Source organism: Hyperolius riggenbachi, chromosome 3 (assembly GCF_040937935.1).
Source record: "Hyperolius riggenbachi isolate aHypRig1 chromosome 3, aHypRig1.pri, whole genome shotgun sequence".
In the NCBI taxonomy this organism is placed as follows: Eukaryota; Metazoa; Chordata; class Amphibia; order Anura; family Hyperoliidae; genus Hyperolius; species Hyperolius riggenbachi.
Window position 1 is genome coordinate 36,412,286 of NC_090648.1, and position 55,682 is coordinate 36,467,967.

At 45.7% G+C, this 55,682-nt stretch overlaps 1 protein-coding gene across 1 annotated transcript; it reads right to left on the reverse strand.

Annotated features, from left to right (window-relative positions):
• Positions 1-29,263: 29,263 nt before the first annotated feature.
• LOC137562026 (extracellular calcium-sensing receptor-like) lies at positions 29,264-53,464 on the reverse strand. Its single transcript, XM_068273369.1, has 7 exons — positions 53,244-53,464; positions 44,193-44,484; positions 37,293-38,114; positions 34,514-34,684; positions 30,941-30,984; positions 30,651-30,802; positions 29,264-30,168 (listed from the first exon to the last, which is right to left on the reverse strand). Exons 1-7 carry the CDS (start codon positions 53,462-53,464, stop codon positions 29,264-29,266), a joined length of 2,607 nt encoding a protein of 868 aa, XP_068129470.1.
• Between the last annotated feature and the right edge of the window lie 2,218 nt (positions 53,465-55,682).

Sequence of the window (55,682 nt, forward strand, 5' to 3'; positions counted from 1 at the left end):
GTCTATTACCAGGTACTTATTCCAAATCATCTATTACTGCTGGTAAATCAACATATTAACTATTTCTCCTTTCTTTTCAGGAACCCAGCTGGACGACTCTTCCCAAAGGTAAGTATTTCTCCAGTATCACTGCGCACTGTCTTGTGCACAACACAGAAAATAAGTTTGCATTTGCATGAAGACAGTGGCCTATAAGGGAATCTGACCGACCTAAACGGACAGGGCAATGGCTTATTTCATTAAACGGATATACTTTCTTCTCAAAATCACCATCTCATAGTCCCTTATATAGTACATAGGTGATAGGCAGTATTTGTTGGTGCTTTTAAGAAAAAAAAACTGTTTTCTCATTTCCTCAACTGTTCAGTAAAACTGATAAAAATTACAATACAGATGATAATCATAAAAATCGGGAAGGAGACAGGCGGCACCTTCATACTGTCCTTTACTGCTGACCCATACACGCGTGCAACTTTCTCGGGGTCCCCATTGCATGGGCCCCGTATGTAAGTTTTGTTTTTATGCTATTTTTAAGTTGTTTTTACTATGAAAACTCTATATTAAATGGTTTACACTTAGAGTTTCCGTTTGTTTGTTTTTTATGATGTTTACTGATATCCATTCGTGAGAGGAATCATTGCTGAATTGGTGGATCCTGGACAGACTGTTGCTTCCTGATGTCCTAGCAAAGCATTGATACAACCTTATAATGTGGGTTGTCACCAGCTGGTAAGCCTCTTTCCTTTTTTGGGTATCCATGATTGCAGAGCTGTGCCGTGAACCCAATATTTATTGTGGTGGAGATTTGCCTACTTTTATCCTTTGTTGAAGACTCGTCTTTTGTCTTTGGACTCTGCGCTGAGCATATATAATTTATCTGTTTGTGAACTCTGGACATCGTTCTTCTCTCAGCAGCGGCCACTTTGTTTCCTTGGCGCTGATACACATATGCAAATTTGCGAGACCAGTTGGTCCGTGCTGATATGAGTGGTCATGCCAAAGATGGTCAGTCAGGATCTAGTCGCAGAGGAACATTTCCATGTATGAATTTCATCCATTGCAGTTCTGCCATTAGGGGTGATCAGATTACACACCCCTACAAAGGTGCAATATTTAAGATAAAGGGCTGTTTCACGTGTGATGCATCCTATGTTGTCTATGCACTTAAGTGCCTGTGCGGTTTACTGTACGTCGGGCAGACTACTCAAAAAATGAAAAAAAGGTTATCGTCGCACAAACATGCGATTAGAGAATCGCTGACTGACCAGGCAGTGGCTTTCCACTTTAAACAAGCTAACCATCAGGTTAGCCAATTGAGATACTCAATTATAGAACAGGTAGGGCCCCTAAAAAGAGGGGGTGATAGAGTTAAAAAGCTGTTGCATAGGGAGGCCTTTTAGATCAAGAGATTAGATACGATGGAACCTCGGGGCTTAAACCGGGAGTTAGATTTAATACCATTTATTTAATTGTGTTACTTGTTTGTATAATTTTTATCTCTTGCTCCATTGGGCCTCTATGTACAACAACAAAGAGTTATTAGTGTGTCCCCGCAGTGCCCCCTCACCAAACTGTGGATTTAGTTATCTAATGTTTAAGATGCTACTGTCACTTTAAATGGCGCTTCACAAGGTTTCTTTATTTGATATTCTATCATTTATATATTCTATTTCATTTCGCCTCCTCCTAACCAATATGCCGGCTTACAGTATGTGTAGTGCATTAATAATAATATGTGCAGCGCAATGAGATATCATGTGATGCATACTAGGTCTCCCCCTATTGGCTAGCTCTCCCTCAGCTCTGTGTTTACATCTGCAAGTGTAGGGAGTCGGAGCGTCTCTCACGCTTGCTGTTGCCAGGGTGACAGGGAGGGGGCTTTGTCCCCGCCTCCCCACGTCATGCCGACTAGTTTCCCATCTGGTCCGCCGTTCCGGGGGCCTGTAGTGCGCAGCTGTCAGGGGCTCCTAGCCACGGAGCAAAGGTGAGTGTTTCAGCCAAAGGGGAGTGGGGGATGAGGTTAGGTCCATTTCAAATGGACCTATGGAGTGCAACCAGTGTAGTTCCCTATCAGGTCCGCATTGAGGATGGACCATATGATTGGAGTAGATGTATTCTCATGATGATTGGTCGCTGATCGTCCATACTGAGTATAAATACAGGCTGCAATTCAGTGCATACAGTATGTGCTCATAGACAGCTTAGCTTGACAAAGGGGCGGTTGCCCTGAAACATTGCTAATATGGCTGTTTATTGATTTCTGCTAAATAAAAGAGCTGATATATAACCTTGGATGGTGCCGGTCCTTACCTTTGCTACTGTTCATCATGTATTAGGCGCAAACTCTATACTTTACTCACTGTTGTCGTCTCCTGCAATGTTTATTTTACAAATGTTTACTTTATAGTTCCGTCTTTGAAGTCCCTGGAGGGAATTTAACTCTGTAGCCTTTTTATCAGCTCAGAGATGAGTAAACAGTGTTATTTAGTATTTTGAAAAGGGGAGAGTGCAGTGACTTATTTTCACACCCTCTCATAAGAAGTGACTCCCGTGGCATGCTTCTCAATATCTCTGTCATACATCCTTAGGTCAACAACAACAAACATTTTAAGGCCTCTTGCACACTGCAAGTGATTCCGATTCAGTTTCCGCTTTTTAATCAGTTTTTACATCAAATTCAGATTCAGATTTGCAGTTTGCTCCCTGCACACTGCAAATCGGAATCTGAATCGGATGTAAAAACTGATTAAAAAGCGGAATCTGAATCGGAATCACTTGCAGTGTGCAAGAGGCCTAAAACATGCTTTGCTCCCATAGGACCCAAAGCACATTGGTTTGTCTCAGATCAATACAAAGCTGCAGTTTATGGTGTTTTACAGGGGAAAACGTTATGTGATAATAAATGCCAAACTAAATAAGTGACATTTTAGTTTTAATTTAAATGCCTCCAGTGTTGGGTCAACAGTATCTTGAATGCTGTGGCAAGGTTTTCAAAGGGTAGGGGCATCATGACAGGTCATTATCTTCTCAACATCTTAAATTCTTAATAAAACTAGAGATGGCTCGAACCTCCGATTATAGGTCCGCGAACCTCAAACACAAACTTTTAAAAAAGTTTGGGTTTGCGCGAACTTCGCGAACCGCAATAGACTTCAATGGCCAGGTGAACTTTCAAAACTTCAGACATTAATTCTGGCCTGAAAAATGATGGAAAAGATGTTTCAGAGGTTCTAACACCTGAATGGGGGCATGGCAGAGTGGGATACATGCCAAAAGTCCCGGGGAAAAATCAGGATTTGACGCACAGCAGCGTTTTAAGGGCAGAAATCACATTGCATGCTAAACTGGAGGCATAAAGTGCTTTAAAACATCTTGCATGTGTATACATCAATCAGGAAGTGTAATTAGTGTTCTGCTTCACACTGACAGACCAAACTCACTGTGTAACGCACCGCAAACAGCTGTTTGTGTAGTGACGGCTGTGCTGGACTGGTGCGCACCATGGCGAGAGTGCAGGCGATAACGGTTTTCAAGCCCATATGGTTGCCGGGCTGATGTAGTTCATTGATAGAATAACAGTGACTGTCCAGCTGATCGAATTTGGTTTGTCCACAATGAAGCAACGACCCTATTATCTTGGGTGTGCCCCCCAACACTTTCATATAGCCGGCGGTCATTGCTTCATTGTGATACGCAAGCCCCTTCACCGTGGCAAGGTAACGATCACGAAGGGGAATTGACACGTTCATGCCTTTTGTGTTGTTGTTGCAGCCGCAGTGCAGCCAGAAAAATTAGGCAGGCATGTACATGCACCAGAAAAAAAATGTTATTGTTTTTGTTAGCGGTCACTGCTAGCAGCGGCCTTAAAAATTCAGGAATCCACCTGGAGTCCTGGTGGACCCTGTTGGTGGTGGCAGAGAAGGCAGTCAAGCAGCCTGTAGGCAGAGATGCTGTGTGGGGACTGGGGACCAACTTAGTCTTGGGGCAGGCAGTCACACCGCGTACAGGCAGAGATGCTGTGTGTGGGGACTGACTTAGTCTTCGGGTGGGCAGTAGCACTCCGGGATCCATGCATCATTCATTTTGATAAAGGCGAGGTACTGAACACTTTTTTGACCTAGGCGACTTCTCTTCTCAGTGACAATGCCTCCAGCTGCACTGAAGGTCCTTTCTGACAGGACGCTTGAGGCAGGGCAAGCCAGAAGTTGGATGGCCAATTGTGACAGCTCTGGCCACAGGTCAAGCCTGCGCACCCAGTAGTCCAGGGGTTCATCGCTGCTCAGAGTGTCTACATTCACAGTTAAGGCCAGGTAGTCGGCTACCTGCCGGTCGAGGCATTGGTGGAGGATGGATCCGGAAGGGATAAGGCAAGGCGTTGGACTAAAGAATGTCCGCATGTCCGACATCACCATGAGATCGCTAGAGTGTCCTGTCCTTGCCTGCATGGACATGGGAGAAGGATTACTGGCAGTGGCACCTTTATTCCGTTGTGCTGTGACATCACCCTTAAACGCACTGTAAAGCATACTTGCCAGCTTGTTCTACAAGTGCTGCATCCTTTCTGCCTTCTGGTGAGTTGGTAACTTGGTAACATCTCCGCCACTTTGTGCTTATACTGATGGTCTAGTAGTGTTGCCACCCAGTACAGGTTATTCCCCTTGAGTTCTTTTATACGTGGGTCCATCCCACGTGGGTCCATACAGGCTGTACAGCATGAAAGACGCCATCTGCACACATTTGGATGCAGACGTACTATCCATCTCCTCTTGCTCTTCCTCAGTGATGTCAGGTAAGCTCTCCTCCTCCTCCCAGCCATGAACAATACAGGAAAGTTGAGCAGCACAAGCCCCCTGCAACGCCTGCTGTGGTTGTTCTTCCGCCTCCTCCTCAAAAAAAAAAAACACCTTCCTCATCTGACTCCTCTTCCCCACATGACTCTTCCTCCTCCTCCTCCCCCCTCCTCTGTGCTGCCACAGGTGTTGAGGAAGCATCTGGCTATGCTGGTAATTGATCCCACAACTCTTCCTTCTGTTCCTGTTCCTGTTCATGCTCCTCCACAGCTTGATCCACCACTCTACACATAGCACGCTCCAGGAAGAAAGCATATGGGATCAAGTCACTGATGGCGCCTTCACTGTGACTCACCATGTTTGTCACCTCCTCAATTGGTCACATGAGCCTGCAGGCATTTAGCATGAGTGTCCAGTATTTCGGCCAGAACAACCCCATCTCACCAGAGCATGTCCTGCAGTTGTACAGATACTGGTTGATGACTTTCTCCTGTTGTAGCAGGCGGTTAAACATTCAGGAGCATTGAATTCCAGCGATCACAAATCAAGCACCTCACCGGCAAGTAGTTTCTCCACTGAATATCGGCCAAGTGTGCCATGGCCGGGTAGCACCGCCTGAAAGGCCCACACACCTTCCTGGACTGCTTCAGGACATCCTGTAAGCCTGGGTACTTACACACAAATCTCTGAATTATTAGATTCAGCACGTGTGCCATGCAGGATACATACAAAACCTTATTGAAAGCCTACTGACCGTAATACTTATCTTATCTTGCAGCAGATAGCCACCATCCCTACAGACTTCAAAAAGGCCTCCCCTATAGCCAGTTCGTACGCATACGATGCATTTCATCAGAACTTTCTACTCTGAAGCAGGGAAGATGCTGGATAATTTTAAGAGATGTGGCTATAGTGAGAACACACTTAATGAGGCCCTAGCAAGGGCTGCTGCCCTTGACAGGTCCTCTTTGCTGACATTTAAGGCTAGAGTTCCCTCTAATCGCATCCCTATGGTATTGACATTTTCATCATTATCCCAACAGGCTGTTCGGATTGTCCATGAGCATTGGCATATCCTGGGGTCGGATCCCAAACTTGGCAGGACCTTTGGTGAACCATCGATTGGCGCCTACTGCGGATCCAGGAGTATCCGAGATGCCATCGTGCATGGGCAAAGTTCCACACCTACATCCAATCCAGGTAACTGGTTATCTAACTTAAACAGACCACAGGGTATGTTCTCTGTGGGCATTGCAACCAATGCGGATATGTGGCTAGGGGCCCTTCTTTTGCGCATCCACGTAGTGGCATCCGGATTCCTCTAAAGAACTTTGCAAGTTGTTCTACCAAAGGCGTAGTATATCTAATAACCTGCCCATGCGGGCTTGTATATTTGTGTCAAACAACTAGAGAGATCCGCAGCAGAATTAGTGAGCACAGGAGCAATATTCGTTGTGTCGAATTAGCCTCACCCCTTGCCAGGCATTTATTACAAGCTGGGTATAATGTGTCACAGCTGAGATATCGGGTTATTGAAGTTGTGCATCCTGCCCATAGAGGAGGAGATTTTGAGAAAAAATTGCTTCAACGTGAGATCTATTGGATCTATAAATTGCAAAGTCTGCACCCTCATGGTCTCAATAAGGAGGCTAACTTGAATTGTATGCTATGAGTTTGCTGCTTCTGAAGTGTCGTATGTGGAGAGGAGCTGATCCAACCTTGTATATAGGGATTTCAGCTCTCTTATGATGTATATATGTTTACTATGTGATAAACACTATGTATAGACCATGTATTTATGGCTGTCTATTTTTGTCTTCCTTTTAGAAACTCTCACACCGTTATGCTGTCACAAAAATTTGTATACAAATCTTCAAAGGATTGTTCTCTGCTTGCAGTGCCACCTATACTGCAATTACTCTGTGAGTGCCGTCCCTCCCATCCCCACAGCAATAGGAGTGGCGGCCATATTGGGATTGGAGCCCAGTCTGCTCCTCCAGTTTGCCAGCCAGCCCTGGTGGGAATGTCAGGTGTCTGCACGTAGTGATGATGACATGGATGACGCCCGTCGCGTGATGTCATCACAGTACAAGGGCCGGCCCAGATGTGACAGCTTCCTCCGCCTTCCTTGTACATTTAAAAATAAGTGCTTCTCTCTCTGCCGCCATCACTGCTTCAGTTTGCCGTATCTGCTTGCACCCATTGCGAAAGAACACTCTGTTGTTCGAAACAACGCCGTCTGTCTGGGTAATACTTGGCGGGGTTTGCCTCTTCACCACGCTGTGTTGAACTATCTGATATGCTGCATACCATTTGCATCTGATTATCTTAAGGACTTTTTACATGCAATGTGCCCACAAATGGATATTTGACTCAGATTGCCCATATACGCTGCATCTCGATAGGCACAGAGGTTCAGATTTTCTCCTGATCTTTGCATATGTTTGTATTTAAATGTGGACATTGCTGTATTTATGTACCCTATATTGTATTTTAGACACAATTTTGATTGTACAGTCCATCTGACTGATTGTGTAGTCCATGTTATATCTTTTGTACAATATACTCTCTTTTTGCAACCGAAATTGCATGGTGTGTGTATCTTATTGTATATATTATTTATGATGCAGCACCCAGTATCATTTTAATTGATTAATATTGAACTCATAAATTTGAGGTGTGCATCCTCGCTTGTCTTTTTTCCTGGTCCGCCTGTAATGCCCACACACCTTCCTGGACTGCTTCAGGACGTCATGTAAGCCTTGGTGCTTACACACAAATCTCTGAATTATTAGATTCAGCACATGTGCCATGCAGGGTGCATGTGTCAATTTTCCCAAATTCAAAGCCAAAATTAGTATGTCACACTCCACTTGGCCAATCTCCAGTTGGTGTGGGGTCAGCTACTGATCCATCTGTTCAGAGCAGCCAGGAGAGCTGCTCCAGTGTGACTCTCAGGTTTGAGGCAAAACATGTCCAAGATGGCGTGACACCGTCGTACCTGGCAAGCAGCATAGGTTCTGGGGAGCTGGGGCTGTGTAGCTGGAAAGGAGATTGCAGCACCAGTAGAGTAGCACTGCCACTCAGTCAAGGAGGAGGAGGAGGACAGTGAAAAAGATGTAGCAGAAGGAGTAGGAGGAGAAGGAGAGGAGGTGGCTGCAGGCCTGCCTGCAAGCCGTGGAGATGTCACAACTAGGTCCGCTGCACAGCCACGTACTCCCTGCTTACCAGCGGTTACCAGGTTGACCCAATGGGCTGTGTAAGTAATGTACCTGTCCTGACCGTGGCATCCGTGCTCAGATGGACCCTTGACCCAACGCTGTGTGCCAGAGATGACACACCTTGCCTCTCAACTTCGTGGTACAGTTTGGGTATCGCCTTGTTTGAGAAATAATTGCGGCCTGGTATCTTCCACTGCGGTGTCCCAATCGCCACAAATTTTTGTAAAGGCCTCAGGGTCCACCAACTGGTATGGTAACAGACAGCTGTCAGATGCTGGGCAAGGGGGTGACTGGCAGATATTGGCTTCTTCCGCTGAAAGATTTCCTTCACGGACACCTGGCTGCTGTGGACAGAGGAGCAGGAACCGCTCAAGGTCAGAGGTGGAGTGAAAGATGGTGGCTGTGAGGGTGCAAGGGAGAAATCAGCTGACAAAGATAATGCACCTGAAGGAGGAAGATGAGAAGGAGGGAGGCTTTGCTTTTGTGTGCTGCTTGTCCTCAGGTGGTCATCCCATTGCCATTTGTGCTTTCTCATCATGTGCCTTCGTAGGACAGTTGTCCCTACGCGGGTCTTGGCCTTTCCACAGCTCAATTTTTGGTGGCAGAGAGTACAGATGGCATTGCTCTCATCTGAGGCAGACACACAAAAAAATTTGCACACTGCTGAGACCTGGGGTGATGGCAATATGGTGGCATCAGCAGCTGACATTGAAGGGCATGTTGGCTGGCTGTCCATAGCTGGCGATACATGCCGCCGGACACGGCCATGAGCTGTTTCTGATGACGAGCTCCCCCTGCTTCTTTCAGCAACTTATCTCCTCCTACTCCTCTCTGACTCCCCCTCTGAACTGTCCCCCTGGTCATCTCCTCTATTGGGAACCCACGTGACATCCATATTAGTATCATCATCATCGTCATTATCATCATAATCATCCTCCACAGCTTTGCTTGTGTCAGACTCCTTATAAACTGCACCAACAGCAGGTACTTCATCATCCTCCTCCTCACACCTTACGTCCATAGTGCCGCCTAATTCAGACATATGAGGTGGTGTAACTTGCTTAGCGCTTTCTTCTTGTTGTAACAATAATGGCTGTTGAATCAGTTAATTTCTCACAAAATATCTCCTGTGAAGTGTCAAATGGAGCAGATGTGGTTCTTGTAGTAGCGCTGATGGCTGCGGAAGATGAGGTGTTCTGTGTTAAATAGTCAACTACTTCCTGACAATCTTGGAAGTTGATGGCATGTGCCTTCTTCTGAGCACTGTACTTTGGTCCAGGGCCACACGAAATCACATCAGCATGACCTCGAACAAACCTGCTGGGTGGCCTTCCTCTGGGTCTTCCTCTGCCTGTTGTTTTGTCCATATTGGGGGGATGAAGTGAAAGGTATGCACTGACTTGACTAATACAATGTGCAGTCACAAAGGTGCAGTTAACAGGTATGCATGGACTGGTATATAAAACAGCGTGCAGTCACACTGAATAGGTATGCAGTGACTGGTATCAATACAATGTGCAACTGTCACACACACAGGTACACTGAATAGGTATGCAGTGACTGGTATCAATACAATGTGCAGCTGTCACACACACAGGTACACTGAACAGGTATGCAGGGACAGGTATAAAACACTGCGTGCTGCTGTCACGCAGGTGCAGTGAACATGAACAGGTATGCACAGACTGGTGTTACAAATGTGCAGCTTTCACACACAGGTGCAGTGAAGGTAGGCACTGAATGTGCTGGACCTAGCACAGAATAGCAATTAGCAAGGGCCAGCTGCGATTGACAGGGCTGTATATGCAAGTGTCAGTGGGCCAGAAAAAAAAAAAAAAAACAACACAAGAACATTAGCTCTCAAAAGAGCTGTTTTGGGGTGCTTTTTAAGTATCAGCAAGGAGCAAGCTAACAAGCCTAACAACAGCTACAACTAACAACTAACAAGCCTAACAACTAAGATTTCCCTAATCTCTGCAGCAACTCTCTCCCTTCTCTCACTATTACTGCAGCACACAGAGCGAGATCATGGCTGACTCAGATGCCTTTTATAAAGGGGGGCAGGAGGGATGGTAACCTGATTGGCTACCATGTGTCTGCTGACTGTGTAGAGTCAGCTGACGCGCCTCCTCCCCGCATAAAGGTCCTGCCTGTAAGCGCGCGCACGCACTTATGCGACCCTATGTGCGGCAGAGAGATCCGTCCTCGGCGTGCTAGACGCCCGAGGTGCGGGGACATTGCTAGGCAAGGAGGCAGAGGTAGCTGCGGTGGTAGCGCTGTTCACCGCAGCTGCCTCATTATTGTTTATTACAGTACCCCCCCCCCCCTTGAGGCGTATACTCCGGACACGTCCTGCACGGCTTCTCAGGATGCAAATCATGAAATTTCCGTCTCAACTCCTCAGCATGCATGCGATGACCCGGCACCCAAGATCTCTCCTCAGGCCCATACCCCTTCCAGTGAACAAGGTACTGTACAGAGTTGCGCACCCAACAAGAATACAATATCTGCTCAATCTCATATTCAGGTTCTCCATCAATCACCACAGGGGGGAGGGGGGGGGGGGGAATCCACATGCACAGCCGGCTTCAACAAAGACACATGGAAAGACTTCACACCTCTCATAATAGATGGCAGCGCGATCACATAAGTCACATCATTAATCTTTTTGGATACAGGGTATGGGCCTATAAATCTGGGGCCTAACTTCGCTGAGGGTTGTTTCAGCACCAGATGCCGGGTAGAAACCCATACCATATCCCCTGGCACAAATTTCCATTCTACGGAATGCTTCCTATCCGCCTGCTTTTTCTGAGTCAGGAAAGCCTTCTCTAGATTACTTTTGACTATAGTCCAAATCTCCTTCAAAGATCCCTGCCAAACTTCCAGAGCAGGGAACGGAGAAGACACCACTGGCAATGGGGAAAATTTGGGAGATCTCCCCGAGACCACCTGGAAGGGAGAAAAGCCAGATGAGGTGCTTTTCAAATTGTTGTGCGCAAATTCTGCAAAAGGCAGAAACTTTGCCCATTTCAATTGAGCATCAGCCACATAGCACCCAATGAACTGTTCCAATGACTGATTAACCCTTTCTGTTTGACCATTGGTTTGTGGGTGGTAGCCAGATGAAAATGACAGATTCATTCCTAAGTGATGACAGAAGGCTCGCCAGAACTTAGACACGAACTGGACTCCCCTATCTGACACCACATTCTCCGGTATACCATGTAAACGGAAAATGTGCTGAATGAAGAGATCTGCCAGCTCTTGAGCAGAGGGTAATCCATCCAGAGGGATAAAATGAGCCATTTTGCTGAACCTGTCGACTACCACAGTTTTTCCCTCGGACCATGGATAAGTTGGCCCACGGTTCCTTAGGCACTGGAGTGTACCTGCAGGAGCCTGTCTAGAAGGTTTGTTTCTGGCACAGACTGAGCAATCTCTCACAAATTCCCTACAGTCTAGGGCCAGAGATGGCCACCACACACACCTAGAGAGCAAATCCTGTGTCCTCGCTAGTGTTGGGCGAACATCTAGATGTTCGGGTTCGGGCCGAACAGGCCGAACATGGCCGCGATGTTCGGGTGTTCGACCCGAACTCCGAACATAATGGAAGTCAATGGGGACCCGAACTTTTGTGGTTTGTAAAGCCTCCTTACATGCTACATACCCCAAATTTACAGGGTATGTGCACCTTGGGAGTGGGTACAAGAAAAAATTTAGCAAAAAGAGCTTATAGTTTTTGAGAAAATCGATTTTAAAGTTTCAAAGGGAAAACTGTCTTTTAAATGCGGGAAATGTCTGTTTTCTTTGCACAGGTAACATGCTTTTTGTCGGCATGCAGTCATAAATGTAATACATATAAGAGGTTCCAGGAAAAGGGACCGGTAATGCTAACCCAGCAGCAGCACACGTGATGGAACAGGAGGAGGGTGGCGCAGGAGGAGAAGGCCACGCTTTGAGACACAACAACCCAGGCCTTGCATGAGGACAAGAAGCGTGCGGATAGCATGCTTTGTACCACCATGCAGTCATAAATGTAATAAGATAAGTGGTTCAATAAACAGGGACCACGCGGCAACGCTAACCCAGCAGCAGCACACGTGATGGAACAGGAGGAGGCGCAGGAGGAGAAGGCCACGCTTTGTGAGACACAACAACCCAGGCCTTGCATGAGGACAAAAAGCGTGCGGATAGCATGCTTTGTACCGCCATGTAGTCATAAATGTAATAAAGATAAGAGGTTCCATAAACAGGGACCGGCAACGGTAACCCAGCAGCAGCAGCAGCAGCAGCAGCACACGTGATGGAACAGGAGGAGGCGCAGGAGGAGAAGGCCACGCTTTGTGAGACACAACAACCCAGGCCTTGCATGAGGACAAAAAGCGTGCGGATAGCATGCTTTGTACCGCCATGTAGTCATAAATGTAATAAAGATAAGAGGTTCCATAAACAGGGACCGGCAACGGTAACCCAGCAGCAGCAGCAGCAGCAGCAGCACACGTGATGGAACAGGAGGAGGCGCAGGAGGAGAAGGCCACGCTTTGTGAGACACAACAACCCAGGCCTTGCATGAGGACAAAAAGCGTGCGGATAGCATGCTTTGTACCGCCATGTAGTCATAAATGTAATAAAGATAAGAGGTTCCATAAACAGGGACCGGCAACGGTAACCCAGCAGCAGCAGCAGCAGCAGCAGCACACGTGATGGAACAGGAGGAGGCGCAGGAGGAGAAGGCCACGCTTTGTGAGACACAACAACCCAGGCCTTGCATGAGGACAAAAAGCGTGCGGATATAGCAGCAATGCTTTTTGCCGCCATGCAGTCATAAATGTAATACAGATGAGAGGTTCAATAAACAGGGACCGGAAACGCTAAACCATCCCAGATGTTCATCGGTCATGTTACTTGGTTGGGGTCCAGGAGTGTTGCGTAGTCGTTTCCAATCCAGGATTGATTCATTTTAATTTGAGTCAGACGGTCTGCATTTTCTGTGGAGAGGCGGATACGCCGATCTGTGATGATGCCTCCGGCAGCACTGAAACAGCGTTCCGACATAACGCTGGCTGCCGGGCAAGCCAGCACCTCTATTGCGTACATTGCCAGTTCGTGCCAGGTGTCTAGCTTCATGCCCGGTTTCAGGTCCAGCGGTGCCAGCCACAAATCCGTCTGTTCCTTTATTCCCCTCCAAATTTCCTCCCCTGTGTGCTGCTTATCCCCAAGGCAGATCAGCTTCAGCAACGCTTGCTGACGCATGCCAACAGCTGTGCTGCACTGCTTCCACGATCCTACTGCTGCTGGTGCTGGGTTAGCATTTCCGGATGAGGTACAGCTTTGAGATGCGTTGGAGGAGAAGGAGTCAGAGAGGTAGGTGCTGCTGTTGTTATCCAGCTGTTTGCGGCGTGGGCAACACCCGCGCCGTAGCAGGTGAGGAATCGCTGCCAGGCTCCACAAGGTTCACCCAGTGCGCGGTAAGGGAGATGTATCGACCCTGGCCGAACGCACTCGTCCAGGTGTCAGTGGTGAGGTGAACCTTGCAGGCAACGGCATTCTTCAAGCTTCGGGTTATTTAGCTGACCACGTGCTCATGCAACTCAGGCACTGCAGAGCGCGCAAAGTGGTAGCGGCTGGGAACCACGTAACGTGGGATGGCCACTGACATCATGCCCTTGAAGCTGTTTGTCTCCACCACTCGATATGGCAGCATTTCGCAGGCCAGAAGCTTGGCTATGCTGGCTGGCTGTTACTGCCACGGCCCGGGGGTCATTTGCTGGCAATTTCCTCTTGTGCTCAAACATCTCAGAGACAGACAACTCAACCGTAGCGCTGCACACCGAAGGGCTGTTGGTTGTTGTGTTTGATGAACACTGGGAGACCTCAAGAGCACTAGTCCGGAAAGTGACAGTGTCAGCATCGTCTGATGTTTGTGAATGTTGTGAACCACGCAATGGCTGGGCTACTGCTGCTGCTGAGGCGGGTCTGGTGGTGAGTCTGGTGAACCCAAGGGAGGCAGTGTTGCTGGTGGTACCCTGTCCTGCCGCGTTTGCCCACAGAGTGGGATGTTTGGATAGAATGTGGCGGCTCATGCTGGTGGTGGAGAGGTTGTTAATACTTTTCCCCCTGCTCAGGCGGGTCTTGCACACCTTGCAAATCGCCATGGTAACATCCTCAGTGCAGTCTTCAAAGAAAGCCCAGACTTTAACTGGCTGAGGACTCGGACCTCGTGCGTGATGTGCTGGTGCTGCTTAACCCACTGCTGGACGCTTGAGAGGTCATCCAAGTAATTATCTGGTCCTGTTCTTTTGGATCTGTGAGGGTTGTTGTCCTGGACAACATGGGCAGTATTGAGTGGGTTTTCTTGGGTGCTCCCCTGTGGCCTGTACGTGAACCGTCAGGGGAAACACCTCTTCCCTTGCCCCTCCCTCTTTCACCGGATTTCTTCCTCATTTCACTTATCCTTAAAGTACACGCTGACTGGCAGCAGTACAGTGGCAGTACAGAAATGCTATACAGTGGTGGGTGAGCGGTGTACCACTATTGTCAGCAGTGACACAGAGCACAATGCTATACAGTGGCGGGTGAGCGGTGTACTACTGTTCCCAGCAGACACAGAGTGGAAGTAAACACAATGCTATATAGTGTGGCTGAGCCGTGTACACAGAGTGGCATTAAACACAATGCTATATAGTCTGCTATATAGTCACCCCGAACAGGGTGATGTTCTGCAGAACCCGAACAGTGGCAAACACTGTTCGCCCAACACTACTGGGAGGGAACGCAGATTTTAGTACCTAAACACACGATACAACATGTTTTCCGGGGTCGGACTCTGAGGCACATACAGATGGTCCCGATCATCATCCTCATCATACAACTCTTCTCCTGAGTCTGACCCACCCACCACCTCTGCCACCCCAACATCCCCAGACACAGACCCCTCATCGTCCTCAACATTAACTTGGGATGCTGGCCTGAGCCAGACCTCCTCCTCCACATCAGGCCCCATCATCTCCTCAATGGCAGCCCTCATTAATCGCTCTGGCGACGGACTGATGGACACAACGTTCTCCTCCGGGGAGGGCTGCTGCTGACCACTGGCTGCTGGGGTGGATGTTATAGCTTGCGTGGGGCGTTGGCTGTTGCTGTTGTTGGGAGTGCTGCTCACAGCGGAGGTCTCTGGGGAACTCATGTTGAGCTCATAAAGTGGTTGACGGTGAGTGGAGTATTACTGATCCCAGCAATATACACACTGACTGGCAGAGTACGCAATGCTATATAGTGTGGCTGAGCGGTGTACACAGAGTGGCAGTAAACACAATGCTATATAGTCTGGCTGAGCGAGCGGTGTACTACTGTTCCCAGCAGAATCAGAGTGGCAGTAAACAATGGTATATAGTCTGGCTGAGCGGTGTACACAGAGTGTCAGTAAACAATGGTATATAGTCTGGCTGAGCGAGCGGTGTACTACTGTTCCCAGCAGAATCAGAGTGGCAGTAAACAATGGTATATAGTCTGGCTGAGCGGTGTACACAGAGTGTCAGTAAACAATGGTATATAGTCTGGCTGAGCGGTGTACACAGAGTGGCAGTAAACACAATGCTATATACTCTGGCTGAGCGAGCGGTGTACTACTGTTCCCAGCAGACACATAACAGTAAACAGAATGCTATATAGTGTGGCTGAGCGAGCGGTGTACCACTATTCCCAGCAGACACAGAACAGTAAACAGAATGCTATATAGTGTGGCTGAGCGAGCGGTGTACCACTATTCCCAGCAGACACAGAACAGTAAACAGAATGCTATATAGTGTGGCTGAGCGAGCGGTGTACCACTATTCCCAGCAGACACAGAACAGTGAACAGAATGCTATATAGTGTGGCTGAGCGAGCGGTGTACCACTATTCCCAGCAGACACAGAACAGTGAACAGAATGCTATATAGTGTGGCTGAGCGAGCGGTGTACCACTATTCCCAGCAGACACAGAACAGTGAACAGAATGCTATATAGTGTGGATGAGCGAGCGGTGTACCACTATTCCCAGCAGACACAGAACAGTAAACAGAATGCTATATAGTGTGGCTGAGCGAGCGGTGTACCACTATTCCCAGCAGACACAGAACAGTGAACAGAATGCTATATAGTGTGGCTGAGCGAGCGGTGTACCACTATTCCCAGCAGACACAGAACAGTGAACAGAATGCTATATAGTGTGGCTGAGCGAGCGGTGTACCACTATTCCCAGCAGACACAGAACAGTAAACAGAATGCTATATAGTGTGGCTGAGCGAGCGGTGTACCACTATTCCCAGCAGACACAGAACAGTAAACAGAATGCTATATAGTGTGGCTGAGCGAGCGGTGTACCACTATTCCAAGCAGACACAGAACAGTGAACAGAATGCTATATAGTGTGGCTGAGCGAGCGGTGTACCACTATTCCCAGCAGACACAGAGTGGCAGTAAACAGAATGCTATATAGTGTGGCTGAGCGAGGTACACAGAGTGGCAGTAAACAGAATGCTATATAGTGTGGCTGAGCAAGCGGTGTACTACTATTCCCAGCAGACACAGAGTGGCAGTAAACAGAATGCTATATAGTGTGGCTGAGCGAGGTACACAGAGTGGCAGTAAACAGAATGCTATATAGTGTGGCTGAGCAAGCGGTGTACTACTGTTCCCAGCAGTGACACAATGACAGGGGGGACCCTGGCTAGCGTGGCTGGAGCGCGAACTACCCTGCCTGCCTACCCAAAGCTAAACCCACAGACAAATGGCGGAGATATGACGTGGTTCGGGTATTTATTTACCCGAACCACGTGACAGTTCGGCCAATCAGAGCGCGTTCGGGTCCGAACCACGTGACCCGTTCGGCCAATCACAGCGCTAGCCGAACGTTCGGGGAACGTTCGGCCATGCGCTCTTAGTTCGGCCATATGGCCGAACGGCTTGGCCGAGCACCGTCAGGTGTTCGGCCGAACTCGAACATCACCCGAACAGGGTGATGTTCTGCAGAACCCGAACAGTGGCGAACACTGTTCGCCCAACACTAGTCCTCGCAACCCCGGGAAGCCCTGCATTTTTATGTGCATGAAATAACTGTAAAATCTGCAGGCAGAAGTGCAATGGTACAAATAAAACCCTATCAGGTTTCCCCTCGGGGACATCTTGTTGATAGGGTCTCAATAAGAGTGACCAATCTTCCCATGTTTTGGTGGCTGCTAAAACAACCTTCTCGGGCAGGATGTTCTCGGGGTTGGAGGCTGTACTGTCTCAGGCTCAAAACATCTAGACAGGGCATCTGCCTTGACGTTTTTGCTTCCTGGCTTGTATGTAATTATAAATCTGAATCTTGAAAAGAATAAAGACCAGCGAGCCTGTCGGGGACTGGGCCTCTTGGCCCCCTCAATATATTCCAAATTCTTATGGTCTGTATAGACCGTAATCGCATGCTCTGCTCCTTCGAGCCAATGACGCCATTCCTTGAATGCGAGTTTGATGGCCAGTAGTTCTCTGTTTCCAATATCGTAATTTCTCTCGGCAGGAGAGAATTTACACGAAAAAAAGGCACAAGGATGTAATCTGCCTTGGAAACCAGAGTGCTGAGAGAGCACAGCCCCAACCCCTATTTCAGATGCATCCACTTCCACTATAAAAGGGCAAGTGACATCCACATGCCGCAAAATAGGGGCGGAGCAGAATAAACTCTTTAATGATGAGAAGGCAGAATGTGCTTCTTCTGACCAGTTGTAAGTATCTGCCCCTTTTTTGGTGAGATCAGTGAGGGGTGACACCACAGAAGAGAATCCTTTAATAACTTTTCTATAATAGTTGGCAAAGCCCAGAAATCTCTGGAGTGCCTTCAGCCCTGTGGGCTGTGGCCACTCCAGAATGGCAGACACCTTTTTGGGGTCCACGGAGAGACCGGAAGTAGAGATAATATACGCCAAAAAGGGAACCTCAGACACCTCAAAAAGACATTTCTCGAGTTTCGCATACAAACAGTTCTGCCTGAGTTTCTCCAGGACAAACTTCACATGCTTTCTGTGTTCTGACAAATTCTGTGAGTAAATCAATATGTCATCTAGGTAAACTAGAACAAACCGTCCCAGGACCTCTCTGAAAACCTCATTGACAAGTTCCTGGAAGACGGCAGGAGCATTACACAGCCCGAAGGGCCAGACAAGGTACTCGTAGTGCCCATCGGCCGTGTTAAACGCCGTCTTCCATTCATCAGTGATCACCCTCTCTGATGCGTACCAGGTTGTATGCCCCTCTCAGATCCTGTTTAGAGAAGATACATGCATCAGTAATTTGTATTTCAAAGATTTTGTTGAAATTTTTTAAATAATTTTTGGGTGGAATACAGCACAACAGAAAAGGCTGAAAATCAATATCAATCAGCATAACATTCAAACAGGAAATGTACATCAAATCAAAATTAGTGATAAAAGTTATGTAGACAATTGTATACAATGAACACGGGAAAAGCTTATGAAAGTTGAGAGTGCACTCCAGAGGACTAAGCCCAACTATCTGGGGTGTGCTATGGATCAGTGGAGAGGGAGTCCTGGCCTAAAACCAGGAGAAACTGAGACCTCTGGTGCCCATCGTCTAGCGATAGATGAGGCACCGGGGGAAGAGGTCGTAAATGTTGGCTCTACAGGGGGAAGGAGAACCCAAGGGGGAAATAGAAAAAAAAGGGGGGGGGGGGGTGGGAGAAAAAAGAGAGGAAGTGAAGGAGAGTGGTCCCGGCTCACAATCTAGTTATCAAAGAACCTTCCATGTGTGGATGTTCGAGCTGAATCCAGGGATCCCAGATCTTTCGAAATTTTTTATGGGTATCCTTTAGTATACTAGATAGTTTTTCATTAGTCATAAAGGAATTAAGTCGAGATTTAACCTCGTTAATGTTAACAGAGGGTTTCTTCCAGTTGGCGGCCATGGTCATAGTGGCAGCTAAAAAAACAAAAGAGGATCATTTATTTTGGGATGAGGTCAATGACTCCACCTTTCCATGCAGAAGAGCCTGCCAGGGGTCTTTAGGAATGGAGGTATGGAAGAGAGCTGAGAGCAACCTATAAACTTGGCACCAAAATCTCATCAGGCGGGGGCAGGTCCACCATATGTGCATCATGTCACCTAGGGTCCTACAGCCTCGAAAGCAAAAGGGGCTGGCTGAGGGGAACACTTTGGTTATTCTTGCCGGAACCAAGTACCAGCGAGTCATGACTTTGTAAGGTGCCTCAACCGTATGTAGATTAGAGGAGCAACGAGGTATTGTACTCCAAATGCCCAGCCAATCTTCCCTGTCCCTTGTGCCTGGAAGGTCCGTGTCCCATTTAGTAAGGTAAGCATGAAGGTGGGGGCGGGCAGGACGGGTGAGAAAAGCATAGATAGTGGAAATTAGCCCTTTTGAGTTTGGACGGTGTAGACATATATTTTCGTAGGGTGTAGTATTGTAGGGGGGATCCTTATTCTGGATGAGAGATTGTATCCATTGTTTTATTTGGAGGGGCTTGAAAACTTTTCTGTAAGGCGGGCCATGAGTATACTCCCCTGGGGGTGAGGAAATGTGTGACTCTGCTGAGGCCTTTTGCCTCCCACCAACCAAAAGCCACGGGTTATCAAAACCTGGAGTGAAGAGGGGGTTGTTAATGAGAGGTAATAATGGAAGATGGGAAGAGAGGAGAACAGCCGAGTACCGGACAGAGTCCCAGACCTGAAGGCTATGGAGCATGGGCGGGCTAAGGGATGGAGGACGCATTTTCTGAGGTAGCCCAAGAAGGGTACTCGGGAGTTCAGGAGCACAATCAGGTATTTTGAGAAAGACCCATAAAGGGGTATCATGGGTTTGGAATAGACGGGTTAGTTAAGTGATGGTTGCTGCCCAATAGTATGAGCAAATCTGTGGAACACCAAGACCCCCATCAAATTTGTGAGCGTATAAAGTAGATTTATTGACTCTGGGATTCTTACGGCCCCATATAAATGATTGTATCCTGTGTTGAAAGATACGTAGGTGGTGGTTAGGCACTTTAACAGGGAGGGTGCGAAAGAAATATAAAAGTTTGGGTAGGAAGGACATCTTGATCGAGTTTATTTTCCCCAACCAAGAGAGGGGAATAGAGGACCAGCTGTCTGTAAGTGAAGATAAAGATTTTAGTAATGGGGGGTAATTAGCGGCAAATAGTGAAGCATAATTAGGAGTTAGGGTGATACCTAAGTATGGCAGGGAGTGGACCCAAGTGAAGGAGCATGATTCTTTTAGTTGGGTGGAAAGCTGTTGAGGCAATGAGATGCCTAAAACCTTAGATTTAGCTAAATTGATTCCTAGACCCGAAACCTGGGCAAACTGCGTAAAAGCACGTAGGGCGTTTGGGATAGATATATGGGGCTGTGTTAAAAATAATAAGGTGTCGTCCGCAAACATTAGAAGTTTATGTGAGATACCCACCCTTTCCACGCCTTTAATGTTAACTTCATCCCACAGAAAACACGCGAAAGGTTCCAGGGCTAAAATGAACAGCAAGGGGGAATGCGGGCAACCTTGCCGTGTACCTCGTTTTATCGAGAAAGTTTGTGAGCTATGGCCAACAAAGCATACTGAGGTTGTGGGGGAGGAGTATAAACCACCAATCCAATTCAAAAAGTTAGAGTCTAAGCCCCATCTATCTAGTGCTTGTTTCAGATAATTCCATGAGAGGGTTCCAAATGCTTTAAAGATGTCTAGAGATAGGGCTACACTTGGAATCTTACGGGAATGTAGATAGTGAGCTAAAAGGATAGCACGTCTAGTGCTGTCTTCAGTCTGCCTGCCTGGGACGAATCCCACTTGGTCTCGGTGGATCAGTTCCAGGAGAACTCTATTTAAAAGTAAAGCTAATATTTTCCCTAGGAGCTTGAGGTCAACATTAATGAGCGATATAGGGCGAAATTGATGAAGTGCATGACACTCTTGTTTGACTTTAGGGATCATGGAGATGTAGGCCGTTAGCATAGAGGAGGGGGGGGGAGGGTTCCCTCCCGTAGTTCATTGTAGCAATGAGTTAGGGTGGGGGCCAGTAGGGGTGCTATTTTTTGGAAATATTGGGCAGTGAAGCCGTCAGGGCCCAGGGTTTTATTGGTCTTGAGAGTCTTGATGGCGGATAAAACTTCAAGGACGGTGATAGTGGCGCTAAGAGTGGTAGTGGTAGACTGATTTAGTTTAGGGAGGTTCACTTGATCTAGAAAGTCAGTGATTGTTTTATCAGAGGGGGGGGGGGGGTATTAGTATATAAGTCAGAGAGGAATTTAGCAAATAGGTCTACTATTTTCCGGGGATTGGTGGTTGTTTGACCGGAGCTATCATACACTTTTAACATGGTAGGGTGTAAGGGTTTATTCTTTAGACGTCTAGCTAACGGGGCTAAGGGTTTATTAGCATTATAGTAGTAATGGTGTTTCCTCCACCGTAGTTGACTTTCAACTTGATCGGTGAGAAGTAGATCTAGCTCAGTCCGAATTTTGTCTTTAATAAGCCTATTAATACGAGAGGAGCATTGCTTCCAGGTGTCCTCAGCATCTTCCAATTTAGAGGTCAGATCAGTAATTTTCTGATTGCGTTGTCGCTTAAGTGTGCTGGCCATTCCAATTAAAGTGCCTCTGATGGTGGCTTTATGAGCCTCCCATAGGATCAAAGAGGAAGATACCGAGCCAGTATTATCGGTAAAGAATTCCTCAATCCTATCCTTAAGTTGGTTGGTTAGCTCCTTCTTGGAAAGCATGGAGTCATTGAGACGCCAATGAAATTCTCTGGTTATTGGGAGTGAAGATGAGCAGCAGATTGAGATTGGTGAGTGATCAGACCATGAGGTGGTGTGTATTTTGGCAGCTGGAGCTAAGTGTAGGTATTTCTGCTGTACAAATATGTGATCTATACGACTGAAGCTGTCATGGGCATTGGAGTAAAAGGTAAAATCCTTGGTGGTAGGATGCAGTTCTCTCCATACGTCTACGTATCCATATTTGTCAAGCAGTGACTTAATTTTGGAGCTGTGTATGTCTACTGTTTCAGGAGTTGAAGCAGAGGAAACATTCCTCTGTCTGTCCATCTTAGAGTTAAGAGTGGCGTTGGTGTCACCAGCCATAATAATTTGTCTGGAGCCATGTAATGTGAGGACCTGGAGGAAGTGAGAGTAGAAATTAGATTGGTGGGCGTTGGGAGCGTAATAAGAGGCTAAATGTAATATCTCTGTAATACAGTTAGCCTATTAATATAAGGTATCTACCGTTGGATCAGCAATTTGTTTTGTGCAGATAAACAGGAAGTTCTTCCTGAAGGCAATGATAACGCCTCTGACTTTGGTGCGGGCACAGGCAAAGTACGCCGAGGGGAAATGTCGACTTAAATACCTAGGGCTGGAGGACTGGTCTAATCTAGTTTCTTGTAAACAGACCACATCTGCTTGACAGGCTTTGTAGTAAGTGAAGGCTTTGGAGCGTTTATGAGGGAATCCGAAGCCCTGGACATTGTGCGAGAACATTTTAAATGTGTGGGGATTCATAGAGGGTTAAGGTGGTAGAAAATCCAAGAATGTATGACTGTGAGCCTGGAGACCAAAAAAAAAGGAAAAAAGAGAAAAAGAAGGGGGGGGGGGGGGGGTGGAGGACAGAGAATAAAGGAGGAGTAGAGGAAGACGAGAAAAGGAAGGGAACTTGAGCCAAAGGAGGGAGGGAGAAAAGGACCCTGAGAAAAGTGACTGACAGTGTGCCTGGAGGTCGAGGAGGTCTGAGAATTTGGCCAAATGTAGGCCAAAATCAAAACAAGCTCAATGAGAGAAGGGTTCCAGGTGGAGGGGAACCTTAAAGAGAACATTGGGGAAACATGTGTTGACCGACTGCCCTGCTGGCTAGACAAAAGTATCGGACTGTTAGTAGATGCCCAGCGACTATATTAAAAATGGGGAGTGGGGAAGTACAAGGAAGGAGTGGGTAGCAGCCACTGTACTGAATCATCACCGTAATAAAAGCCAAAAGAGGCTAACTTTTGCTGGCCGGCAGGAAAGTGAGTGCAACCTAAACTATTAACAATTGACCATAGTGGTATAGTATATAAACAGTGTATTATAATAAAGTTACAAAATGTCAGAAAGTAAAGACTTGATCATTTACTGGTTGTCTGTAGAAGATTGGTAGCTTCTTTTGGTAAAGCGTAAAAATGGGAGGCAGAGTAATCTGAGTTGGAATGTGCAACCAGCAAATGAGCAAGTGGTGTACCTGATGAGGAGCTTATTTGCAAAAAGGGGAACATGCGATGTGCAATCATCTGTATATGAGGACAAGAAGGGTGGGTATTGGGTAGGGGGGGAGGGTAATAAGGGGGAACACAGGGTTAATAAAATCATCCTGCATCTATTTTGATGAGCATAGCAATAACAGCAGTGTAATGCATCAGTAATTTGGGAGAAAAAATTGTCAATTAAAGGGAGTGGGTAGTAATTTTTTTTGGTCATTTTATTCAATTCCCTGTAATCGATACACGGGCAAAGCCCACCATCCTTTTTCTGTACAAAAAAGAATCCTGCTCCGGCCGGAGACTTAGAAGTTGTAATCCTGCATGGTGAGTTTTTCAGGACCAGAAAGATTATACAAATGACCTCTAGGGGGCATACAACCTGGTCTCAGTTCAATAGGGCAGTCAAAACTCCTGTGAGGAGGAAGTTTGTCTGCTGACTTAGGACAAAACACATCAGTTTATTCAGCATACTGTGGGGGTACACCCTTCCCGCTGAACCTTGGTGGCACATACAGCAACTCTCTCCATACAATGATGATGGCAAAAGGGAGACCAGCTTGACAACTGGCCGGAGCTCCAGTCTATCTGAGGGGAGTGTTTTTGTAGCCACGGCATACCAAGGATCACAGTGGAAGTGGCCATTTTAAGTATAAAAAACTGTAATTTTTCCCTGTGTAACACCCCCACATGAAACAAGAGAACTGGAGTCTGTGAAAGAGCCTGCCTGCCCTGTAATGGGGAGTCATCGACTGCTGTGAAAAAAATTTGCCTGTCTAGAGGAACAAGTGGTATCCCCCATTTCTTAACAAAATCAAAATCAATAAAATTGGCTGTAGAACCCGAGTCTATAAATGCCTGGGTAGACAAAACTTGGTCTTCCCAGGTAATAGAACAAGGGAGTAGTAAGTGTTTATCAGGTAGAGGTAAAACTGGCTCGCCTAGGGTAGTACCTCTAGCTACACCTAGGCGGCAGAGTTTTCCGACTTCTTAGGGCAGTTTTGTACCAAATGACCCTTTTCGGCACAGTACAAACAAAGCCTCTCCGTCCGTCTCCAGTTTTTCTCTACCTCAGATAACTTTGAATGTCCGATCTGCATTGGCTCATCCTGAGGAGGAGATAAAGAGGGAGAGGCGATGGGAACAGGCCTCACTGAGTATCTACCACGAGTTTGCTTTTGATAGCGGATGCGGCGATCAATTTTCACTGCTAGTGAGATTGCCTCGTCAACTGTCTTAGGTTCAGGATGACTAAGCATCACGTCAGACACTGGATCTGATAGACCAGTTAAAAAACAATCCAGTAAAGCAAACTGTCCCCATCTAGCCGACACAGCCCACCTTCTGAATTCTGCGGCATAGGTCTCCACAGTGTTGTGTCCTTGCCGGAGGAACTAAAGTTTCCTCTCAGCAGTAACTGCGATATCAGGATCGTCATATATGATTGCCATGGTTTTAAAAAATTCCTGCACAGAAGACAATGCATGGTGACCACTAGGAAGACTGTAGGCCCATGTCTGTGAATCCCCTGATAATAAAGTTTTTATAAAGGTTACCCTTTGGCTCTCAGAACCTGACAAAATAGGTCTTATCTCAAAATAAGAAAGGCAACGGCTCCTGAAATTCTGGAAATCAGACTTGTGCCCTGAAAACTTTTCAGGGAGGGGCATTCTAGGCTCCATAACTACAGGGGATGGCACTGATGCAGCCGGAGCCTGGAGGGTCCGTACAACCTCAGACAACTGATTGATCTGTGTCTGTTGTGCATTGACTGTTTTGGTTAACTCATTAACGGCCGTGGTCAAGACTTCGACCTGGCTGCACAGTGAATCCATAAACATTTCTGGTCTGCTGTTTTGTAATGATAGGTGTCAGCAAGTAACAGATGTCTGATTATTAGGTGATCTGCAGTATCACCAATAATCCAGACACTATTCCTGATTATGTGATGATCAGCAGAATCACCAATAATGCAAGTATAGCAAGCAACTGATGTGATAGCTAAATACAAACATAGGTGCTTGGTGCAACAGTATGTACTGATGGGTTTAGAGATACCTCACCAGAGGAGCTGATGGGTACTAACAGTACAGCGGCTCCTCACCAGTGACAAGGGCTCACTGGTGAGAGTAGAGTGGTCAGACTAATCGGGTTGGCAACAGACAGGCAGATAAAGTACAAAATCAGAAGGCAGAGGCAAAAAGGTAAACAGGCAGAGTCGGCAAGTTGCCGACGGCAACAGGATCAGATGGGCTAAAGTACAGAAGCGTTAAGCGAAAGAGTAGACAGAACAAGCCAGAGTCATACACAGATAATAATACAGTCTTCAATGATTTATAATTATAGCTATCAAAGTTCTGAGCGCTAACACGAAGTATTCGCAACAGCAGACAAGTTGCGAGTGACTTCACCGTGCTTAAGAAGCAGAGGAGACCCTGAGGCACGCCCACGCAAGTCAGCCAATAGGAAGCGGCAAGCGTGCCCTCTGACGTCAGCCGACCTGCCGGTCAGCTGACGCGCCTCCTCCCCGCATAAAGTCCTGCCTGTGGCGCACGAGCTAATGCAACCCTATGTGCGGCAGAGAGACCCGTCCTTGGCGTGCTAGATGCCCGAGGGACATTGCTAGGCAAGGAGGCAGAGGTAGCTGCGGTGGTAGCGCTGTTCACCGCAGCTGCCTCATTATTGTTTATATTACACATGTCTACTTATTTATGTAAGTAGGGCACTTGTATCTAGGGCAAAATGATGCGACCTGTGGAACTTAGCAGGTCAATTTCATGACTATAAATAACTCCTGCCACAGGGAGGCGGCGATGCAGCTTAGAATATAATGCTGAAGAAGGCTGAAGAAGAAAATAAAGTAAAAAAACGAGAGTACAGTGTCTCTTTAAAACTATGCACAACCGGGGTTGGATTTCTGGAAATACCACAATGGCCTGGGCCTTGAGCGGCTGCAGCCCAGGGGGCACCTGTACATGAAAGAGGGGTTGTTACATTTAAAAGAGGAGGGTGCAAATGGGGATCAGTTCATGAAAATTTAAAGTGATGCTCAAAGAGAGGGGCTGCTGTACATAGATGATACACATGCAAGAGGGGGCTGAATATGGAATGGGCGGGGGCTGCTGTGCATGGATGATACACAGGGAAGAGGGGGCTGCACATGGAATGGGAGGGGGCTACCCGAGGAATGGGAGGGGGCTGCTATACATGGATGTTACACATGGGAGAGGGGGCTGCACATGGAATGGGAGGGGCTGCTGTACATGGATGATACACAGGGAAGAGGGGGCTGGACATGGAATGGGAGTGGTGCTGCTGCACAAGAAAGGGGAGTTCCAATATACTTGCCCTAGAGCAGTGATCTGCAAACTTGGCTCTCCAGCTGTTAAAGGGGAACTTCAGTCTAAACAAACATAGTGTCATTAAGTTACATTAGTTATGTTAATTAGAATAGATAGGTAATATAATCTCTTACCCACCCTGTTTTAAAAGAACAGGCAAATGTTTGTGATTCATGGGGGCTGCCATCTTTGTCATGGGGGCAGCCATCTTTTTGGTTGAAAGGAGGTGACAAGGAGCAGGAGACACAGTTCCAACTGTCCTGTGTCCTGATTACCCCTCCCAGCTGCACACGCTAGGCTTCAAATGTCAAATTCAAAATGCCAAAAAAAAAAATGCACCAAAACAGCAGAATGAGAACAACAACATCAGAAATCCCATCATGCTTTGCACAGCATCAGGGGAAAAAAGCCTGGGCAGTTTTCTTCTGTGCAGCTAAAAATGAGGCTTGTATAAGAGAAACAAAGTTCTGATGCTGTGAAACTGTTAAATAAACACCAAGCCTTTTCAGTGCTGCTGAGTCGATTTTTTTGTCCGGAGGTTCACTTTAAGGAACTACAACTCCCACAATGCATTTGCCTTTATGAATCATGACTGTGATATTTCCTTAAATGACAACTGAAGCAAGAGGGATATAGAGGCTGCCAATTTTATTTCCTTTTAAGTAATACCAGTTGCCTGGCTATCCTGTTGATCCTCTGCCTCTAATACTTTTAGCCATAGACCCTGAACAAGTATGCAGCAGATCAGTTTTTTCTGACATTATTGTCAGATCTGTAAGATTAGCTTCATGCTTGTTTCTGGCATTATTCAGACACTATTGCATCCTAATAGACCAGCAGAACTGCCAGGCAACTGGGATTGTAAAAAAAGGAAATAAATATGGCAGTGTCCATATATTTCTCACTTCAGTTGTCCTTTAATAGCTGGAGAGCCAAGTTTGCAGATCACTGGCCTAGAGGCACAAAAAGTATTGATCTGGCTTTGTGCACAACATGCTGATGCTATGAAAATACAGGAAATAAATAATAATAAGGTTGCCAAATATGTTGGAGCTTTATAAAGGAAGGTCGTGTTCATGTTAGCATTTCTTGTGTTGTGTCAAATGGTAGTGTAAATTAAGATTTAAAATCAGGGATGCTCAACCAGATCCCGGGTACCCGGATTAACCTGGGTATCCGATCATTTTCCGCTATCCGGGTCGGATCCGGATTCCGGATACCTGGGCCAATATCCGGATAGCTCTATGCGGGTATCTGGCCGCATAATCCGGATACCCGCGGATATCTGACGGATATCCAGATTCGGGTACTGTAACAAGGGAGTTGATGTCATTGAGCCAATCAGAGGGCTCCCAGCAGAAGCCCTAGCAACCAATCACAGAGGGGAACTCTGCCCAGCCCCACCTGACCTCATTGAGCCAATCAGAGGCCTCCCAGCCTATGCCCTGGCACCCAATCACAGAAGGGAACCCTCGCCAGCCCCCCTGTGTAATAAGGAGGGCTGGCATGATGAGACAGATCTTCCTTGCTTGTGTGGCTGGCTGGGTGGTCACTGACAGACTTGCTCCAGTGCTGTTGGCTTAGCAAGTGCTGCCTGTATACAGTGATAAACCTAAAGCTTTGAGTGCTAAACACCTTCACTACACTATTGTTCTAAACTACCTTTATTGTTCAGTGAACCCAGCTCACTGCATATAACTACCTGTTGTGTTGAGTGAACCAACCTCACTGAATCTAACTACCTGTGGTGTTGAGTGAACCCAGGTCACTGCATCTAACTACCTGTTGTGTTCAGTGAACCCAGCTCACTGCATATAACTACCTGTTGTGTTGAGTGAACCCACCTCACTGCATCTAACTACCTTTACTGTTCAGTGAACCCACCTCACTGCATCTAACTACCTTTACTGTTCAGTGAACCCACCTCACTGCATCTAACTACCTTTACTGTTCAGTGAACCCACCTCACTGCATCTAACTACTTTTATTGTTGAGTGAACCCAGCTCACTGCATATATAATTACCTGTTGTGTTGAGTGAACCCACCTTACTGCATCTAACTACCTTTATTGTTGAGTGAACCCACCTCACTGCATCTAACTACTTTTATTGTTGAGTGAACCCACCTCACTGCATCTAACTACCTTTATTGTTCAGTGAACCCACCTCACTGCATCTAACTACCTTTATTGTTCAGTGAACTCAGGGACAGTGAACCCATGCTAAGGGACACCTGTAGCTACTTATGATGGACAAGAAAAGTAAGGGAGAAGTGACAGCTGGGACAGCTGGGACAGCCAGCACACTTGCAATGCGGTTTGCTGGGGGTTTGTTGGTTCATGGAAGGTGAAGTCTAGGGTGTCAGGACATCTATGCCTATAGGCTCAAGTGATGTAAATCTGAGCCTGGCATCGGGTATAGCTCCCAATGGACAGTCACCATTTCGGACAGTAATCACATCCTTTCTCAAGTGAAGATCCTAAGGTGAATAAACAGATTACTTCGAAATCTCTGGTGCTGGTCAACAACGTTATTGAAATGCATCATTTTTAGTAAGAAGTGCATAAACCTGTGAATTGTAGTGTAGTAAACCACATCATTTTGTTACTATAATATTTTATTTTGATTAATTACATAATTAGTTTTTGGTTCTTTCCATGAGATGTTCTCTGGAGTTCATGTCTGGTCTAAACAATATAATGAAACATTTAGGAAGGAACATACAGATGACCAGAGCCCAACTGGAGGCCAAAATGGCAAAGATCTCCATGGCCACAGTGTATTTGCCTTGAGCACTGAGGTATGCTGGGATAAAAGATATCCAGACACTGAGGAAGGCCAACATGCTGAAAGTAATAAACTGGGTTTCATTGAAGCTGTCAGGAAGTCTTCGAGCCAGAAAGGCCACAATGAAACAAATGGTGGCCAGAAGAAAAAGGTAACCTAACATGGTCCAGAAGGCAATGAGTGAGCCCTCATTACACTCAACAATGATGAGTCCAGGTTTTGTCTGAATGTTGTTTTGTGGGAATGGAGAAGCAAGGGATAGCCAAAAGATACATAAAATAAACTGTATGAAGAAACATATACCAATAAAAATATAGGACACTTGAGGTTTAGTCCATTTCTTCAGGTTGCTTCCTGGCTTGGTGGCCATGAAAGCCAACACCACCATGATGGTTTTGGCCAAGATGCAGGAAACACAGAGAGCAAATAATAAGCCAAATAATACCTGGCGTAGTAGACATTTCTCAGCCATGGGGTATCCAATGAACCCAACAGGACAAAGAAAACACAAAAGCAGCAAGACCAGAAGAAGACAACTTAGTATGTAATTGTTGGCTTTAATTATTGGGGTGTGTTTATAGAATACAAAAAGTTTCCATATAAAAGCAGGAATCAAAGAAGATAAAATGCTGGCAGTCGCTAAAGCTACTCCCAACGGCTCTTCAACGGAGAGAAACTCAAGCATCTTCGGTAAGCAGTAGGATTTTTGTGAATTTGGCCATTGATCCCAGGGACATTTGATACAATCCATAGAATCTAGATAGCAATGCATTAATATCACTATTGTGTAAAAGTAAAAAAATATAAGTAAGCTATAGTAAACATAAAATCAATATGTATTGGAAGCAATAATGTGGGCAGTTGATTCCAGAACATTAAACATTTAAATTGTAAGATGTTTGCACAAACATTTCCTCTGCGTTAAAGGATAGCAGAGCTGAATGCAAAGTAAAAACGGGGGAGCACTACATTGGGCGATTGCGCAGAGCTCTCCAGGCCGTGGGTGCGCAATCAAGGATGCGCGCAGCAGGTCCAGCACCTGTGCACTAATGCTTGGCCCAGCTGACCAAGAAGTGGATGCAAGGGGCATTTGTGCAGCTAAGGGGTGGGGGGGGGGCAGAGGAGAATGGGGGCAACAGTAGGCATGAGGACTACCTCGTATACCTGCCTGCTCTTCCCCGATTTGCTTTTTCAGCTCTGGTATCCTTCAAAAAAATGCAATCGCTGGTATCACTTACTGGTATGGTTGGAAATCTCTCCTTGTTGACACTGAACACATTCAAAACAACAGGTTGGTTGCCCTTTTAACACAGCCTTCCTGAATCCAGAGGGACAGCTCTTACTGCAGACTGAGTGAGGAACCTGCATAGATGAATGGAAATCAACCCTTCTGCAGGCAAACACAATTACATCTTTTTTATTTAAAATTTCCAAGTTTTATCTTACCATTTAACAAGAGCACTGTGGGACTGAACTTAAATTAAACCTTTAAATAGACAAAAAAATCAATCCCCTGTTTCAAACCCACTGAACTCCAGGCTCTTGGAAGCATTCCCTGATCCACTGAGGATGCTGAAGAGTATAAAGAGTGAGGCAGTTACAGGAAATTGGGGGCTGGCATTTCAGCTTCATTTCAGCCCACTGTAAGTTTACGGCTAGGTGTTTGATTCACGCTATGGGTTACAATTATTATTTATTAGATATGTACATAGCCGGCCTTTGACCTGAGTGACTAGAGCGGTAGCTCAGGGCGACGGCTTCCAAGGGGGCACCTATAGCTGGCAACCTATACTGAGGGCACCTACACCTGACTTTCTATACTGGGGGCACCTATAGCTGGCTACCTATACTTACTGAGGGAGGGCACCAACACATGGCTACTTTTACTGGAGGCACCTACGCTTGGCTACCTATGGGGGGGGAGGAGACCTTCAACTGACTTCCTATACTGGGGGCACCCGGGCACCTATGCTTGGCGACCTATATTGAAGGCACCTACACATGAAATCCTATACCCTGGGCACTTATCCCTGGCTACCTACCTATACTGAATCTAAAGGGCATTTTTTTGGGGGGGGAGGGGGTGCACTGCGGCTATATCGCATGGTGCAAATTGTCAGTGCCGTGCTATCATTTCAAATTGGGGGAGGGGGTTAAATGCCCCAATGATTGTTTTTATTAATATTCCTAAATGCTTCTAGTCTTCAATTTTATGTGTATTCAGGATAATGCACTCTTTCCATCTAGTTCGTGGTTATTAATAGTATTTTTTCCTATCATACATATATGATGTGTCACAGAAATCTGAGCATTTGGCGTGATGTGTCACAACTTCAAAAAAAGGTTGGGACCACTGTCCTAGGAGATATCTCAGGAGAAAAGGTGAATTGCATATGGGCCTATGTGTGTGTGTATATGCACACGAGAAGAGGATGAAGGGGGGCACGTAAATCAGGTTTCGTTCAGGGCGCAGTGAAACCTAAGGCCGGCCCTGGATATGTATAACACCAGCATACAGTATTACACAGTGCTGGACAACAAATAAGGTTAGAGACAATGGACATAGGGGTGACAGACAACACAATTGAATACAGGTAATTAGCAGTTAAAGCGGATCCGAGGTGAAAAACGAACTATAACAAGTAACTTGTCTTTGTATCTTATCTAAAATTTAGATGGTTTACACAGTAAATCTAGCTGCATACAGCTTAAACAATATATGAACATTTCTTCCTGTGACACAATGAGAGCTGCCATGTTAGGCTTGCAATCATTACACAGGTAATTAGCTATGCATCTCCACACCTCAACCTGTGATAACGCCACGCCCCTCTCCTCCCCTTGTCTCTGAAATCCCGTGCATGCTCAGTGTGAGCTGGGGAGAATGGCAAAGAAGAGACAGGAGAGGAGGGGGGTATAGGGGTGACAGGAGGGGGAAAGTGGCAGAGAGGGCCCCACAAAGGGAGGGGAGGATGGCAGAAAGGTGACAGGTGGCAGAGAGGGGGTCAGCAGGCAAGGAAAGGGTGGCAGAGTGAGGTGGTAGTAGAGGAGGGGAGAGTAGATGAGAAATTCTAGCAACATTCTGAAGGTGATGGGAGAGAGTGGAAAAGTGGTGACAGGCTGCAGCATGGTGAGGAAAGGGTCATTCAGGGTGGGGAGGGGGTTGTGAGAATTCTGGATGGGGGAGCAATAAAAGCTGGAGGGATAGTCGGGGGCTGCAGCTAAAGTACCACCTGACATCCGATCCTCCAGCTCCAGGCAGTGTGGCTGCTTGCTATACAAATTCTCCCTATCCCTCCCTCACCATGGCCCCCCTCCTCTGCCTGAGTGCATCAGAGCGCAGCGTCTCCTATCAGCGCTGCTCCTGGACGTTCCCTGTGTTGAAGCCGTGCAGGCAGAAATTATGGTACGCCGTCCAGCCAGCAGCTCTCACCACTTCCTATTCTCTGCATGTCGCGTTTACACAGACATGCAGAGAGCTGCCAGCTGCCTGCACGGATTCAACACATCCAGGGAACGTCCAGGAGCAGCACTGGTAAGAGACACGCTGTGCTCTGATACACACAGGCAGAAGAAGGGGGCCATGGTGAGGGAGGGATGGGAGCAAAGTGAGACTACACGCTGCGCTCTGACACGAGGGGGGTCCGTGGTGAGTGATGGAGGAGTGAGGTCGGACCCCCCTCCCTGCATCCTCGCTACACTCTGTGTCCGGGTGTCACTCCTCCTAGAATCACCACTGACTGCTGCTCACGCTAGTATCGCGAGAGTTCAGCATCTCCAGACTTGAATCACCGCCTCTGCCTCCTCCTGCCTATAATTAGATCCCATGACCCTTTGCATTCCAGGACTGAACGCCGCGGCGTTAGATGCGCATCAGGGGCGTGGCTTAATATTTTTATAAGGTTTTTATTGTGAAATATATTCAAAACAAAGCATTTAAAGGGTTTAATGCCCCCAAAATATGTCCACCAGCACAAAAATGCGGACATCCTAACTTGGTCTCGGATCCACTTTAAGACAGACAATGTCAGATCATACACTGGAGTAGTATGCCCAATAATATTAGTTCACACTTTCCCGTGGGCAGAGTGCCCTATCAAGTACAATACACAAGGAGGGAGGGCCCAGCCAAAGGCTTACGATCTAAAGAGAGGGTGTGTGGTGACACGATAGGAGAAGAGGTTGCATCGAGAAGTTCTTGGCAGAGATAATTAGGGCCTCAGCGATGTGGGGTAGGCCTTGAAGAGGTGAGGATTGAAGGCTTGTTTGAAAGTGTTGAAGGAGGAGCAAGCCCAATGCCAGATGGAGGGTAGGATTATACATAAGGATCTGAAATAGGGGAGGAGAGTCATAGCTCAGAGATGTTGTGTAGTGACTTTATTCCTCCTTTTGATAATAGTACACAAAAAATTGGCCTCATGCTTACCCAAAAGGTAGAGGACTAACATTCTTCTACAATAGGTAAGTGAAGCAGAGGTGTAACTACCAGCCAAAGGGGTGGTGGTCCCAGCTACTAGCCCTCCATCTCTCTGATTAAGGTTCCTCCCTTCGTAAACAGGAAGGATGGCCACACTGTCATGGGAGAAGAACATGGTGGCCATACTTTTACAAAAGCTAAACTGCTCAACTACTCTATATAACAGGTGCTGAGAGAGGTCCTAGCAGCCAATGCCATTTCTCATAGCAAACTTATTCCAAGGAAAGACCACTCAACCCACCTGCAAAGTGCATAAAAGTTTTTAATCATGAAAACAGGACATCACAAAAGCTGACGTGTGTCAGGCAACAATCAGCGCTTAGTCATAGCTTCTGGTGGTCATACTTGTTCTATGACCCTCAACAGATGGGCCCAGGCTGATGACCTTGCCATGGGGGACTGGATTTAAATGTTGGGGGTGGTGGAGCATCAGTGATTAGTTGAAGGGCAGGCATGAATGATCTTATGATCTGTAGTTACACCCATTAACAAAATGTCTCCTGCTGATTACATTTAGAGTTATATATGTTTATTTTTTAATTATTAGATAAAGTGGAGCCCCACCTGTCTATCTCCCATCGTCCAGTGCAACAAGCTTGAGCCAAGCGTGAACACTGGACCAACCGAGGCTGCCGAGCTGTCATAGCTTCCTACTTCAATGTGCTTCATGGTGCCACCCGAGCTCTTCTGCCAGTTGATGATGTTGTAGAGGGCTGGAATGTCTCCGTTCTCATCAAAATACATTTCTCTCCCACTGCTTAGTTTTATTCTGATGTCTCTTATATAAGGGAGTAACTGTAATAATAATAACAGCACCATTAACATAAATAAAAATCATATTATCATCAACAAATGTATCACTAGTTTTTAATATAGGAGGTTATATAAAGACTGATCCTGAAAGGGCCACTATTGCGAAAAATTGTTTTGTTTTAAATGTACCCAAGTTGACATGTTTATGGACAGTGCCAAGCATACCAATAACTATGCTGCCTTCCTTTTCTTATTTTTCTGCCTGAAAGCATTATCCCTTTAGCATCCAAATAAACAAATCTTTCCTGCCACTGGGGAAGTGTGCCTTCCTAGCCTGGCTGACTATGAAGAGCGGTGCAGGGAGCTTTCATAGTTACCTGTTCCGGATGCTGGATCAGCTTCCTCTCTTCATCCACCCGCGGAGTTGCACTCCCGACATCTGACTTCCGAACACATGTTATTACATGTGATCGAGGCTCAGAAGATAGTGTCAGCGGTGCAGCGCCGGTGCAGTGCCACCTGGTGGTGGAAGAGGGGTGATTGAAGAGACTCTTCCATCACCCTTCTTCCACTTCTGGATCCAGAGGCTTCCCTTTTCTTAGGTAAGTATGTGTTTTTTGACCCCAGATGCACCTTGGGTACACTTTACTCTCTTCTGTCTGCAATACTTATGCACCCAACTGGTGTTCCAGCACTGTGGCCAGCCCTTCTGAGAAACAACTTGGACAGTTGCCTTCCTCTTCATGCTGGTGTGGTTGGGTACTAGGAATAATCTCCTGGATAGATGTGCACAGCCACATGCCTGTCTCATTAACTCCTGCGGCTTTGCCAGCAGCCAGATGGGAAACATTCAATAATCAAGGGAGTGACTAATTGGCCACTCTGTTACTTTGGCAGTCGATGGGCTGCTTGAACTTCCTGATTGGACCCTACCCAGATATAGATCTGCCCTTGTCCATTGCCCATGATAGTGTTTTTACCTGTGTGCTTTCTGCTAAGTGTGTGATTACCGAACTGCTTTGTGTTATGACCTTCTGTGACCCCTGACCCTGGCCTGTTTAGACTTTCCTTGCTTAACAAATTGGTACTAGATTTTCCTAGTGCTGACTCAAACTGCCTGACTACCCTTCTCCTTCTAGCCTGTATCTATAATAATCAATAATCCAACATGCATACAGATCCTTATCAGTGCATGGCATGGATTGTTTTGGCTCTATATTCTATACTAGCCAACTTGCGGCGTAGCATACGCCGCATAAGAGGGTAGAGGGCAGGAAGGGGGTATTGGGCACAGCGGCAGGGAGGGGGGTTGGACCCCCCCTCAACTGGGTCCCCCATGTGCGCTCTACTTCCAGCTTAAGCTCAGCAGGAACCCCCCCTCACCTGGGTCCCCCATGTGCACTCCCCCTCCTGCTTAAGCTCAGCAGGAACCCCCCCCCCCTTACCTGGGTCCCCCATGTGCACTCCCCCTCCTGCTTAAGCACAGTAGCAGCCGCCACTATTAGTAAGAGGCAGCGGGCGGGGATGACTCACCTCTTCCGTGTTCCATCGTGCGTTCCACTGTCGTCACTTCCTGCAATGCCGCACACTGTATTGGTGTAATTTGCCTTTTTAAAACAGAAGGAAATCTGCAATAATTCAGCTATAAGTGAACATTTGTGGTTACCCACAATGCACTGCTACTAAATATGCAAATTACCCCTTTTCCCCCTTGGTAAGCAAAGCAAGCATCCAGAGCCGCTGGTGTATAGCAAGCATATAACTTTACATTTTACACAGTCATACCAAACCCGCATGTAGACAGCCTGTTTCAGACTTTTGGTCCTCATCTGTACATGGCAAGGATTGATATGGCTGTATGAGATAAGGCTTGGACCAGTACAACAGAGTAACCAAGCAGCTCAGGGTGACCCAAACCACTCGGAATGTATAGGTGGATAAAAGGGACCAAAAAGACCGTCTACTCTAAAAAAATCTAAGCTTGGTGTAATTTGCCTTCTTAAAACAGAAGAAAATCTGCAATAATTCAGCTATAAGTGAACATTTGTGGTTACCCACAGCGCACTGCTACTGAATATGCAAATTATCCCTCTTTGCCCTTGGTTTGATAGGACACTACTTCTTCTTCTTGCTTGGACCAGCCCCTTCTTCTTGCTTGGACCGGCCCTGGGGGCAGGGCGCTACTTCTTCTTCTTGCTTGAACCAGCCCCTTCTTCTTGCTTGGACCGGCCCTGGGGGCAGGGCGCTACTTCTTCTTCTTGCTTGAAGGTTGAGGCACTTACTCTATTATATATATAGATACAAGTTGGATTACTGTGGCTCTGTACATTAAACAAGTTGACACATCATTGCATTCCAGCAGTTCTGGAGGTGTGTTTAGCTTACAGGGACAACAAAGGATGATTTGCATACTCAGCAGTGATGCATTGTGGGAGGCATCATATGCTCACTCCAATCCGAATAATCGCAAACATGTACCTTCTGTTAGGCAAACTTTTGTTTTGCATAACATTTTAGTAAGAGGGGTTTTTGGTCCTTTGTAGCCCCCTACACACTCCTATGAGTTCTGGTTCACCATGAATTGCTTGGTACTCTGTAACATAATGGATTCAACAAGTGTATTGTTCAATGGATTTAACAATGTTATTACCTGCCACGGCTTAAACTTCCATATCCTTGCAGAGTTCGCAAAAGAATACAGTCCTCCACTTATCCTCATATTTTCCAGAGATCTGCCTAAAATGTGGACTGCAGCAAAAACACCATGTGTATATCTAAAACTTGAGATGTAGACAGCGTTGTCCTTCACGCTACTCATACTTTCATTCCCACTACATTGTCTGGCAGGAGCTTCTAAAGAACTGGAATTGTTTACCCAACCCAGAAAGGTGCAGTTAAAGATCTTTTGCCAAAAGAGTTTTGCCCAGTCTTGCTCCAAACTGGATGGATTTTCAGAGCTATAAGGAAAATCAGCAAAGCCAGGAATTACTGGATTATTAGTTCCAAAGCCGACAATACCAGAAAGAATTGGAAAGTACTTTTCCACTGAAAGCAAAGTGCTCTCAGACCAACCAACATTCGCTACAAAAATCTTACCACTGATGTTTTGTTTCAGCATCTCATCCATGATTGGAACCATATCAATATCAACAGCAAAGGCAATAATGACCGTCACTGTTGACTCTTTGATGGTCTTAACTATATGAGGAGCATTACGGTTTGGTTGGCTCAGTAGAATGGCTTCAGTGAAGGCTACACATCCTCCTGCTTTTATCACCTCCTCTTTGATTGGTTGAATTCCAAACTGGCCATAGTCATTATCTGCTGCCAGTAGACCAACCCAGGTCCACTCAAAATGATGAACAAGTTTAGCCAAACCTTTAGACTGAAACTTATCACTGGCAAAAGTCCTGAAGAAAGATGGAAACTTTCTTCGATCACTAAGGAGCGATACACTCGAGAGAGGGCTAATCTGGAAAATAAATACATATTGAACTTTCATTTGTAAGAGTTTAAAGATCCTTGACTAATGATTTCAGGTGTAAAATAATTATAATGCAGTCACATGGCTCCGACCTGGAGCACTGGGGGTCTTCAGAGTGGGCCACTGAATGGTCATTGCCCCATTGCTCAGTTTCCATGGACAGAACTTTAGTAAACTAAAAAGGCTAGCTACTGTACGGATATACAGTGGGTTGTAAAAGTATTCGGCCCCCTTGATGTTTTCCACATTTTGTCACATTACTGCCACAAACATTCATCAATTTTATTGGAATTTCACGTGAAAGACCAATACAAAGTGGTGTACATGTGAGAAGTGGATCGAAAATCATACATCATTCCAAACATTTTTTACAAATAAAAAACTGCAAAGTGGGGTGTGCATAATTATTCGGCCCCCTGAGTCAACACTTTGTAGAACCACCTTTTGCTGCAATTACAGCTGCCAGTCTTTTAGGGTATGTCTCTACCAGCTTTGCACATCTAGAGACTGAAATCCTTGCCCATTCTTCTTTTCAAAACAGCTCCAGCTCAGTCAGATTAGATGGACCGCATTTGTGAACAACAGTTTTCAGATCTTGCCACAGATTCTCGATTGGATTTAGATCTGGACTTTGACTGGGCCATTCTAACACATGGACATGTTTTGTTTTAAATCATTCCATTGTTGCCCTGGCTTTATGTTTAGGGTCGTTGTCCTGCTGGAAGGTGAACCTCCTCCCCAGTCTCAAGTGTTTTACAGTCTCCAAGAGGTTTTCTTCCAAGTTTGCTCTGTATTTGGCTCCATCCATCTTCCCATCAACTCTGACCAGCTTCCCTGTCCCTCCTGAAGAGATGCACCCCCCGAGCATGATGCTGCCACCACCATATTTGACAGTGGGGATGGTGTGTTCAGAATGATGTGCAGTGTTAGTTTTCCGCCACACATAGCGTTTTGCATTTTGGCCAAAAAGTTCCATTTTGGTCTCATCTGACCAGAACACCTTCTTCCACATGGTTGCTGTGTCCCCCACATGGCTTTTGGCAAACTGCAAACGGGACTTCTTATGCTTTCTGTTAACAATGCCCTTCTTCTTGCCACTCTCCCATAAAGGCCAACTTTGTGCAGTGCATGACTTATAGTTGTCCTATGGACAGAGTCTCCCACCTGAGCTGTAGATCTCTGCAGCTCGTCCAGAGTCACCATGGGCCTCTTGACTGCATTTCTGATCAGCGCTCTCCTTGTTCGGCCTGTGAGTTTAGGTGGACGGCCTTCTCTTGGTGGGTTTACAGTTGTGCCATACTCCTTCAATTTCTGAATGATCGCTTGAACAGTGCTCCATGGGATGTTAAAATCTTTGGAAATCTTTTTGTAGCCTAAGCCTGCTTTAAATTTCTCAATAACTTGATCCCTGACCTGTTTTGTGTGTTCTTTAGACTTCACGGTGTTGTTGCTCCCAATATTCTCTTAGACAACCTCTGAGGCCCTCACAGAGCAGCTGTATTTGTACTGACATTAGATTACACCCAGGTGCACTCTATTTAGTCATTAGCACTCATCAGGCAATGTCTATAGGCAACTGACTGCACTCAGACCAAAGGGGGCCGAATAATTATGCACACACCACTTTGCAGTTATTTATTTGTAAAAAATGTTTGGAATCATGTATGATATTCGTTCCACTTCTCACATGTACACCACTTTGTATTGGTCTTTCATGTGGAATTCCAATAAAATTAAAGCGGAATATAACCCTGCATTTCAACTTTGCTCTAAAATATTATTTACAGCATATTATATGCAAAAAGCATTTTTTTTTTACTAGACCAGCATTGGAAGGGTTAAACACAGAGGTTTAAAGTTCCGTGGAGAGATATGCAGAAGTTCAGATAGATACATTCTATTTAGTTACATGTTTCTATTGATAAATGTTACATACTCTTTGGCTGTCCTCCAAGCTCCAGAGAGAGTGAGTCACATTCAACACTTAGATACATTTATGTAAACAAAATGTATCTATTTCAGCTTCGGATGCGTCTGCAGAAATCTCCAGGAACTTTAAAGCCCTGTGTAACCCTTCCAATGCTGGTCTAGTAAAAAAAAAATGCTGGTTGCATATAATATACTGTAAATAATGTTTTAGAGCAAAGTTGAAATGCAGGGTTATATTCCGCTTTAATTCATGTTTGTGGCAGTAATATGACAAAATGTGGAAAACTTCAAGGGGGCTGAATACTTTTGCAACCCACTGTATATCAATGGCTATGATCAGTTAAAACGTATCCTGGAGATGTACACATATTAAATGGGCACCATGATAATGGGGATAGCTGCTATTATATTTGCACCATCCTGTGTTTAGGATGGACTGAAATGAGGAAAAATGTGTTCTACTTGATGAACCACACTTTTCCTGATTCAGTCCCATCAATTCATTTGAGCTGTTTCAAAAATTTGTGAAGATCACGGCCCTCATGGGATGGTGTTGGGCAACACTGGTCTAAAGCATTAAACACAGCGTAAAACTAATAGGAAAAAAAATACCAATGGTTTTGAAGATACTTGAAGGGTTAATACGCAAACCTCTACTTGGCTCATAAATGAGTAGAATAAGGGTAAAATTACCAATTATTATGATTTAGTATTTAGATAGCGCTGACATCTTCTGCAGTGCTGTACAGAGTATATTGTCCCTGCTTCTTGGCTGTATTATAGCTGAGCGCGGCATTTATTGCCGACCCTCCATTGCTCCTCCAATAACCTGGCGCCTGACCTAGCCCCTGGCTCTTGACTATAATATATAATATAGCCGAGAACCTATTACCACTCTGCAGCTGCTGTGCCAATACCAGGAGTTTGCTAATACTAAAGGCGAACTCCAGCACCCAAATGACACGCTGGGTATCGCTACTGATGATAGAACTGATTTTTACTGATTCACAGCTCCTGATCTTTCCACCCCATGCTGCTGCACCCCTCCCAGATTTCCACCTCACAATCGACAACACAACCATTCACCCTACCTCCCAGGCCCGCGGTCTGGGTGTCACCTTGGACCCTGCACTCTCCTTCATCCCACACATCCAAAACATCACCAGAGCCTGCAATTTCCACCTCTGTAATATCTCCAAGATCCGCCCCTTCTTAACCCCGGACACGACCAAGCTGCTCATCCATGCCCTCATCATCTCCCGCCTTGATTACTGTAACTCCCTCCTTCCTGGCCTCCCCCTGAAACGCACTGCCCCCCTTCAATCAGTGATGAACGCGGCTGAAAGACTCATCCATTCTTCGCTCCGCATCCACATATCCCCTTTGTGAATCCCTGTACTGGCTCCCTATCCGTTTCAGGATAAGTTTCAAGAGTCTATGCCTGGCGTATAAATCTGTGCACAAAACCTGCCCTACCTACATCTCGGAGCTTGTTCACAGGTATACACCAGGTCGGCCCCTCCGATCCTCCAACGACCTTCGCTTCACCACCCCACGCATTTCACACTCCCATGCCCGCCTGCAGGATTTCTCAAGAGCTGCCCCCACCCTCTGGAATGCCCTCCCACCACCCATCAGACTTGCTCCCACTTTCAACACATTCAAGCAAGCCCTCAAAACCCACCTCTTTATGATGGCCTACCCATCTCCTACCACACAGTAACTCTCTAATGAATATTTCACAGCCCCACCTAGTGTTTCCACCCCACCCTTTAGATTGTAAGCCTCTGGCAGGGTCCTCCACTCCCTAGTGTAATCTACAGGATTGTGTGCTCCTGTCCTATGACAGCCTGTACTTGTAATACTGGGCCTACCTAACCAGTCCATATCACACGATCATGTATTTTGAACAATTTGCATGTTTAACTTTGTTCTATGTTGTATAACCTTGTAATGTCTGTCATCCTTGTATCATTGTATATATTTATTGTCCAGTGCTGCGTAATATGGTGGCGCTTTATAAATACAATAAATAATAATTGTTATGTTTAGTCATAGTCTACAACAGCCAGTGTAGTCCACTAAAGTGTCTGCACCCTACCCAAGGTGTCACCTTGTGTTGGTGTCTTGGGATTTGTGCTTATAGGTCAGTTATGAATCTGGCCAAGCCGTAATGTGAGGTATCTTTAAAGCAGGATTGTCAGCCATAAAATCAAATTACTCACTATTACCCACTTCTCTGTGTTTATGATGTAAGTCTACAGCCTGACCCTGCATTGCAAACATTCCAATATAATCATAAATGTGTCTGCTGTAATGAATCTTATCTCAGTCAGCATGGCTCCTTTCTGGTACATTGCCGGGGAGAGGGAAAAAGCCTTATTTAACCTTCTTCTCCTCCCACATTTCCTGCTCCTTGTAGATTCGCTGAGGGCAGTTCAGTGTGCACTTCAGAAGCGAAATCAATATATATAATAGAGTAAGTGCCTCAACCTTCAAGCAAGAAGAAGTAGCGCCCTGCCCCCAGGGCTGGACCAAGCAAGAAGAAGGGGCTGGTCCAAGCAAGAAGAAGATGTAGTGTCATATCAAACCAAGGGCAAAGAGGGATTATTTGCATATTCAGTAGCAGTGCATTGTGGGTAACCACAAATGTTCACTTATAGCTGAATTATTGCAGATTTGCTTCTGTTTTAAGAAGGAAAATTACACCAAGCTTTGCTTTTTTTAGTAGGAGGGATTTTTGGTCTCTTTTATCCTCCAATACATTCTTAGTAGTTTGGGTCACCGTGAGCTGCTTGGTTACTCTGTTGTACTGGTCCAAGCCCCTATCTCATACAGCTGTATCAATTCCTGACATGTATTGATGAGGACCAAATGTCTGAAATTGGCTGTCACATGTGGGTTTGATATGGCTGTGAAAAATGTAAAGCTATAAGCTTGCTATACACCAGTGGTGCTGGATGCTTGCTTGGCTTATTAAGGGTGAAAAGAAATTAATTACATATTTAGAAGCAGTGCATTGTGGGTAACCACAAATGTTCACTTATAGCTGAATTATTGCAGATTTGCTTCTGTTTTAGGAAGGCAATTACACCAAGCTTTGCTTTTTTTAGTAGGAGGGCTTTTTGGTCCCTTTTATCCCCCTAAACATTCCGAGTGGTTTGGGTCACCCTGAGCTGCTTGGTTACTCTGTTGTACTGGTCCAAGCCCTATCTCATACAGCCATATCAATCCTTGCCATGTACTGATGAGGACCAAAAGTCTGAAACAGGCTGTCTACATGTAGGTTTGCTATGACTGTGTAAAATTTAATGCTATATGCTTGCTATACACCAGCGGCTCTGGATGCTTGCTTGGCTTACCAAAGGGGAAAATGGGCAATTTGCATATTTAGCAGTGCTTTGTGGGTAACCACAAATGTTCACTTATAGCTGAATTATTGCAGATTTCCTTCTTTTTAAAAAGGCAAATTACACCAATACAGTGTGCGGCATTGCAGGAAGTGACGACAATGGAACGCACGATGGAACACGGAAGAGGTGAGTCATCCCCGCCCGCTGCCACTTACTAATAGTGGCGGCTGCTACTGTGCTTAAGCAGGAGGGGGAGCGCACATGGGGGACCCAGGGGAGGGGGGGGGGGGGTTTCTGCTGAGCTTAAGCTGGAGGGGGAGTGCACATGGGGGACCCAGTTGAGGGGGGCCCCCAATACCCCCTTCCTGCCCTCTACCCTCTTATGGGGGCGTATGCTACGCCACGGGTCAGCTAGTAGAAAATAAATCAACTCACCCCTCTGCAGAAGCTGCCAAAATATGATGTGTTCTGCTCACATGTGTTTATAAAGCAAACTAGATATGACAGTGCAGTAGTTCTGCATTCACCATTTCAGGCAGAGGAGTACGGGAGGAAATGATATCAGGATTGGCTTCAGTCATGGGCAATACAGATGGAAAATGCCTGGAACAGTTTTCTCTTTATTAACTATACAAAATTCACAGAAATCAAAATGTGGACAGTACAATACATATGTTAAGTAAGTAGAACAAGCATTTGTCTACTTATACAAGTGTCTTTTTGTTTTTTCCTGAGCTATTATGGCTGACCCTCACTCTTTAACATTAAAAAGACACTTTCTTACCTGAGGATACTTTAAAACCCCTAAAACATTAGCCAGGATGATGGAATTTGAAGACAAAGCAGATGCAATAACCGCCGTGAATGGTGACTTAGAAGGACATCGATAGTTGGGGACAACTGGGTTGACCTCGGTCAGAAATCCTAAAGCTCCTTGTAGTTCATAATGAGGAACACTGCAAGTGTCAAACATCTGAAACCCTAAAGTAAAGTTAGGCAGGATGTCTGGGTCCATGTTCAGTTCCTCAACAGCAAAGAAGAGGGTCTGTAGCATCCGATAATAGTCTAAGCTGAATCTTAAAAATAAAACACAATAGTTTTATAAATCTAAGTGTGCAACCTAAATGACAAACTGCACAACATGTCCTCATTCAAAAACATCAAAGTTGTTCAAAAGGCTTGTACATACGTTCCAACCTGCATGATAGTTAGTCAGATTGATCCTGAGCCTTAAAGGGAAGGTCCGAGCACTTTAAAAATAAAAAATCCACTTACCTGGGGCTTCCTCCAGCTCATTGCATCCATCCTGTGCCCTCACTGCAGCTCCTATGGCTCCCAGTCCCCTCCAGTGCAGATGCTGACCTTGCCAGGTCGGCTTCTGGGTCGGCTCCTCCTGCGCTCCAGCATGCGGCTTATTGGCCATCTGGAAAGTACTGCGGAGGCGCAGAACTACTGCGCCTGCACAGTACAATCTGGATGATGTCAGTGCAACTCTGAGACCCCTCGGGCCACAGGCAGTGAGTGGAGCTGCCATGAGGGCACAGGACAGCTGGCAGGGGCTGGAGGAAGCCCGAGGTTAGTGGATTTTTTATATTTTTCTAGTGCTCAGATGTGTCCTTTAAGAGGCAGTTAGGATTGTCTTGTTTTTATTTTGTCACACTAAAACTTACCTTTGCAAAGCTACATTACATCACCCAGGATCAGTACTTTTCCGCAGCGGAGTCGAAAATGTCACTTCACCTACAAAGCACTCTACAGTCTCAACCCTCCCTACTACACGTGTCTCCAGATACCGCCTGAAAACTCTACACACAAAATTCTCCTGCCCTCTAGTCACCTCTTCTCATTTTCCTATAAGACTTCTCTCAAATTCGACTACTTTACTGGGACTCCTTCCCACAAGCTGAAAACTCACTTCAGGCAGGAATACAACCTCACCTAAGACATTTAAAGCAAACCTAAGGTGAAAAAAACGTATGCTATAATGAATTGTATGTGTGGTACAGATAATTAAAAGAACATTAGTAGCAAAGATAAGAGTCTCATATTATTATTTTCAGTTATATAGCACTTTTGCCTGTCAGTTTTCTGTGTGAGTTTCTGCATGTGTTTTCTGCACACCATGTGTTTCTGTATGTGTGAAAACAACCAGTTTTTTCACAGATGCTAATGTAATTCATAGAGAAAATTACACAGTGCTTCACTGCTATCAGTTTTTTTTCTGTACAGGAAAAATGCATCGAAGTGTGCGCTATACTACAACAGTGCTATCTGCTATGCCTCTATTCCGCTCATATCTATCTGCTCATGCATGTCATACATTCTGATCCTCTACCACCCTTCCTCCCTCCACTCTAATTCGCTCTCCTTGTCTCACCTACACCACCAACACACTGGCCCACATGCAAATAACCTCTTCTCCTTAGTTTTCTACAAGGTGATTTTTTTTTTCAAATTGTCAACAAAATACCTTTTTCAACCACCAGCAAGCAAGAAAATGATAGCACTTTTTCACCCACTTCTTTATACTTTTTTCAGTTGAAAAGTGCTGAAAAGTTATTTTAAATAGAAAAAAAATATATTTCTTAGTAGTCGCAGTGGTAAACACAGAAAAAGACACGGGGACACCGGGAGCCCAATCTGGTGCAGGGATGGTCGAAGTCAGCCAACTTCGCTACGCTGGAACTACACGTAGCTTTACGCAATTACACTTTGCCAAAGTACGGCTTCAAAATCAAATATTCGCTTTGTATGCATTTCGTAGACTACGCGTTAAAATACGCAATTACGCATAGTGCGAAGCGTAGTGTATGCGGATGCTTATGCCCGTATGCAGAAAATTGTATGCATTAATTTCTCTTTAAATGCTTATACCAGGAACTCCTCTATGCGTACATTCCCCTTTCCAATGCATACATTTGTAAGCATAAAGTCGCACGCTGGAAAATTAGACGCGAGTAACGCATTTGTAGTTCACTACGCAATAGACATGTTAACTACACGTAGTGGGCGTAAGCTACGCGTAGCGGTACTTCGCTACGCGTAAATTCGTAAGCTTAGTTCTGAAACTTCACCTACGAACTACGATGCGTAGATGCGAACTACGATGCGGAACTTCGCACTGGCGTATTTTCTGCTCATCCCTGATCTGATGTAATATCATTTAGTTGTATAGGATGAGTAAAGGCGATAGAGATATACTGTATACTCACAAGTGTGTGTTGCCACCAGATGCACCCACTCATAAGGGCATTGTAATAAATATTTGATGGTTGATACGGGCAGCAACACTACACATTTGTTCGGCACCATATCACAGAACTTGTGATAACCTGGCGCTCCTCACAGCAGCAGCAAAGGAGATAGAACTGTTGGACGTCTTCAAAGTTTAAGGAGTTTATTTGGCAAAACAGATATACAGGTGTGTTCATCCGCAATCTCCGTTACATGTTCGTGACCTCAGCGAAGCCATCAATCTGTAGTAAGTCATCTTAAGCATTACATCCTCTTGGTCCATTCCTTGTGAATTGACCAGGCTTTATCATACAAACATCTATGCTATGTTGTGCTAAGACAGCACTTGGCTATATACAGCATACTGATACAGTAAATTACATTACAAGAAGTGAATCGAAATAAAGGGTAACTAGAAAGAAACTGGAAGTGGTCTCCCCAAGATGGTCCATTCCTTATAAACAGCCAGTCAAGGGTTAACCCTGGGATCAACCCTTAGTGGGTGGAGTCCGCTGTCGATCTCATACTCAGCCTGTGATAGACGGCCAGCAGCATGAGATGGACTGACCAGCACAGTCTTTACTGTGCATGCACCGGAAAATTCCATTTTCCAATGACCTGTTCCCTTATTCTTAGGAGAACATTGTTTGCTGTTCCCTGGCCATTGTTCACCTTTAGGAAATATGAAAACACTTGATGTTTACCTCGCTGCAGCCTGGATGTCGGTACATCTTGAGCTGATACCGTGCTCTGGCCTTGTGGGAGACACAGCACAATGTTCTACATTGAGCTTTTAGAAATGCCTCTATTTCTCTCTAAGAGAAATCCTCCTTAAACTCTGTAGAGCAAGTCCTTTTACTAAGACCAGTTATCTAAAGTAACCGAGGGCTCCGAATTCAAGCATATCATGTTTAAATTCCAACAGGCATGTGGAGAAGTACCGTCTAAACTCGGTCTTTTTGGTGTAGAGGATAGGTCGCTGCTCCAAAAAAGATCGGATCTCACAATAGGATTGTGTGGCACAGACCCTACAATTGTAGGGTATTTTACAATAAGATAGTGCTAGGAGGTGCCCAATAGTAAAAAGAGTCGAATTAAACGTCTATATGAAAAGACTCACCAGGGTATCGATATGAAAAGATTTTTAGAAACTTTATTTCATGAAGTTTCTAAAAATATTTTTATATAGATACCCTATTGAGTCTTTTCATATAGACTTGGCTCTTTTTACTATTGGGCACCTCTTAGCACTATCTTAATATTTCCTAGGTAAAAACTCAGGAGAAAAAGTTAATTACATAGTGACCACTGTGCTTATCTCCAGAATGGGTTATGAATCTCTAACTATTTCACCATCTCACTATGTCAGCCCTGCAGTGGCGTACCTAGGGTATTTAACACCCGGTGCTGGATATCCACAGACACCCCCCCCCCCAAGGAAAAAAAAGGCAAAGAGTAGTGAGCGTGACAGCTAGACAGTGTTATGGCCCATACTCACGGGCTACAATTGTCGCCGCAACACGCGGCGCGCGCGTGTTGCCGTGAGTATGCGGCATTGCACGCGCGCGCACCCCGAACTGTCGCCCGTCGCTGATGTCGCCAGGCGATTGAAAGTTTCAATCGCCTGGCGACTGTCGCCGCCGCAACTGTCGCTAGTCCGCGTGAGTACGCGGACTAGCGACAGCAACCTCCATGAAGTATACGGAGCTTCCGGCGGGGAGAGGAGGAACGTCGGCAACAGCTTCCGCCTCGCCGCTGGTCCCTCTTCCGCGTGTGTACGTGGAAGACTGTGTGAAGGAAAGTGGAGTCCGCTCAACCCCGATGGACGAGAGCAGAGCAGGAACCAGGCAACTCATACCCCGACAATGGACCACAGAAAGGTGAAGTTCCGCTCATTGCTCCAAATGTATCAAAATCTTTATTAAATACAGGTACAAAGCTTGAAGATTCGCTAACATGTTTCGGACACACTCTGGTCCTTAATCATAGCATGAATCTGAATTAAAACATGGAGTTTAAATACCTACAACCACACCCTTGCCTCACCCAATCAAATCTGGGGGACCGCCCACAGGAAGTCCACTCTATTGAGGGGAGGTCATAATGCTTAAAACAATGATTAAAAAAATGGCAATTCATACAATCAAGAAAAAAGGTATGACACAGACTACACGCAGTCACTTGTATAGATGTTAAAATACAGTCGATGTCAGGTTATACACATAAACATAGAAAATATATATACATGCAAAGGATATAAAGAATGCAGAGGATACAAATAAACTCAAAATCGGAAAGCGATAAGTGACATGGGAGGGGAGGATCCCAAGTTGACTAGATGACACGACTAAGATCCCATCTAGAATTGAGACCCTTCGGCATTCTCGTGTCTAACTGAAAGATCCAAAACGCCTCTCGTGTAAGTAAGGCCTTATGTAGGTTCCCCCCTCTAGGTGGTTTCGTGATGCGCTCTACTGCCTGAAATGAAAACGATGACATATTACCAGCATGTGCCTGTCTGAAATGTCTTGCTACATTAGATATTTCCGATGTTAGCCATCCGGCACCCCTATAGTGCTCGGCAATACGCTCCCTTAAACGCCAGGAAGACCTGGCGATGAGCTGTCGCTGGCCTGTCGCGCACACGCTCACGTGTGCTGGCGACAGGCCACTTTTGCAACCCGTGAGTATGGGCCATTAGGATTCAATTGTGAGCTCTTCTAAGGATAGTGACATGCCTATATACTCTGTAAAGTGCAGCAGAAGATGTCAGTGCTATATAAATACATAATAATAATAATAATAATAATAACAATATGGTAGGACGTTAGAATGTGACTATGGTAGGATTTTATTGTGAGCTCCTCTGAGGACAGCCAGTGACATGACTATGTACTCTGAAAAGTGCTCCAGATGTAGGTGCTATATAAATACATAATAATAATAATAATAATATGGTAGGACATTAGACTATGACTATCGTAGGATTATATTGTGAGCTCCTCTGAGGACAGCCAGCGACATGACTATGTACTCTAGAAAGTGCTGCAGAAGATGTCAGTGCTATATACTGTAAATACATAATAATATGGTAGGATGTTAGAATGTGACTATAATAGGATTTGATTGTGAGCTCCTCTGGGGACAGTCAGTGACATGACTATGTACTCTGGAAAGTGCTTCTGAAGAATGTCAGTGCTATATAAATACATAATAAGAATATGGTAGGACGTATGACTATGGTAAGGATTAGATTGTGAGCTCCTCTGAGGACAGTCAGTGACATGACTAAATACATAATAATATGGTAGGCCATTAGACTAAGACTACGGTAGGATTAGAATGTAAGCTCCTCTGAGGATAGTCAGTGACATGACTATGTACTCTGTAAAGTGCTGCAGAAGATGTCAGTGCTATATAAATACATAATAATATTGTAGGACATCAGACTATGACAGGATTAGATTGTGAGCTCCTCTGAGGACGGTCAGTGACATGACTATGTACTCTCAGACAGATAGTGCCACTGCCAACTGAGTAAGGTCAAGTGTCCCCCTTTTGCCTCTCGTCCTGCCCAATCTGCCTGCATTTGATGTTGAAGAAGGAAATGGTGGAATAGTGGCAGTGTGGTACTTGGTGGTGCGGCTGGTCACTCAAATTCCATTGCGTGCCTACACAAGTGGCTGGCTACGGCTAAGAGACTGAGTGCGTGAAGTGGCCAAGTGCCACTGCTGCAGTTTTTCTTTTTACCATCCCAGGCCAGGCTGCGGGCGGGCATCCACTCCACATCACTGCTTCCGGCTTAGTGTGCCGGCTCCTCCCAGACTGCAACACAGGAGGAAGCTGCAATCCCAAATTCAACAGGAACTGACGCGACATTGCATCAGGAGCAGCATAATTAATTGGACTTCCGTGTGTTCCAGCAGGTCTAGCTAGGCATTAGGTATATATGCCCTTGAAAAAGATGCTACTGTATGTCACTGAATATTACAAGAGCGCTGCATCCAAGCAAAAAGGTAAATCGTTGCTACTTAAAATGTACCCGAGATAGGTTGGGATGTAAAAAAGAAGAATAAAAAATAAGAAGAGGGAAAGCACTGGCTCTTGCAGAGGCTTCCCATGTCCTCGTCCTGACCACCACAGCTGCCCGGGACCCTCTTGAAGTTCACATCCACACTTTCCGCTGAGGACGGCGGAACTGTGCCTGCGCAAATACAGTATCGCCAGTGCACTAAGCCAGTGGTGGACAAGCGGCTCTGGCTTACTGCGCAGGCACGACTGTACTTGTTCACGTGCACAACAGGGAGCATGGACACAAACTCCAAGAGGGTCCCAGACAGCAGTGGCCAGCCATGGTCTGGAGGAGGAGATGAGAGCCTCTGCAGGATCCAGTGGCTTCCCACTAGTTTAGCACTAGCCATGTGACAGGATTTGACGTCAGGGCTGATGGATGCACTTCTGAGCCTCAGTTTCACATGGAAAACACAACACTATCACTCCATTTCCTGGTAGTCACAAACATTGCCTTGCTGGGAATAATCCTTCTTTCCCAGATATTATAGATTAGTTCTCAGTCAGTCTCACTCGCTGGATGCTGAGTGTCCATGTGTCCCTAGTGTGTTGGGATCAGATAAGAGGCAGTTCAGTCCCCATGCAGGAAACAGACCCCAGATAACAGAGGACTTCTTCCAGCTGGGGGAGGGACGGACTGTGGAGAGTGATTTGCCGTCAGAGCCCTGCAATTTCTTTCAGTTTGGAAATAGAGGAGACAAGTAGTGCACAGCATACTGACAGCCTGTTACTGAGCCAGCACTGCTGTCTCTTCTGTGCTCACCAACTCAAAGTAATAAAGTGCAGAGTTTTGCACCCACCTCTCCTGCTCGGTCCATTCCTCCCCCAGCTGTATGTGTCAAGGCTGCAGGCAGCACCCTCCTATTTCTAACCTATGTTAGATGGATACCTGCTCCGGAGATTTAGATAGGATAGAGGATTAACTGCAACAGCACCATACTGGACCCCCACGGAGCTCACACGCACGTCGCATTCACACTCTCCTGCAGCTGCAGATGAAAGTAAGAGGATGAATGGGCGGGATCACTCCACTGTCTCCCTCTCTTTCATTGGCAGGAGAGTTGCCTGTTGTGCAAAAGAGCCTTACTCTGATTGGAGGAGGGCGGGAGAGAGACGAGAGAGGGAGGAACAGAGGAGGATGCCTGTAACGTCTTTTGTCTTTTAGCCGCTCGGGGATCATCCTGCCTGTACTGCTGTGTGCAAGATTGTGTTAATAGGCACCCTTTTCGGCAGTACGATTAGTGACAACTTAGTTTCATTGGACAGTTGGCAACCCTGATATGTACTTGTCTCTAGCCTGGGCTGGCCATTTTGATTCCCCACTCTGGGCTGTCACCCGGTGCGCCACGCCCCCTAGCGCCAAATTGACAGAACGCCACTGCAGCCCTGCAATGTCATAATATATATACACATCCCATAATGTTTGTGAAAAAGTATTCTGTCTTGCTTGATAATCTGATCCTGCAGTGTGAAGGACATGATACCTGAAATTGCTCTGTGGGGACATGATCTCAGTATTTGCAGTGTGGGCGCCCATATATCTGCGAGGGCCCTGGAGCAGGCTGTTTGTTCCTGTCCTCCCCCCCCCCCCCCCTGGAGTGTTGCATGAGAGCTACCCCTGAGCCCTACAAGCTTGGGGGCCCATGCTTCACTCCTTTCTTATGTGTTGCGCCCAGGTCATGCACATGCAGCAGAACGCAATGGACGTTAAGGTAAGTTCCTGTTTTTAATTTTAGGAGGTGGGTCCGGGCGGCTCTTCCCGGTGCTGGCCATGCTGGGGGGGGGGGGGGGTGTTGCCTGCAACTCCCAGCCTCCCCCTCCGGGGTGCCACTGTGTGTGGGTTCCAGGCAGTGAGAGGGCTTGGTGCCCCCGCGGCCCCCCGGTTGTATGGGGGCATTAGGGAGCCTCCCTGTGGCGCTCCTGGATAGTGCTGATGTAGCATGAACTAATCCCTGCAGGGCAACCGCTTTGCGGTATTCGTTTTAGACCCTGCATATTTTGGCATACGAAAGCAAATGCTACGAAAACAAATGCATATTTGCATGAGCAATGTCTGGTGATTAGCCAATTAGGCCAAATTTGCAAAGCCTGATTAATCAGGTTCTACTTGGTTGATGCACACATTTTTTCTTTGTTGTAATGACCATATATCTGCTGTTTTTATTTGAGGTGCATGTTAGCAGTATGTAGTACATGGCACATGGTTTATATCATATGGAATGTTTTCTATAGTGTCTGTGATTTTTTTGGGTGGGCGGGGTGGGTTGTGACACAGGATTTCTTGCCTGGAGTGACAAAAAAAAAACCTAGAAATGGCCCTACTGCAGGGCGACTGCGCTGTGACTGTCCATGTCATGAATTTCTCCATTGTTTCCATTGCATCGGACATGTCATCCACAGCATGGACATGTTCGTTGTTGTCCATCCATTGTGATCTGTTTTATCAGCCCATTTTTTCTTCAAGTGTCAACCTAGCCTAATATGTGTGCTTGAACTGGAGCTATGAATACGTATATGTGAAAAAACTTACGTGGTGCAGGTGGTCCTGGGTGGTCTGAAACTGAAAGAAATTTTCTGATAAACTTTATCGGTATGGATTGGAAGCAGAACTCCCATCATCAGATCTCCTGGCTGTTTAACCCCCTCCAGATCTGACATGGCCGGCAGCTGACATCTCTGACCCACAAAAGTGTGGATGATATTGCAGAAAAAAAGGATGAAGATCCTCATGAGAAAACTTGAACTTTCCATCGTTTAGAAACAACATACAAATTCCCATTAGAGAATGACAATGTTTCATTGTCTGGTATTGAAACTTACAGTTTAAAATAAATAAGTATCGGGGCTGTGGGCATTCTAGGTTTTTGATCCAGCAGTTTAGCTCATGAATAATATTCCGATATTCTCCTCTATATATAGCGAGCAATGATTTGCACCGTAATTAGAGTGCTAGCAAATTATGTCCTCAAGTGAGTATGTGTACATGTGACCTCTCCTGTGTATAGGGAGAAAAGTCATTTTATAAACATAATTGGCTAAGCATTGGGTATTCATTTCTGACTTGATTGCAGAGTGTTTGACATACATTTGATTGACTTAGATTTAAAATAACATGAGCCACAAAATCAGCTTTTTTTTTCAAATGCATATGAGTTGTTAAAAATATTGAGGATAGTAGAATTTGTGGAGATGAAACAACACATAAAAGGGCTTGATTCTCATGTAATTACATTGATCATTTCTGTTTAGAATGACACACTGAGATTTGGAAGCGTGCCAGTGGTTTAGAACTATATCTAATCATCATCATCAACATTATGGGCCATATGCGATTTACTTTTTCACCTGAGTTTTCTCCTAGGAGATAATTTTTCATCTTCGATTTAAAGTAGTTTTCCAGTATTTTTTAACTATAAAAGTACCACAAAGTAGGTGAAAAAGTAATTTTAAAATTATTTTGAGTATTTTCTCGCTTTCTGGTGGCTTAAAAAGCATTTTATTGACAAGTTTAAAAATATCACCTAGGTGAAAACTCGTATCATAAAATGCTCTTTACACCTCCAGCAAGCTAGAAAATGCTCAAAACAATTTTGATAGTAATTTTTCACCAAGTTTGGGGTATTTATTTCAATTGTAGAATGCTAAAAAAATGATTTTAAAGACAAGATGAAAATGATCTCCTAGCATAATTGCAGATGGGCCCTTGTCATCAAATACCTTTTAAACCACCAGCAAGCAAGAAAATACTAAAAATACATTTTGATAGTACTTATTCACTCACTTTTAGGTACTTTTGCAATTGTAAAATGATAAAGAGATTATGAAAATGATCTCCTGTGAGAAAAAGTTAATTGCATATGGGCCTGTGTATCTGTATAGCACAGCTGACATCTTCTGCATCTTCTGCACTTTACAAAGTACATAGTCATGTGACTGACTATGTTAAAAATGTACCAATTTTGAAAAAAAAAACTATGAAAAAAAATCAAAAACTCTATAAATCAAGAAATCAAAAATCATTCCTAAACCATTCAATTAAAAATAAATGATCAGAATTTTCCAACAGTGCTGATCAAATAAATATTTTAACATGCTGGGCGTTTTGATTATGCGCAGCCTGATGGCTGCGCATGGTTTTTTATACCTATTTTTCTTTTAATCATGTAGCTAGCCTAGCGCTAGCTACATGATACCCCCCCCGCCGTATCCCTCCCACCCCTCTGATCGCCACCGGCGCCTATGCCCGTCAGGAAATCCCGTTCTGAACTGGATTTCCTTGAGGGCTTTCCTCATTGCCGTGGCGATGAACAGAATGACATCATCAATGTCATCGACGTCGTGATGTCACAGGGACTCCTGATCCACCCCAAAGCGCAGCCTGGCGGCGATTGGCCAGGCTGCGCACGGGGTCTGTGGGGGGGCCCTCTTTCGCATGGGGTAGCGGCAGTTCGGCGGCGATCGGGTAGGACACGCAGCAAGCAAAGTGCTTGCTGCGTGTTTTAAAAAAAAATTATTAAAATCGGCCCAGCAGAGCCTGAGCGGTGGCCTCCGGCGTCTCTGGACGAGCCTAGCTTGTCCAGAACGTTAGGGAGGTAAAATCCAGGAAATTTGGTGTCAAACTTCAGTGCTTGAGGGCCACAGTCTAAGCCAACATGGATAAAACATGCAAACCATGCAAAATATGTGCAGATAGGCTATCATTCATAAAGCATTTCCGCATGCGGAAATGCTGAAAACAGCCGACTTTACCGAATACATTGCAAGATCTTCATTCATAAAGGCTCTTTCTGCATGAAAAGCTGACATTACCAAGCAGAGCGATAAATCACCGCCTTGTGCGTGTGTGTAACAACTGTAACAAAATATTCATTCATAAAGATTTACGCAAGCGGTGTAAGGACGGGAAATACCGCTCCCTTGGATGTGGTGATAACAATGTTAAGTTAATGGAGACACAGACCTCCCAGGC

Coding starts and splice junctions, on each gene's coding strand:
- LOC137562026 (XM_068273369.1), bottom strand. CDS start 53,464: ATGGAAAGTTCAAGTTTTCTCATGAGGATCTTCATCCTTTTTTTCTGC. Junction 44,485..53,243: donor CCCAGGACCACCTGCACCAC/GTAAGTTTTTTC, acceptor TTTATTTTTAAG/ATTCAGCTTAGACTATTATC. Junction 30,803..30,940: donor TTCCAAGAGCCTGGAGTTCA/GTGGGTTTGAAA, acceptor GTTTGCCTGCAG/AAGGGTTGATTTCCATTCAT.